General features: G+C 38.6%; 1 long non-coding RNA gene across 1 annotated transcript; it reads right to left on the bottom strand.

Annotated features, from left to right (window-relative positions):
* Nucleotides 1–24,554: 24,554 nt before the first annotated feature.
* LOC134732949 (uncharacterized) lies at nucleotides 24,555–58,253 on the bottom strand. Its single transcript, XR_010116488.1, has 3 exons — nucleotides 58,071–58,253; nucleotides 24,913–25,256; nucleotides 24,555–24,769 (listed from the first exon to the last, which is right to left on the bottom strand). It is a non-coding gene; the product is annotated as an uncharacterized lncRNA (long non-coding RNA).
* Between the last annotated feature and the right edge of the window lie 13,836 nt (nucleotides 58,254–72,089).

Raw genomic sequence — 72,089 nt, 5'->3', positions numbered from 1 at the left:
TTGTTTAATCAACTGGTGAAATAATCTGACACACAGTTTAGGTAATCTAAAAGCCCTGTTGACTCTCACTGGTGCTGCAGTCTCTGACTGCTACCTGGGTTACAACCCCCATTTCTGACTATGTGCTTATTTGCCTCCTTTTTAGGGTTAATACCACTTTTAGTAATACTAAGATGAAACCACATTTTAAAGTTAAACATAAGCTATCATATGACCCAGCAATTCCACCCCTAGGTATAGAACCAAGAGAACAGAAAACACATGTCCACACAAAAAATATGTACACAAATGCTCTTAGAAGTATGTTTCACAAGAGCCAAAAATTGAAGCAACCCAAATGTCCATCAGCTAATGAGTGGATAAACAAAATGTGGTACATCCATACAATGGAGTGCTATTTAACCATTAAAAGGAATGAAGTACAGATATATGCTACAATATGGACAAACATAAAAACATTATAGTAAGTAAAAGAGGACATATTTCAAGATTCTGTTTATATGGATTTTTAGAATAAACAAATCTACAGAGAGAAAAAGTAGATTAGTGGTTGCCAAAAACTGGTAGGAGGGAGGAATAGTGAATTACTGCTAATAACTATGGAGCTTCTTTTTGGAGTGATGAAAAATGTTTTGAAATTAAGTAGTTGTTAAATAAAATTTATACAAGACCATTGGTTTGGACTGAGCTCCTGCACTAGGCCCAACAGGCCTAACCAAAATGATATCACTTATATTGAAGTTTCATGTTACTGTGCTGAAGCTAAGTTATTCATCTGACCTTCAAGAAATCAGAAGAGAGGGATAACAGTCAAATCCCCACACAGGCCACTTTTAGCTGGGATGGTAAGAAAGTCCTCTCTGCTTTAACCTTTACAGGGAAAGAGATTTTGAAATGGCGAATCCATCTTTAGTTCCCCAGTCTTACTTTCTTCAGCCCTTTCTGTCTATGAAGCCAACTTTCTCTACTCAGCTCATCAGAATGAGGTGTTGATTCTAAAATTGCAAATAAAAGCCAATTAATTAATATCTTTCAACTAAATTTGTTATAATTTTGTCTTTTGACAGAGAGGTGATGGTTGCACAACTCTGTGACCACACTAAACACCACTGCATTGTATACTTTAAGGGGTGAATTTTATTGCATGTGAATTACTTCTCAATAAAGCTAGTTTTTCAAATATGAAATCAGAGGGTTTAGGTTGCATCAGCCTGACCTCTGCATTATAAAATTATTCCATCCACATTTTACCTCATGCTCTTGTCATTTATATATGAATGTTGCCTGGAAGCATTATTTCATTAGGACTTGCAAATAAGTAAATTTCTAATACTGCTATTCTATCTGTATCTATTAGCTATAATTCTTCTATAAAGAACAATTTGCACTCATAAGCTTCTTGATTACATACATATACTATTCATACAGGTAAGGCAGATAAGATTGATTATTTTTCTTGCTCAGTTTTTCAGAGAAATAATTGGTGCTCTGGCAACCTCCAGTGGTGAATAGTGAGATATTTTGTTGGTTTTGATTTGGTATCATTACAAACTCATGAGTTTTATATATGTGTTGTGTTTCAGTTTGATGCAGTCATTCCTTTTGATGCTCACATTGTCCCATCCACGAGGGAGCTCCCTTCTAGTTGGCTCCAATGCCAACGTAATTAGAGAAAATAAAATGTCACTAAGAAAATTATAAGGAAGAGAAAATACATGTACAGTACTGTACTGTATTTATTGATACCATAATTTGTGTTGTCTGTTTACAAGATGAACCACCTCTCTGAAATGGTGAGCAAAAGCAGCTGCAGACTTCAATCAATAGTACTATCAAGCAATTCAACTTTTTCTTGTAATGTCATGATTTTTTCTCTGCTTCCCAGGAGCACATACAGCTCCAGTAGTGGCACTTCATATAGGTCTTGTGGTGTTATTCAAGGTGTATGGTATTGCACTAAACATGATGAATAATATAAAATAACCATGAGAGATCACATTGCACTGCAATCAGAAGTTTATCAGAGAGGTGAACTGTTCACATGGACTTGGTTAGCATCATATGGAATTTTAAGGAGATATACACAACACTTGAGCTCACCACAGTAGCAACAGGAGGTGGCTCCAAAATTATTACAGTAGCACAGTATGATCACAGTTAATTTTATGCAGCTATGACTTAAGACTGCATATTTTTATTTGTTTACATTTCTCTTGACTGCTAATGGCACCATGTGTGGTCTGTAAGTGTTTGTGTGCGTAAATTTTAATCAATTTTAACTTTTTATAATAGATTTGTATATATTTTATGGTAGTAAATGATAAAATAGTCTCCACATATATTTTATGCATTCATGCCATACCTAACTTTGTCTTGTTTTATATTTCTAGGCTAAGCAGCTCATCTATGATTTTTTTTTCAAATTGTCACAAATCTCCAAAAAATTTTCCAATATATTTATTGAAAGATATCTAAATATAAGGGGACCCACACAATTTAAACCCATGTTGTTCAAAGTTCAACTGTATATACATATTGTTTTATACAATTGCTGTTAAACTGTAGCTAAGAAAAGAAATAAAAAGAAATATTTTATTTATACTTATTTTATATTACACAATCACCTTTACCAGTACTCTTTGTCTTAGGGGGTGCATTTGAATGAAGATCTGGACTCACTTGCTTTCAGGGTGAAAAACTTCCTTTAGTATTTCAGGTAAGGTGGGTTTCCTAGCCACTAATTGTCTCATTTTTTGTTGCTCTGGGAATGTCTTTATTTCATCTTTTTGCAGAATAAAAGATTCTTAGTTGACAATTTTTTTCTTCCAGCTCTTTGAATATGTCATCCCACTATCTCTGGCTTCCATTGTTTCTGATGAGAAATCATTTATTAATTTTATTGGAGTCTGTGTGTATATGAAGAAATCACTCAATTTTTCTCTCACTCCTTTCAAGATTTTCTCTCTGTCTGTTTTTCAGCATTTTCTATAATGAATCTGATTGTGGACTTCTTTGTGTTTGTCCTACTTGAAGTCAGTTAGTGGTTGCCTAGGCCATATACATAAATTTGTCCTTAAATACATCCCACTAAGCAGAAATAGTCAAAATACTGTGCTTTAAAGTCACTTTAAATAATAAATTTATCTGTGTAATTTTGCTACCAAACTGATATGCAGCTAGGTTTATTTCCATTTTTAGTGTTTAGGGATTTCTTTTTATTATTTAATTTTAGCTTTCATTATGTAAACATTTTACATAGTACCAAAGTCAATAACATAACAAGGTATATTTACAAAATTCTCTTGTCAATCCTGTTTTCTTCTCTTTGGTCCCTGACTCCTCTTCTAAGTAACCATTTTTTATTTAATTTGGTTTATCATCCTACTATTTCTTATTGAAAATATAAGCATTGGTGTGTATGTATTCATAGTCCCTTTTTCTTATACAAAAGTTAGCATATAAAAACACCTCACACAGATACTCTTTATTCCTATTAAAACTAATGTTACTCCATTGTGTGAATGTATCATCATTTACTTAATCTGTCCCTATTGAAGAACATTTTGGTAATATTTTGTTTGTCACTGTATTAGTTTTCTATTGCTGCATAACAAATTACCGTAAATTTAGCAACTTTATACAACACAAATCTAATATCTGAGTTTCTGTAAGTAAGGAGTCCAGAGCAAGATCGCTTGGTCCTCTAATCAGCATCTCACAAGGCTGAAATCAAGATGTCAGTCAATGCTATGATCTCATCAAAAACTTGAAGTCTTCTTCTAAGTTCACTGGTGGTTGGAAAAATTAAGATTCTTGTAGTTGTCAAGTAAAGTCCCTGTTTTCTTGACAACTATCAATCAGGACTGCTCTAAGAGGCCCTCCTCAGGTTCTTACCACAGAACCCCCTCCAGGGGCCATCTCAAAAATTATTTGTATGTACATATGGACCTGCTCTCACCTGCCAAAGAAGTCTTAAAATACTCATGCTAATTTTAATACACTACTCATAACATTGCTTTGGATATATATCGCTTTCACATAGGCAACATAGCAGAAAAACTGCTTTTTGTAAAAAATCATTTCTCTCAATATTGTAGATGACTGTAATTTCTTTTTTTTTTTTTTTACTTCCTGGTATATTATCCCTCTATTAACTCCATTCACTGCTCATGCCCACTTCGCAGCATGAGAACCCCAAAACCTGATGCTTGTTCCCCAGCACCCCTGGCAGTTTAAGTCATGGGTGACTGAAACAGACCTGGTCAATTAAATGCAGCAGGCTGGCATTGTGAATTTGGACAAAGAAACAGGCAAAGTAGAGAATCCATTACAGTGGTGAAGGCAGCAGCAGCCAAGTTCAGTGTTCAGTGGTATTTGTGGTAGTTATGAAACTGAGATGCCTGAATCCCTGTAGAGGCATCAGTGTGCTTCCCTGAGGTTGATCTGTGGTGCAGTCTTGGCCATGGCTCTGCCTGCCTGGCCTGCCATTGTTCCTGCTGGCTTCTCAAGGCCTATGCTCTTTCAATAAAATCCTTTTCTGCTTTAACAACTCTGACTGGTACACTTTCATTTTTTTCTTGCAGAAATTAATGGCAACTTCCTAAAAAAGTTGAAATGAATAAAAATTGTTTATATGAAATGAAAATGAACTTGATGACTGCTCAGAAATGAGAAATCCGAAGTTAATGAGAAAAAGAAGTTAAAATTGTAGTGATCTTTGACAAACACACTTTATTTATATCTCTTGTTTCTAATAAGTGCTTAATCACAAAGATGTGCATTGTTATAACTCTCTAGACAGCTGAAGGATGCATTACCTCCTTGATCTTTAAGTAAAATCCCTTATACTAGGTAACTTCATAGCCAATGGAAAGCCAAAACTCTACCTCAACGTTTCTGCTAGGTCAGCAGCAACTGGCATCTGCCTGCCTCCTCCACCTCTAAGCTCTGATATCCCTACATTCTGCCCCATCCCAGTTAGCACTGACCCCATCTTAGCCCGTTTCCACATATCAAGCTTTTGTAATAGTAATAGATTTGATTGTATCTTTGGGAGGATTCCCATGGAGCGGTCACATCAAACAATGTGACCATCAACAAAACCTCTACCATTTTGCTGACTCTTAATTATTCCCTTTTTACTAAACAAAGCAGTTATGACCAATCTTTGAAGCTTTAGGACCCACTGATACCCTAACACCTTTAGGCAGCCTTTTTACCCAATAGTAATTGTTGTACCTTGTTTTTGTTGTTCTTGTACCACTTCTTTGTACTGACCCTCCCCAGTATACCAGGGGCATCTATATTGCCTTGAAAAGAATTAGAAAGGGAGATATGCAAAAATTAAAAACACAATTCAGGGTTTTCATTTTTCGTTCACCTTTTGATTTCTATTTTATATGTAAAATAGGTTATTAGGTGTCAAAGCAGGAAAGCCTTAAGGGAAACAGGACATGGAGTTTGATCCATAAAAATCTATTTGAAAAAAAATTGAAGGAGGCACAGAAAATTTACCCTTGAATCTCCATGGTGACTAAATGAAAGTTCCTGGGATAAGGAGGCGACAGGAAGGGGAGAGTGTTCTGGAGCATCACCTGAGAGGAGGTAGGAAGAAGGGCTGAATCATTGTGGGGGAGGAAAGGATAGGGATTGAAAGAACAGAGTCACCATTAAGGAAAGCCAAGCTTCCAAAGCATCTTCCACAGGGAGCCTGAAAGAAGCTGAGCCAATGCCATCACCCACAGCGATTCCAGTAGAAGTCACAGGAAACACGATGACCACATTGAGGAACTATGTCAGTTTTCTTCCCATTGCTGATGGAAGACAACTTGTCATCCATGGGTCAGCAGCACATTTATCTGGCATATACCATCCAAAATGTGCCAAATAGACATTTTTTTTTTTTCCAAAAGTCCAGGCTTTTCCAAAGTTTTCCAGAAAGAGGGGTCTTTAACACCAGGAAGCAGTTGGAAGTCTCCGAGGGGCAAGTGACCAAATCTCATATTTGAGAGAAACTGAGTAGCAACAAAATCCATCCCAGTTACACATTTATCAATGTATGATTCTAGACAGGTTTCTCTAAAAGGGATTTGGGGGCCAGCTTTTAATATTACAGCATTTTCCCCACAGCAAATGGAATCAGAGCTACTCATCACTCATTTTGCCAGGTTAGAATAATTTTGTGCATAACAACACCAGAATTCTCCAGGACTTTGAACTGAATATGAGTCGAGTCTTCTCTTTTGTCCTCATATCAATGAGGGTATCTTTAGCAAGTCTGAATTACTGGTGTTATTTTTGTTAGCAAGGAAAAAAATTGCAAATCCAGATTCCTATTTTAAGGTTGTTTAAATAAAATAACTTTCAAAAGAACTCTGCCACTTTGCCAGGAATCTATATATCACTATCTCCTTGGCTTTCCCATTTCAGAGTACAGAAGTATATCTTCATCCAGTATCAAAAAGTTCACATATTTGCCCACCTCTAGCAACAGCTTGGTCAAAGAGCTTATAATTTTTCAGTAGCACCCATAGTCACTGCAGAACCTGGAATCGAAAGATTTACCTTAAGTATGTAACCAAAAATATTTGTTATGTAAGTCAAGCCATAAGTGAGCTATTCTTATGCCAAAATTATTTTAAAAGTAGGTTTACTTTCTTTTTCTGTCAAGAAAGGGAAAGTTCCATGTGACATTCAATCACTTATTACCAGATTTGCTCTTGGGAAAGCCAGTAAATGGTGGAATGGAGAAGAACTTTGTATCTTGCTCCCATCTCTTGACAAAACATCTTGAAATGATCCCGTTATAAATTTAACACTTTTCATAGCAGTAAGCAAAGCTTCCTTCAAAAATTTTGAAAAGGCTTTTGATGCCAACGAATGCCCATGTCAAAAACAGTGAATCACTCTGACATGTTACCAAGCAGTAAAGCCCAGGGTGGTGCCAAGCATCACAGGGGTCCTATCTGCACACAAGAAATTGAGATTTTTCTTTCAGGCAAATTTTGCTTGGCTAAGAAACACTGCATCATTTTGAAGCTGTTGACAACCTTTACAGTTTCCAAAAGAGATTCACAAAATGGGACTTCTTGGATAGCATCAGAATGCACACAATAGACAATCAATAGGACCTGGCTACACTGAAAAACACCGGAAGAAACTAGTGTTGACTTTATGATGAGTCATGAAACATTAGGAGAAATGTCAACAGCTACATAGAGAATTGTGTAATTTAGGAAAGACACTGCTTCAATTATCTTCCCTGTCCTATGCTACTCCTAGCTTGACTATTCCCAGGGCACACGGTTTCATCAAGCCCTCTCAATGTGAGTAGTTTCTTTCTTTCCTGGTGCCCAATTAGCATTCTAACAGGCATCAAGTCAAGGCTTTTATTTAGGGTCAAATACGAGTGTGTATAAAATCCTGGCTGTTTCAAATCAAGTCTTTGTTTCAAGAAAAAGATTCACACTTTCCAATAAGTTTCAGAATGGTCAGACATGAAGTATCTCCTTGGTTTTGTTTGAGATTTGGGATACCATTGGCAAGAACTCAGCCACACAGGAATCATGCCAGCTTTTGTGTTGGTGATAAAAGAGAAAGCCAATGAAATACACATTTCATCATTTTAACCATGTGAGTATCTCAATTACAAAGCATAAGCCTCTTCTCATTCCTTCTAGGCTGATAGAATGAGTTCAATTTTCTGTTATAAGCAGAAACAGCTTCTCCCACCTCCTCAGGTTTCCAACACAGCTCAGAGCAGGCAGACGTTTCCAGCTCTCCCCATGCATGTTGGGTACTTCCACACATTCCCCCTTACTCTTCCTCCTATAAGAAGAAGGTGATCAATGGATTGGTCATTGGCCTGCATTTTATGAGCCGCTGCGGCTGCTTTTTCTTAAAAGGCTGGCAGCCATGTTCTGGTGTTTCTCTTCTATTCTGCTTTTTAGTCTAATTAGCACGTGTATGTGGCTCTGGTTCTTTGGAGCAAGTTCATAACGTTTTCTGCATTCCAGCAGCTCCTCCCTAGACTGGGAAGATAAGTCTGCTCAAAATCTTCTCTTCAGATCCAGCCATCTTAGTTTTGAAAAAGCCTGTTCAAGCCTCTGGCCTTAGTAGCTCTCCTGTCCTCTAACTTAGCTTACCAGAACAGCCATATTATAGAGGGCTATCAGTCAAGGATTCAATCAGGAAAATAGAAAGCACTCTAATTATTTAAAACAGAAAAGAACCTAATCCAGAGAATTAAGCTACTATACTATTGGAAGACCTAGAGGAAGACAAGAGGGGAAAGTAATGTCTCTCAGAGACCAGGACCTGCAAGAGGCCACACTGACCTGCCCTAAGCAGTGGGCAGCCATCACAGAGCACACGTGAACTGCTGCTGCTGCCACTACTCCTGCCACTGGCACCTTGCAAGCATTCACAGGTGCATGTCAGCAATGCAGCTGGAACCAGAAGTCTAGGGCCTTCAAGTTACTTCTACTCGCTCCCTCTCATCACACAGGAGTCCATCCCATTAGAAGAACTAAACCGGAAACCAGCTGTCAAGGGGGTCTGGGAAAGGTGGTTCTCAGGAGTTCTGCCCCAGTGGTACAAGACAGGTATAGGCCTGAGTACTTCCAGACAATAATGGGTACATTGGTAATTATAATCATTTAATGAATAGTCATGTTGTTTTCTTTCTAGCTCCCAATCTTTGTGTATTGCCTTCTGCCAGAACTCTACAATAAAGGAGGAATGGAAGTGAAATTTGGGCACCAAACTCTATTTGAACCCTAATATTTTTTCTGCATTTGCCAAAAGCAGGTATAGCAATTTCAATGACTTATTCAAATCAGAGTAGTTTATTAATTTTGTAATAAAACCATACATACAGACACAAATTTTATATGAAGCAGTAAAAGGATATCCTATAACCCACACGCAAGAAAGTAATTTTGTGAACCTCTAATAATGGGGTGATTTCTGAGTTTCTGCTGAGTCCCATGCTAAAGGTAGGCCAGAATGTGTGTTTGAAGAGAATGACAATTGAGAGAAAGGGGTGAAGGTTTGGGGGATGATTTGGGGGGAAATTGTTTTATTTTCTACTGAAAGGACTGGATGGAGGAGAAAGAGAGAAAGAGTAGAAGAAGTAGGAGAGAGTGGCCAAAACAATTTTAAGAGCAAGGATGCCTAATACTCAGTTTTACTTTGTTTGAAATGTTGTGATAATGAGTTTCCTTTTATATCCATACACATTGAGTGGGGTTTAAAAAGAAAACAAAGAGCTGATTTCACACTCAGATTGATGCCAGAGAGGAGGTAAAGAAAAAGTCATAAAGCACAGAATGGAGAACCAGAACTCAAGAAAGAAGAAATCAGACTCAGAGATGCCCCAAGGGTGTGTCCCTAGAGAGTCCACAAAAATCTTGGGAACAGCACTGGACTTTCCCACAGAGTGTGGAATAGAGGCTAAGTCAAACCTTTCTAGATCTTAGGGACAATGAATCCCTTCTGATACTTATGTTATACTGTTGTATGCTTGACTCATAGGAAGTTTGGTACAATAGGAGTTCCATTGCTATGAGCCTCAAGTGTCTGCTATGGTACCATTGGTAGACTGGGCTATTCTGAGCCAGCCCTTTTTTGTCACCATTGCACTATATCCATGGGCCTGGCATCTAACTACAGATCACAGTAAGGAAAGAGAACACAGAAGCTTGAGCCAACCGTTCCTTTATAAAAGTCAGTTTTGCAGTTGTATATAGATCTAACATTCAAAATGGCCTATGGTCACCTAACAGGAATTCCACGGCTGGTTAGCAGTGGCTGGATTGGGGCATTAAGGTTAGCCTGGTATTTTTTCATTGTCTTCAAATATTATTGTGGCATAGACAGGCATCGGAAGTTAAAGTAAACTAAAATTACAAATGCCATCCAAAGGTGGGGAAAGGGAGATAAAAAGAGTCTTAGGTCCTGATTTCTTATCTTCTATTGAGATACCTCCCTATTAATTCTTTGCCTGGAATCACAAGCATTTACTAGATTCGAAAGATGTGCTTACTTAAGGGAAGAAAAATAGAGGTAACCTAGGCATTCAGAAAGAATCATCTAAGTTTGTGTGTTTGTGCATCTTTGTGGTGAGTGTGTATATATTTAATTTGAAGAGTTTAGGAGTGTTAAGTTTTCCAAGCTACTATATTTATAGTCGTATTTTACTTTCTTCAACATTTTCTAATTTTATGTTAGACCCAATATCAACAAACACACAAAAATATTAATAATCATAATGGCAGAGCACATTTGCTTTAATTCTAATCAGCAAATCTTAGATTATATGACATGGTGACAATCCATTTTTAGCTCGTAAACAGTTGCAGTACAAGGTATTTGAGATGAAACAAGCCACAATAATATAATTGAAAAACAGGAAGAAAATTTGAAAAAAAAAATTATAAGTCTAAGTATTTGTATACCTGGTTTTTAAACTCCTGATATGTCCCCTAGAAGGTAACTCATTGGCTATGACTTTAAAACTCCTGGCATAGTGTGTGCTTGGCTACAATGGATTGCTGTCTGTCAAAAGCAGAAGGCTTGCATAGTGGAGAAAGGGTAAGAAAAGACTGCAGTCAGATGGAGCTAGCACTAAAGACCCACTCAAGGAAGATGGACTTAATCCTACAAGTCAGCAAGGACCACCTGCTATGGAGGAGCTTTTTTACAATGCAGGTTCTTGGGCACTACCCCAGATCTAATAAATCAGATCATCAGGGGCAGCGCCTGGGGATCTGTATTTTTCATGGCCCTCCAGGTGATTCTTACTCATGCTAGTATTTTAGAACCACTTCTTTAGGTGGCGATGGACTTTTGCAGGCTTGGGGCTTTTATTTGCTATTTTTTAATTTGTTTAAAGCAGAATGGTATAATAAAAACACAAATTTTAGTGTCTAGTGGTAGGCTGGGCACAAGGAGTCCTAGTAGGGCATTACTTTAATTGCCTAAGTAATGTGATGAGAATCTGAATGGTAATGGGAAAGTGTAAAAACGGTTTGGATTTACTGTAAAAATGTAAAAATGGAATGGATGTGGCTTAATGAACAGCTATTAAAAATATTTTAAATATATAATATATAATAAATAGACAAGAAGATTTAGTAAATTATTGGCTATGGAGAGAGAAAAGAAGAAATCAAAGTTAGAAAATGACTTTCAGCCTGAATCAATTGATCAACAATGGTACCATTAAAAGAAACTGAATTAAGATTCATTGCATTAAAGATCAGAGTAAAACAATATTCACTTGGCAATTATAAATATTCATTGAAACTTCAGAGAGGTTAAAATAAAATTATATATTCTAGATACTAGGCCCTTAGCAAATATATAATATGCAAATATTTTTCCCATTGTGGGTTGTATCTTATTTTTAAATTTTATTAATTTTATTTTATATTTTAGAGATGCAGTCTTGCTATTTTGTCCAGGGTGGGGTCTTGAACCCCTGGCCTCAAGCAATCCTGCCACCTAGTCCTCCCAAAGTGCTGGGATTATAGGTATCAGCCACAGTGCCCAGCCTCATCTTTCTTGTGGGTTGTTTTTTCTTTCAACTTTTATTTTAGATTCAGCGGGTACATGTGGAGGTTTATGTGGATAAATTGTGTGTTGCTGAGATTTGGTGTACAAATGGTCACATCACCCACATAGTGAGCACAGTCTCTGAAGGGTAGTTTTTCAACCCTGGCTCCCCCCACCTCCTACCCCCTTGAATAGTGCCCTGTGTCTATTGTTTCCATCTTTAAGTCCATGTGTACTCGATGTTTAGCTCCCACTTATAAGTGAGAACATGCGGTGTTCGGTTCTCTGTTATAGGATAAATTCATTTAGGATAATGGTCTGCAGCTGCATCCATATTGCTGCAAAACACATGATTTTGTTCCATGTAATGGTTGCATAGTATTCCATCGTGCATATGTACCATATTTTCTTTATCCAGTCCACCACTGATGAGCATCTAGGTTGATTCCACGTCTTTGCTATTGTGAATAGTGCTGCAGTGAACACACAAGTGCATGTGTCCTTTTGGTAGAACAATTTATACATCCAATAATGGGATTGTTGGGTCAAATGGTAGTTCTGTTTTCAGTTCTTTGAGAAATTTCCAAACAGCTCGCCACAGTGGCTGAACTATTTTACATTTCCACCAACAATGTGTAAGCATTCTCTTTTCTCCCCATCCTTGCCAGCACCTGTGTTGTTGTTGTTCTTGTTAACAACAGCCATTCTGACTGGTGTGAGGTGGTATCTCACTGTGGTTTTGATTTGCATTTCTCTAATGATTAGTGGTTTTGAGAATTTTTTCATGTACTTGTTGGCCACTTGTATGTCTTCTTTTGAGAAGTGTCTGTTCATGTCCTTTGCCTATTTTTAAAAGGTTTATTTGTTTTTGCTCCATGGACTGTTTCAGTTCTTTATAGACTCTGTATATTAGACTTTTGTTGGATGCATAGTTTGTGGACATTTTCTTCTATTCTGTGGGTTGTCTGTTTACTCTGTTGATAGTTTCTTTTGCTGTGCAGAATCTCCTTGGTTTAATTGGTCCCACTTGTCAATTTTTGTTTTTGTTACAAGGACTTAGTCATAGTTTTTTTCCCAAGGCTGATGTCCACAATGGTGATTAGTAGGTTTTCTTCTGGGCCTTTAATAGTTTAAGGCCTTACATTTAAATCTTTGGTCTATCTTGAGTTACTTTTTGTATACGGTGCAAGACCGGAGTCCAGTTTCATTTTGTGTATGGCCAATCGGCTATTCCAGCACCATTTATTGAATAGGGAGTCCTTTCCCCACTGCTTACTTTTTTCTTCTTTTATACTATCTCTAAGGGGTAGCGGCCACAGGGAAAAAGGGGGCAAGCCTCCACACACACCTGCACATGCATGCGCACCCCCCCCCATTGCTTATTTTTGTTGATTTTATCAAATATTAGATGGCTGTAGGTGTGTGACTTTATTTCTGGATAAATCCTGTTCCATTGGTCTATGTGTCTGTTTTTGTACCAGTTCCATGCTATTTTGGTTACTGTAGTCTTATAGTACAGTTTGAAGTCAAGTAAGGTGATGCTTCTGGTTTTGTTCTTTTTGCTTAGGATTACTTTGGCTACTCAGGCTCTTCTTTCATTCCATATGAATTTGAATTTTAGTTTTTTCTAAATTTGTAAAAAACGACTTTGGTAGTTTGATAGGATAGCACTGAATCTGTAGATTGTTTGGGGTGGTATAGCCATTTTAACAACACTGACTCTTTTGATTCATGAGCATGGGATGTTCTTCCGTTTGCTTGTATCATCTATGATTTCTTTCAGCTGTGTTTTGCAGTTCTGCTTGTACATATGTTTCACTTCTTAGGTTAGATATATTCTTAGGTATTTTATTTTGTGTGTGTGGCTTTTGTAAATGAGATTGCATTATTTATTTGTCTGTTGGCTTGAATATTATTGGTGTAAGGAATGCTACTGACTTTTGTTCAATGATTTTGTATGTTAAAACTTTGCTGAAGTTGTTTATCAGCTCTAGGAATCTTTTGGTGGAGTCTTTAGGGTTTTCTAGGTATAGAATCATATCATCAACAAAGAGAGATAATTTAACTTCTTTTCCTATTTGGATGCTTTTTCTTTTTATCTCTTGCCTGATTGCTCTGGCTAAGATTTCCAGCACTACATTGAATAGGGATGGTGAGAGTGGGCATCTTTGTCTTGTTCCAGTTCATGAGGGGAATGCTTCTAGCTTTTGCCCATTCAGTATGATGCTAGCTGTGGGTTTGTCATAGATGACTCTTATTATTTTAAGGTATGTTCCTTTGATGCCTAGTTTCTTGAGGGTTTTCATCATGAAGGGATGTTGGATTTTATCAAAAGCTTTGTCTGCATCTTTTGTTTTTAATTATGTTTATGTGGTAACACATTTATTGATTTATGTATGTTGAACCATCCCTGCATCCCAGGAATAAAGTCTACTTGATTATGGTGAATTAACTTTTTGATGTGCTTCTGGATTCAGTTTGCTAGTATTTTGTTGAGGATGTTTGCATCTATATTCATCAAGGATATTGGCCGGCAGTTTTCTTTCTTTTTTCTTCTCTCTCTCTGTGTGCGTGTGTGTGTGTGTGTGTGTTTGCCAGATTTTGATATCAGAATGACGCTGGCATCATAGAATTAGTTCGGGAGGGGTCGCTTCTCAATTTTTTATAATAGATTCAGTAGCATTGGTATACGCTCTTTTTTTACATTTTGTATAATTTGGCTGTGAATCAATCTGGTCCAGGGCTCTTTTTGGTTAGTAGGTTTTTTGTTACTGATTCAATTTCAGAACTCAGTATTAGTCTGTTCAGGGTTTTTATTTCTTCCTGACTCAATCTTGGAAGGTTGTGTGTTTCCAGGAATGTATCCATTCTTTCCACTAGATTTTCTAGTGTTTGTGCATATACGTGTTCATATAGTCCCTGAGGATCTTTCGTATTTCTGTGGGATTAGTTTTAAGTCACATTTGCCACTTCTGTTTGCATTTATTTGGTTCTTCTCTTTTTTCCTTGTTCATCTAGTTAGCAGTCTATAGATCTTGTTTATCTTTTCAAAGAACCAGCTTTTTGTTTCATTGATCCTTTGTATGGATTTGGGGTCTCAATTTCATTCAGTTCTGCTCTAATTTCAGTTATTTCTTTTCTTCCTTTAGCTTTGGGTTTTGTTTGTTCTTGTTTTTCTAGTTCCTCTAAATGCAATATTAGATTGCTAATTTGAGATCTTTCCAACTTCCTGAGGTAAGCATTTGGTGCTATAAACTTTCCTCTTAACACTGCTTTAGCTGCATCCCAGAGATTCTGGTATGTTGTGCCTCTGTTTTCATTTATTTCAAAGAAATTATTAATGTCTGCCTAATTTCATTATTTACTCAAAAGTAATTCAGAAGCAAGTTGTTTAATCTCCAGGTAATTGTGTGGTTTTGAGAGCTCTTCTTGGTATTGATCCTCACTTTCTTAATAGTATCTTTTAAAGACAAAGCTTTTCATTTTGCTGAAGTCTAATTTGTTTTTTGGTTGCTTGTATTTAGGTATCTAAAAAATCCATGGCTTAATCCAAGGTCACAAAGATTTACAGATATGTTTTCTTTTAAGAGACACAGTTTTAGCACTTCCATTTTGGTTTTTGATCCATTTTGAGTTCATTTTTCTATATACTATAAGGTAGGGGTCCAATTTTCTTCTTATAGAAAGAAAAATTAAATTATGGATATGAGAAACATCCACAGGAAATTGATAGTCGCAGCAATGAGAATGAGTGAGTTCTTCGAAGGAACAACTGTAACGAAGACAAATGAACTGAGTCTTGAGAGTCACACATATTAATATGGAAGTGGAAGAAGAGACATTAGGGAAGAAATCAGAATAGAAATGTCTTTGAAGACAAAATGTCACATTTTAAGGAAAAATATTATCCATAATTGGTGAAAATGAGATTACCTTATGCTCTCTACCTGCTCCTCAGTTGTTCTTTGCTAATTTTGAAAGGAAATAGCCCCACCTGAAAGGAATCCAGGGGTTCAGAGAGGAATATAAGCTGGAAGTACTACTCTCAGAAGGCCAATAACTCCTCAAGACTAATACCATGCTATACAAAAGAGAAGGCTGCATTTCATCCATTTCTTAATTTGTAGTGTGTATTTTTTCCCTAGTAGGGTTTTAAACCTTTAATTTCCTGCTACTCTTCCAGCTTCAGGCTCTATCCTCCGACGTTTCAAGCCAGGACGCATCTCATAGAAATAAACTCGTGTTCACAATGCAGCTCTGTCTTTGAAGGGTCTGTTCCTCTGTGATCTCTGTCTGCTTTTTCACTGGGTCCCTGAGGTCTCCTCTGTGCGTACAGAGTTTAATGATGAGAAGAGGTGTGGGCAGCGTGTATGCTCAGATTTCTGAGTCTCATCCTTTCTACAGTTCATTCTCTGCCAGAGTCTCCCTCTTAAATTTCCAACAGGTTTTTAAGCCATGAACACTGTTTAGTGTGGTAAAGCTACATTTTCTCCTACCTACAGGGATTAGGGAGCACTATCAGGTTAACAGTCCACAAACTTGCAATTCTTACCACTTTCAGTTGCAGTTTCTCAGGAGTAAACTTACCTTGTTTCTGTTTGTTTTTGGATACTTTCCCATTCCTCTACATAGTTGGCATTGGTTTTTTTTTAATATTTTGTTCACATTTTATCAGTGTTATCTGTGGGAAGTTTCATATGATCACTTCACTCTGCTATAATTACATCTTTCTCTCAGTTTGGGAGTAGGATGTTTGGGGCTCTTTGTGGGCACACGTGAAGAAATGGATAGTGGATAAATAAAAATATCACTTCCCTAAAGAGCTGCAGGAGGAAACATTGTCAACACAGGAAACCTTTCTTGAATTAATATTAAATGCTTCTTTTTATATACAGTGGCCAGATTATTATTCTGACACTCTCCTTTTTCTCTATTTTACCAAAAATCTATCATACTAGCTGGGTGCTTGTCAGAACTCACTAGAAGTGAGGGAAAGGGAATCTTTGGGATAAATGCCCTCCTGCCGAACAAGGATACAGGCGGAAAAAAAAAAAAAAAAAAGCTACACATAGAAAAAATAACAATAATCACAGCATAGGTTTTCCTTGAAATTAAGTCTCAAGAGCTGAAAAGCATCTAAGACATAGTTTTATGGATGCTGGCAAAAAAAAAAAAAAAAAAAAACTCGGGAGTCAGAGAAGAAGGACTTTATTACTCAAGGCACAGCAGATAGCATGAGCCTCGTGTTCACCTCAGTTCCCTTTCCCATCTCCGAATGCACACAAGTTCTACAGGGATATGTCCAGTGGCCAGCACAGATGCTACCCACACTATGATTTTGTATCCCAACTGGTGATCACTGATCTTAGGAAGCCCTCAGTCTTATAAAAGCGCTGCTAGCAAACTTGCCCAACCTTTGTTCCAGAAGAAGACAATATCCTTTTATTCCAGACAGCAAACAAATCTGTCCTTGTCAGAGATAGATACTATCACATCTTCCAAAACTATTTACCATACAAACATCCTTGGAAAAATAGCTGGGAACAAAAACTGATACAAAACATGCAGAAACAGAAGAAACCCATGAAGAATTGTTTCCCAACAAAGTCGTCCACTAAATTTTTGAACCAGAAGTAGGGAAAGTATCAGGAAACCAGTACCTGTAACCAAAGAAAGGCTTTTCTCCACCTGTGAAACTTGCTCTGGTGCTCAGTGAGTGGCTCCCCTCCCATGCAGCCAAACCAAGAGATCAATACTAATAATAATCACTGGGGTAGCAGACATGAAAACAGAATACCTTCTCTTTCAGTGCAATTACCACACAGTGCACCAACTTTAAAAAAATTATTAGCAAATAATCAAGAAGGAAGAGCAATTGTTAAAATGTTTGAACATAAATGAGATTTCTTTTGTTTATTAACTCATTCAGAAAGGAACTACAACCCGTCAGAATGACTTTAGAATCTCTCTAACAATTTTGTATTAGGGTTGGGTTTCTTGAAACCACTGAGACAAAGGTAACTTTTTGAGAATTTGCTGCTAATGTTTATAAGGCAAATATATAAATATACCACATTTATATTTGATCATCAATTACCAAAAAAAACATTTTAGCACTTTCCAATTGCCAAACACTGTGCCAGGTACCGAAGACAAAACGTAACTAAGATAGACAAAATCCTTGCCCTCATGAAAATGATATTTCAGTGGGATAAGCCAACAGGAAGCAAGAAAAGGAATACATAAATACAATAATTACAGGTTTTGAGATATTCTGGAAAGGAGATAAACAGAGACCTCAACAGAGGCAAAGGTTTAAGCAGATAAAGAGGTCAAGATTCACTCTCTGAAGTTACAACATTAAAATCCTCATAATGGATAAAAAGGAACCAGTTCTGCAAAAAGCTGGAGTAGGAGTGTTTCCAACAGAGTAAATGGCCTGAGCAAGACTTTAGGGCAGGAAAGTTCTAGGAACTGACAGAAGGCCTACATGACTGCAGCCTGGTGTGTAAGAAGAGATTGATGTTACATTTAAATCAAAATGCACTTGACGCCATTTCCTTTAAAGAATCATTTGTTTCCATTTAGAAAATACTAACAGATCTTGATCATGAGTAGCAGATGAAATTTCGATATATCTAAAATTTCCAGGAAAACTATGGTTGTGCATGCTCATAGCTTCTCTTCTGCATGGCCTCTTTGCTCTTCCTCCCTTACTGAAGCAACTCAGGAGTTTGTGCCACCTTCTCCCCGTTTATATTTTACCGGGACTGCCAGAAAGTCTGTGTTAGTGTCATCTGGCAGAGTCCATTGAGGCTACTCCTCCAGCACCGTGGGAGGGTCTGACACTGCCTGCTTTGGTTTTGGGGAGGACTCTTTCTGCCTTTTGTCACTATCCCCATCCGCTGCCACAAAACTGGCACAACCCCGAGAGACTGAAGTTGTCTCTGCCCTGGAGACTGGGACGAGTTGGGACAGAAAAGGCTCCCTTTCTCTTTGCCACTCTGTGGTGACCCAAGACTAGCTCAACAGGCAGTGCAGGCATGTTCAGGCACTTTTCAGAAAGGAATCGCAACATGCGAGGCTCTACCTGGCGTAGATAACATCTTCAAGCCTCTTTATTCCAGATATATTCCTTCCCACAGGAAGAATTCTCACCCTACAAATTATTTCCCCATCTCCTCTTACAATGTTCCAAGTCAGGGTTGCAGGGTCTTGAATATCTTCTACCTCAACCCAAGACACGGTGATGTACCTCACCTCCCAAGATCTTAGCAGAGCATCAGTTTCAACCCACAAGTAATGGAGTATCCAGCTTCTAATTCAAAGTATCCTTGTAACAGTCTCACCAATGAGAGTTCCTTTAGTAGTTGACCTATAAAATAGCAAGCCCACTAATCTTCTGGCAAGACTGCATAAGGTACATAAGATGCCCCAAGACTTTGCTCAGTCCATATCTACATAACCCCTAGTGCTGCCTCATCTTCAGTATCCCTGGACACTCATGAGTCCCCGTTAAAAAATGTAGGCTTTGGACTGACAAGGACAAGTTGGAACTGTGGTGAAACAATCTTCTTACAATGTTCCAAAAGGCCACAGATTGGAAACAGAAAAGGCATGCTTAATAAAACCCTCCTCAACATCCTCTTCTGGGTACATGATTCACGTATATTCGAAAAAGAAGATGGCACATGCCCGTGGCGGGAGATACCACATGACTTTAGCATTCTGTCTTTTTGGAGAAACCACTTACAATTCTAGAAAAAATATTTCCTAAATATATGCCACTCAATACATTTGTAGAATAAATTTGGAAATAAACACAATTAATAATGTGATAATCCTAAGCAACAGAAAACAAAAACGGAATGACGGATACTTCTTTGATAACTCGGTCTTGCCTTCTAACCTGCAGAGGCTGAAACCTCTCATTAAAAAGAAGTTAGATATAACTATTTTGGCCTAGAAGGGTTTTTTGAGTTAGTTTACCAAAAATCTGTGTTCATATGGACTGAATGTTTGTGTTCCCCCAAAATTCATGTGTTGAAACTTGGGCCCACGGTGTAATGGTATTTAGAAGTGGGGCCGGCCAGGCACGGTGGATCACGTCTGTAATCCCAGCACTCTGGGAGGCTGAGGTGGATGGATCACCTGAGGTCAGGAGTTCAAGACCACCCTGGCCAACATGGTGAAACCCCGTCTCTACTAAAAATACAAAAATTAGCTGGGCATGGTGGCGGGCGCCTGTAATCCCAGCTACTTGGTAGGCTGAGATAGGAGAAATGCTTGAACCTGGGAGGCAGAGGTTGCAGTGAGCCGAGATCGCACCACTGCACTCCAGCCTAGGCAACAGAGCGAGACTCTGCCTCAAAACAAACAAACAAAAAAAAAAAGTGGGACCACTGGGAGGTAACTAGGTTTAGATGAGGTCATGAGAGTGTAGCTCCCATGAAGGAATTAGTGTCCTTATAAGAAGAGTAAAAACTAGAGCACTCTCTCCCCAAACTACCCCCACCACCTCCTACCCCACCACCAGCAATGTGAGGACATGGCAAAAAAGCAGCCATCTGCCAACCAGAAAGTGGGCCTTCACAGACACTGAGTCTGCCAGCACCGTGGTCTTGGACTTCATAACTTGCAGAACTGGGTGAAATAAATGTTTGATTTTAAGACACCCAGTCTGTAATATTTTCTTATGGCAGCCTGAACTAACCAAGACAAGGTTCAAGGCTGCTGAGCCTAGCTTTCATCATCAGAAACAGGACATTTAAAAACAGCCCATAGAGTTGATTTAATAATTTTTAACCCAGTTGTTATTTGTATTGAAAAATTTAATAACAGTAACCTGCTTTAGTTAAAAAAACAAAAAACTGGGAAATGATTTAAGCAGTGAATGACAACGAGCTAAAAAAGAAAAGGATCTTAATGCTAGTTTTCTCCTGATGTCTTTGTGTTTGTTTTAAGGCACAGTAGGGTTTGGTGGTATTTCTAAAACACAAGCAAATTGATTGACCAAGGCAATGCCTTCTGTGGACTCAATCAGCTGAATCATTAGAAAACAGATTTCTTCTGTTCTAGGTCATGTTTCTGTAAAATGGCATCCAGTTTGTGATGGTAAATTGTTTTAAAAGGATTGGTTCTTGGGGACCAATAATGCATGAATTCTGCTTTTGAAGATTAATACTGTTTTCCACTCCATGTATCTCACTGTGGAAAATGGTGGTGGTGGGGGATGTTGCACAGGCTGGGAACACTGGTAAAACCCGGCCGTCTGTGCCTGGATCGGTTTCAGAGCTCTTTTATACAAAGAGTCTGGATGAACAGAGGAGGTTTGTTTAAAATGCTTTGTCATGCTGTAAGACCAATAACTATTTGGGCAGTGCCGCAGATAGGAACGGGGTTACAGGCCTCTAGGCAGCTCATCAGAGAACTTATATGAGTAAATTGGAAATCACACACCTGAAAGAAACAGGGCAATAAGTGTTATTGTAAAAGTGATTTAAAGAAACTCTCTATTCCCCAACGAGAAGACTTTTAATGGCTTCTCATAGTTATTCACATATGCTGTTGTATAACAAAAATAAAGAAAAAAAAATGCTCCTTTGGGAGGCCTAGGCGGGTGGATCACCTGGGGTCAGGAGTTCGAGCCCAGCCTGGCCAACATGGTGAGACCCTGTATCTACTAAACATACAAAAAATTAGCCGGGCATGGTGGCACGCGCCTATAGTCCCAGCTACTTGGGAGGCTGAGGCAAGAGAATCGCTTGAACCCAGGAGGCGGAGGTTGCAATGAGCCGAGATCCCGCCACTGCACTCCAACCTGGGAGACAGAGTAAGACTCTGTCTCAAAAAAAAAAAAAGTGCTCAGAGGTCATGCATGTCTTTAGAGCAAAAATACAAATCTCTCAAATTACATGAGAGAAGACTGTGAGAGAATATACCACTCTTATGGGGTGTTAGATACAACAATTCTGCTAGACTTTATTTACATGGGACAAAATTTTAAATGAAACATCTATATGTCTTATTTTTTTGTCTTACTAACTTCCCATGAATAAGGGGAAAGAGCCAATATATTACAAAATTTAATTGGAATGCATAAGAGAAGATAAAAGCAAATAAGATTTCATTTGATATTTAAAATAACAAGGTTTTGCATTTAAATAAAAATCTACCTTAAAACACGGCATATGTTCAAGTTAGAAGAGAAACAAGTTTTCTCTTACTTTGTAGAGAGGACAGATGTGCCCAGAAGAACTATTTATTCCACTCTACGAAACATTCACTAAGTATCATAACTTACATATCATTTTCTTATGGCCAAATGTCATATATTGAGTGGGTTAAATGATAAATTCTAGCATTATGGAACAATCTATGGGAAGCTATAGAGTTTAAAATTGCTATTTAAAAAAACCACAAAACTTAGTAGAAATTCCAGATAACTTGAAGACTCTGTTCAACAAGTGAATGAAAAAGAAAATAATATTTCCTACCCAGGAAAATCTACTTGACCTGATAAATTGACTTCAGGTTGCAAAATCACCAGATGTCACCAAGGCTATCCTACAGTAAAACTTTCCTTCCATTCTTAAAATGATAAAAAATAGGCTAAAGGATTTTTGCCATGTTCTTTAGAGTCTCATAGCAATACATCAATTTCATTAGGAGAACTATCATTTACTACAAACACAGACTACCAATGTCCGCTACACACACACACACACACAATCAATAAGCCCCTTTTTTGAGGTTCTAAAGACTGCACCACCATTCAACCTGTCCCCAATGCCAGCTTTGCCACTCTGCATTTTATCTAAAATGGATAAATTCAGTCTGGGAATGGTGGCTCATGTCTGTAATCCTAGCACTGTGGGAGGCTGAGGTGGAAGGATCATTTGAGCCCAGGAGTTTGAGGCTGCAGTGAGCTATGACTGCACTGCTAGGCTCCAGCCTGGGCAACAGAGTGAGAGCCTATCTCTAAAAACAATTCAAATCCTGCATACTCAAAAGAAAGGTTGGAGAAACATCTCAAAATTACAGTTGATGAATTTACAGTTTAGCAATTCTTAATTTGACAGTGTCCATCAAACTTGGGCCCCAATCTTGAGCTCATTACTTAATACCTGTGCAGCCCTGGGATTTTCCCTTATTTCTCTGAGTCTCAGTGTCCTCACCTGTAACATGGAGAGAATTGTCTCAACCTTGTGCATTATCCGTAAGAAGGAAAGATAATCCAGTTAAAGCACCAAGCACCAGGGCTGGCACCTGTGGTCCGTGCTCAGTCAATCACACCTGTTAGGGTTCTTGATGATTTGGGAACCAGAGCTTCTCGATTTTGCTATTCACACACAGAATGCTCTTTTACCATTAAAAAAGATGTTAAAGTTGTAAAAGGAGGAGATAATTTGGCCACCCTGTCATGGTCTGCCTTCTCTTTTCCAATTTTATTCTGCTTCTTGATTCTAATTGGACTAGAATGTGTAGTTGTTTGTTAGGGCAGCTGCAACAAAGTACCACAAATGAAGCAGCTTCGCCAACAGAAACTTATTGTCTCACAGTTTTGGAGCCCAGAAGCCAGAAATCCAGTGTTAGCAGGGGTCCTTTCTTCTGATGGCTGTGAGGAAGAATCTGTGCCACTACCCTCTCCTAGCATGTGGTAGTTTGCTGCCAATCTTCAGCATTCCTTGTCTGGTAGAACCATCACTCTGGTCTCTGCCTTCATCTTCACATGGAGTTCTCCCTGTGTATGTGGCTGTGTAAATATTTCCCCTTTCTACAAGGACATGCTCATATTGGATTATAGCCCACCTTACTCCAGTGTGACCTCATCTGTACTTACATCTGTAATGACCTTATTTCCAAATAAGGTCACATTCTAAAGTACTGGGGATTAGGACTTTAACATATGAGAATACATTTCAACGCATAACAAAATGCTATAAGACTCTCATTATTTCCATGAACTTTCTGGACTGTAAACTCTAAAGGAAACAAGCAGGACCTAATTATAACTCTGGTTGTCAGCCTCTTTACCTTGCAAGCAGTCTGCACTGGAGCATGAATATGTAGCACTAAGTATATAGGGAAAAGAATCTGACCTCCTACCAAACAGCAAATCTTGTTCTAGAATTTTATCTGATTGTTTTTAAAGTAGAAACACCACAATTAATGTCTTGCACTGTTTACTTTCATCTATTGCAAATAACAGTTCAACTAAAACCACTTCACTGACAAGACGGGAGAAACCCTATCAAAGGAAATAAAAAACATGGCACAGCTTGATCAAAAACCTAAGGATGAGCTTCAGCTGAATACATGAATAGCTGATGTTGCTCAAAACGTGGGAGCCAGCTCTGAGGCTTGGAACAATTTTTATTACGAAAAAATTTTCTTTGGGTAGATTTTTTTTAATTTGGTTTCCTTTTTCTGTTGTTTGAAGAATGATCCATATGCAGATTTTTTTTTTTAAGGCAGAAGGCTGGATGCACAAAAGGTTTGCAGTGAAAAGAAAGTACACCTCTCTCTGTGCCTCCCAGTAACCCAGTCCCACTCCCTGGAGGCGATGCCTACCTACCGCCAATTCCTTTAGTCTCTGCATTTAAAAACACAGATAGATTCACACAAAAGACAGCAAGTGGACTACCCTGCGCCTGGGTTTTTTCTCTTTACCTTGTATCTTGAAGGTTCTGCCAGATCAGTAGCTGTTTCACTTACCATAACAGCTGCACTCATTGTGTTCCAGAGTCGTGAGTCTTCTCGGGTAGGAATTGTTTGTTTTGTTTTTTGTTTTTGTTTTTGTTTTGAGACAGAGTCTCACCCAGTCACCCAGGCTGGAGTGCAGTAGCATGATCTCGGCTCACTGCAAACTCCGCCTCCTGGGTTCAAGCAATTCTCATTCCTCCCCTCCCAAGTAGATGGGATTACCGGCACCTGCCACCACGCTGGGCTAATTTTTGTATTTTTCATAGAGACAGGGTCTTACCATGTTGGCCAGGCTGGTCTCAAACTCTTGACCTCAAGTGATCCACTGGGTAGGAATTTTATGTATAAAGGAGCAGTGTTCTCACAGTCCTATAATGCGCCACCTCCCTGCCCCAGCTCCATACCACTTCACCACTGCCAAGGAACTGGAAGGCAGGGCTCATGCCTACAATACAATATCAAATGGAACGACAGACAGACTTGTACTGGAGAAGTTCTGTTTGGTCACCTGTAGTTTAAAAAGAAAAAAAAAAAAAGCCGGTTCAGGAATCATTGCTCCTCTACCAAGCTTCCCTCCCCTCCCCTCCCCTCCCCTCTCCTCCCCTCCCCTCCCTTCCCCTCCCCTCTCCTCCCCTCTTACCCTCCCCTCACCTCCCCTTCTTATTTTTTTCTGTTTGAGATGGAGTTTTCCTGTTGTTGCCCAGGCTGGAGTGCAGTGGCATGATCTGGGCTCTCTGCAGCCTCTGCCTCCAGGGTTCAAGCAATTCTCCTGCCTCAGCCTCCCGAGTAGCTGGGATTACAGGTGTCCACCACCATGCCCAGCTAATTTTTTGTATTTTTAGTAGTGACGAGGGTTTCACCATGTTGGCCAGGCTGGTCTCGAACTCCTGACCTCAGGTGATCCACCCATCTCGGCATCCCAAAGTGCTGAGATTACAGGCATGAGCCACCGCGTCCGACCCAAGCCCTTCTTACTTCCTTTGCTCCTTTCACTCCTAAAAGGTGAAAGAAGTGTAAATTTTTTTCTAAAAATAATAAAAAAAATTGTAAGAGTTTCTTTGTATATTTAAAGTGGCCTAGTTGCCTTTGCTAATGCTCTAATTTTTAAAATTATTTCATTTTAATTTATTCTATTTTATTTCACTCTGTCTTACTCTAGAAAAGACTTACAAAGGCCCTAGTGTCTTGTAAAAGTCCTCAATAGCACAGATTTTTCTATTTGCTTGGAACTTTACAGATTTTTTTAAACTGCTTTTAAATATTAAGAAGGTCTTTCTGCAGAGAGTAACAATGTGGAGTATTAAGTAATTATTGTTCTAGTCCTCTAAAATGCTTTTTCAAATTGTACCTATTCAGTTCAGTTGATTAATTAAAAGTTAACAATCTCCTGTGTCAAATCTTCTAATCGATAGAAAATTAATCATTCCTTTTTATATTATATTTATCATGCTTTTTATTACAAAAGTAATACATTCATTGTAAATTTATCTAAAAATAAAGACAAGCACATTGCATTTAGTTACCCAAACTGGCATTGGCATTTGTCATGGATACTCCCAAACGTTTTCTCATGCACGTCATATGTTTACATTTCAATAAACTCAGGATCATATCACACGTACTAAATGGCAAACTGCTTTTTCTACCTCATGATGTATAAAGAACATTTCTACATCATTAATTCTACAGCACGATTGTTAATAACTACATTAACTCTATCATAGAACTGGAGTGTGATTTATTTCAAATGCCCCACTGTTGAATATTTAGGTGGTTTATAGTGATTAAGCATTCAAAACAATATTGGAATACACATACACATAACTTTCTTGCACATTTTGCCAAATTATTCTCCGAAATAATTTAAACGTTTGTTCTTAACATTTGAGAAAATGAATCCCTTTGAGAATCTGATGGATTTTGCATCTCTTCTCAGAAAAGGGCAAATATGTTCAAATTTTTATACATCTTCGGAGCCTTCCAATCAAAACAACCCCAGATTGAGAACGCAGTAGCATTTTGTGTCCCTACAAACCACATGAACGCCCTTTTGCTCACACTATCACTTTGTTTTCAAACTTTCTGCTGATTTGAGAGATGAAACAGTACATCAGTCTTTTCTTACTTTGTATTTTTGTATTGCTAACGAAATTTGAACACTTTTTCCGGAAGTTGATTGATCATGTATTTTTTGTACACTGCTTATTCAAGCCTTTTTATCTAATATAATTCAGATTTTAAATGTTAAATTAAAAAATTTAACACAACACTGTAAGATCACATAATAAAATGGAAACATTCAATTCCTGGGCATTCTCTGAGCTAAAGGAATGGAGTCTTTAATAAATGATCCAATCTTTAATAAATGATCCAATCTGTCATGTCTCAATGTTTCCACCAGAGGGCAATAGTAGCCCATCTATTATTTCTCTGGCTTCCACTCTCAAGATTTCAATTTACTTTCACTAGAAGAATCTTCCTGAAACATACTTGCAAAGATGATAAAGTTAAATACTTCATTATGCATGTAACACATTATTATATAAAAGTTACATTGTTATAAATTTTCTATTTAATTTCTTTCAACACATGAAAATGTACAAATGGAATTTCAATAATTATAATCATAATCAGTACTTCAAATGAAAACCATGCCTTTATTAGCATTCTTTATTATATCCATTTACTTAAATTATCATTATTTCTAGAATGATGTTCACAGTATGATTTATAATAGAATCTTCATAAACCATTAGCATAAACAGGAAGAGCAATTGACTCTTGAAAAGCCATTCTTTAAAGGCAACCAGATTAATTCCTGACTCTAATTATTTTGCGCCTTTGGCTGACCACATAACAAGATAAAACCTAATTTCTTCTTCCCATTCAATAAAGATATGCAGGGTATCCTTCTGAGTGCTAAGGATATTGTTGTGAAGAAAACAGAAATCCTTGACCTCAGGAAGTTTACAGGTTACAGGATTGGGACATGAAGGAGAGACAAATCCACGCATCCTATATACACATTGGAGTGTGGCAGGGTCGGGAGTGTTAGAAGGGAATAAAGCCCGGAAGAGGGACATAGCACACTGGGATACATGCGGAGACCATTTTAAGTGGAGTGGCCAAGGAGGCTTCACATGCGGGTGACATCTAAGCAGAGAGCTTAGGGAGCCGAGAGTCATGTCGACCTGAAGAAAGACATCCAAGCAGGGAGGGGACATCAGCTGCAAGAGCTGACTGGTGAGAAACAGCAAGGAAACCAGTGTGACTGAGACAAGTCAGCCAGGGGTGGGGGAGTGGGGAGGAACAAGAGGCCGGAGGGCGGAAGGCCTTGGCAACCTCGGGCTTGGACTTTCACTCTGAATGAGATGGAGAAAAGTTGGCATTTTAAGCATAGGCAGGACATTATCTGCATGCATAAGAAGAATCATTCTGATTACTCTTTCCACAATAGACTTTACAGGGACAAAGGTAGAGACAGAGAGACCAGTTAGTAAGCTACTGAAATTAACTAGATGAGAAACTATGGTGATTTGGACCAACGTGATGGTGACAGAGAAAAGAGTTTGGGGGCAGATGACATGGGTGGTGCTGATGAGCTAAAGAATAGGTAGTTGCATATGGGAGACTGGCATTCAGAGAAGAGGTCTGGGTTGGAAATACAAAATTTAGAAGACATCAGAATCAGCGTAGAGATGGAATGAGAGCTCAACCCTGGAACATTCAATGTTTAGAAGTCAAGGCAAAGAGACACCAGCAATGAAAGCCAAGAAAGAGTGTTGAGTGAGGTAGGAGAAGAACCAGGAATAAAGTATCCAGAAGCCAGCTGCTCTGCAGAGCAGAAAGTGATCTATCATCAACAGCTGGGGACAAGGACTGACCCTTGACCTAAGCAGCATGGAGCTCATGGTAACCTTATAAAGAGTAATTTCATAGAGCGAGAGGCCAGAAGCCTGATCAGACAGGATTACAGAGATGAAGAGTGATACTGGACACAGCAAGTATAGTAGTGTTTTCAAGGAATTTTGACAGAAGGGAAGCCTAGAAATGATGCAACAGCTGGAGGATGATATGAGCTCAAGGGAGCATTTTCAAAAGATGAGAAAAGTGATAGCATGCTTTTATGCTATTAGCAGTAGAGAGGGAAAAGTGGAGACTGCAGGAGAAAGGCAACACTTTCCAAAGCACTGACCTGAAATAGGCAAAGAAAAAATCCAGTGCAGAATCTAGGAGTGAGCCACCATTAGTACACAGTCAACCACAAAGGCCCAGAAGCCAGGGGATGTGGAGCACTTTTGATTACGAAAATAAGGTTGTTTACTATAGTTAATAACAATGCATTATATACTTGAAAATTGCTAACAGAGGAGATTTTAAGTGTTCTCACCGCAAATAAATGATAAGTATGTGAGGTAATGTATACGTTAGTTAATTTCATTTAGAATTTCCACAATGTATACATATTTCAGAACATCATGTTGTACAACATATATACAATTTTTATTTTTCAATTTAAAAGAGTAAATAAGAAAAAAGAATTCTACTCTCACCAGTTCCTGCATCAGCACATCCTTACCAGTGTTAGATATTAAGATTTTAAAACATTTTGCTCATTTGACAGATACAAAATGATATTTATTGTTCATTTTTGTTTGCATTCATATCTATTTTTTAACAAAGCAATGGGATAATGTTTTGAACATCAAAAAGAAAAAGAAAAGAAAGTCACTGTTACTCTATGCCTCTTTATTCTGTATTTTATGGGGAAACATGCCTCATAGAAGCTGTGTATGTTAAAGCTAATATCATATCTAACTAATTGAGTTGAACTGTGCAGCAGCCTGACTGCTACACTCTCCATTGTTTAAAGGGTAGCACATCCCACAGCTGCCTGACCTGAGTTTTCCATGGGGGAGCCCACTGGGTGATAAAACCTGCTTCAGAGAACATTGGCTCTTATCATCCAGTGGGGGCTTTCACAAAAAAATCTCCCATGAGAACAAGCAGGGCTTTGCCCCAAATATCTCCTGCTGCAGCAGAAAAGGCCTGCTACCCAGTTCCCTTGTGTTCCCTGCTGATTTGTTGCAGACAATGGACAATGAAAAAATGACTGCCAGGTGGGGGCCAAAAGAGACCACTCCTAAAAACTGGCAATGTCTTTTAAATATTTCTAATTTTATTAGATTTAGGACTTGCTATTCCCTCTGACCAGATGGACACACTTGCCCAGAGCTCCATGTGATTTACACTTTACGTGGTTCTGGTTTCTGCTGAAATGTCACCGTCTCACAGACATCTCCGCAAATGAATTATGAGTTCCTCACTTCGTTTCCACCATCCTGTCATTCTCGTTCCTTTGTTTGCATTTTCTTTGATGCTCTTTCCATTCCTGAAATTCCATGGATTGTGTGTTTGCTTGTTTTATTCGCCTCCGCCCTGAGGGTAGGAAACTGCTAGTTTTGTTTACTCTTCTTCCCAGCACCCTGAACACAGCATGCAGAGCAGCTTTCAATAAATATTTGTTAAGCAAATGAACTGACGTGAATTGATTCTAACAGAAGAGGGAGAAAGGAATGTTGAAGCTGACAGGAACCAAGCACATAATATTAGGAATATACTTATACCAAAAAAAAATGTTGTTTATCTGAAATTCAAATTTAACTGGGCATCCTGAATTTCATTTAGCAACTCTCTATATAAGTTCTCACTTATAAGTGGGAGCTAATCTACAAGGATGCAAAGACATAAGAATGATACAATGGACTTTGGGGACTCTGGGAAAATGGTGGGAAGGAGGTGAGGGATAAAAGATTACACATTGGGTACAGTGTACACTGCTGGGGTGATGGGTGCACCAAAATCTCAGAAATCACCACTAAAGAAGCTATCCATGTAACCAAACACCACCTGCTCCCCAAAAACTATTGAAATAAAAAAAAGATCGCAGGCTCATGAACTCATATTTTTTCTATGTATTTTGCTATCCTTACCAGTAAAATATTTTATTATTAAAACTATCTATATCCCCACTGTCTCAGTGTCTATGTAGAGAGGGAAATATTTGTGATTCTTTTTCCCATGAATTTCCAAAGGGGCATTTCAACAGGTCTGCCTTTCTTTCTTGCCTGGGTCTTTCTCAGCACTTAGTTAACAATGGGTTACTTTGGGCTCTATAAACAGCTACTCCACACTTTGTGTTTCATGGGGTGGAAGGACAGTGTGTGAAGTTTGAGTGGCATAAATTCATCAACAATCTCTCATGATTCAATGCTGTTTGAAATTCCTCCATGAAGGTCAGCACTTTCTTTCTGTATACATAAACATTTTATTTTAGAATAATTCTAGTTTTATAGAAATGTGGTAAAGATAGAAGAGTTCTCAACATCCCACACCCAGTTGCCCCCGTTGTAAATGTCTTACACAGACACAGTGCATTTATTGCAATGAAGGAACTAAACACAACCAACAAGACCTTTCAAAATATAACCACAACACCTACAAATAGTTAACAATAGTTTCTTAGAAAGCTTTGTTTAGCCCTTGGGTTTTCCCCATCTTTGCTCCTTATCCATCTGCCTTGATCCCCACAAGGGGGTCGATTCTCCTTTCTCCAGACTTGAAAACAACACAAGAAGGTAAGCAGCTGCTCACTCAGGCCAGATATCTCATGTGACGACAACACTCGGCCATGTCTGGAGACAGTTGTGGTTGTCACAACCAGGGAGGTGCTACTGGCATTGAGTGAGTGGAAGCCAAGGTTGCTGCTCAACATCCTACAGTGCACAGAACAGGCCCCACCACAGAGAATGATCTGGACCCAAATGTTCACCGTTTCAAGACTGGGAAACTGGAGTAGGCCAAGCTGGGAATATACAGAAACTCCATGCTCTTCACCACCCCAGGCCCCCGCCACCTCCCTGGCTTCTAACCACATCCTGGGAGCCCATGGCACAGGTCTTGGGGACTCAGCAGGGAAGGGCATCCAATCAAGGCGCACCCTCCATGCTGCAGACCCTGGCCCACCCGACCAACCAGGGCCAGAATGAATACTGTACTTGCATTCTCAAACTTGACAGTGAGAATGACAGATGCATAAACAGCACTTCAAAGGGATTTTCATGTCTAGAGAATGGATGAGTGCTCCCCTCTTGTGGGAAGTGAGGCCAATGGGCAGGGGGCAAAGATGGAGAAAACTCCATCTTGGGCTAAACAAGGCTCCTTAAGGAACTAAAATCACTTAAAAGAAAGAAATGGTAGTTTCCAAAAAAAAAATGAAGAGCATTGCTTTGCAATGCAGCATTGAAGAACAAACTGAAATGAACAAATGAAAATTGCTTGTTCAGACTTTGATTATCCTCGTTTGGACTCAGGACAGGTGTTATAGAAGAAATGTACTCCTCTCACAATAAGTGGCTTTGAGCTCTCTTCAGTGACAGCTGTGTTTATCTATGATTTGGAAGATCTCAAGAGGTCCTTGTTCTGGGGTCCCCAGGCTCAGTCTACCCACTTAGCAGTTCTGACAAGGAAAAAAGGACCACAGAACACAGAAAAGATGGGAAGACTCAACTTGGAGGTAGAAAGAGGAAGACAAACAGCAAGTCCACTGTGGGAGAATAAGGAGGAGCCCCCACAGCCTTCTCCAGCTCTTCTCAGGTTCCATTTAGAGAGTTCCAAACCCCAGCAGCACCCGACATCTCCCCACAGGAAGTTACACTCCCCAAAATTACAGAGCAGAGCTTCTTACTGCAACAATCTTTTAACATGGCAATAATACAATTGCGATATATTGCCTTGTCTACCATGCTAAATGATGGTGGTCTTGTCTACCATTCTAAATTCACTGTATGGTTTTACAACTTAGAAATTCTTGAAGCTATGAAAAAACTGTTATGTAAATGACATCCATAGGCCCCAGGGTATATGGACCATACCTATAGATCAGCCTTGCCAATTTTATCATCCTATACTTGTTATGCACAGAAAGCCCTTCGCTTATTTATTTTCTATAACACTTAATATTCTTTGTGGACCTCTACCCCACCAAGAGAGGAAAAAATACAAATTTATTCCAATCTATAAACTTCATTAAATAAATAGCATCTTTGGTTAACTCTGGCTTCCTGAGAAAGCTGAGCATGTTAAATTTCCTTCATTTCCTCTGCTTCTCTCCAAAATGGCAGTTGAGTGAATGGCACTGGGACCTGGATACAAACACACACATCATTCTTCACTCTCCAGCTCCTCTGCCTCATCACTGGAGAACCTGGCTGGCAACTAATGTTCAGACCTGGGCCTGAGGAACTCTCAGGTCTTTCTCAGCTGGATCAGGAGATTGGCAACCCCAATGGTGCCTGACCTCCCATTTCTATTCTATGTCCAGCCAGCCAGACCACCCTACTCTTGTTTTGGGTGTGACTTTCCCTCCAAGACACGCATACTCCCACGTTACCCCTTTGTTGCGGGAAGTCAGGGACCCCAAACGGAGGGACCGGCTGAAGCCATAGTGGAAGAACATAAATTGTGAAGATTTCGTGGACATTTATTAGATCCCTAAATTAATACTTTTATAATTTCTTACGCCTGTCTTTACTGCAATCTCTGAACATAAATTGTGAAGATTTCATGGACACTTACCACTTCCCCAATCAAATCCCTTGTGATTTCCTATGCCTGTCTTTACTTTAATCTTTTATTCCCGTCATTTTCGTAAGCTGAGGAGGATGTATGTCACCTCAGGACCCTGTGATGATTGCATTAACTGCACAAATTGTTTATAGAGCATGTGTGTTTGAACAATATGAAATCTGGGCACCTTGAAAAAAGAAGAGGATAACAGCAATGCTCAGGGAACAAGACAGATAACCTTAAACTCTGACCGCCGGTGAGCCAGGCGGAACAGAGCCAGTCCACTGTGGGAGAATAAGGAGGAGCCCCCACAGCCTTCTCCAGCTCTAGAGAATGGGAGAAATATCGCTGAATTCTTTTTCTCAGCAAGGAACATCCCTGAGAAAGAGAATGCATCCCTGAGGATAGGCCTCTAAAATGGCCCCCTTGGGTGCGGCTGTCTTCTATGGTCGAAACTGTAAGGATGAAATAAGCCCCAGTCTCCCATAGCACTCCCAGGCTTATTAGGATGAGGAAATTCCCGCCTAATAAATTTTGGTCAGACTGGTTGTCTGCTCTCAAACCCTGTCTCCTGATAAGATGTTATCAATGACAATGCATGCCAAAACTTCATTAGCAATTTTAATTTCGCCCTGGTCCTGTGGTCCTGTGATCTCACCCTGCCTCCATTTGCCTTGTGATATTCTATTACCTTGTGAAGCACGTGATGTCTGTGACCCACACCCTATTCGTACACTCCCTCACCTTTTGAAAATCACTAATAGGCCGGGCGCAGTGGCTCACGCCTCTAATCCCAGCACTTTGGGAGGCCGAGGCGGGTGGATCACGAGGTCAGGAGATCGAGACCACAGTGAAACCCCGTCTCTACTAAAAAAATACAAAAAATTAGCCAGGCACAGTGGCTCACGCCTGTAATCCCAGCACTTTGGGAGGCCGAGGCGGGTGGGTCACGAGGTCAGGAGATCGAGACCACAGTGAAACCTCGTCTCTACTAAAAAAATACAAAAAATTAGCCGGGCGCGGTGGCGGGCGCCTGTAGTCCCAGCTACTCCGGAGGCTGAGGCAGGAGAATGGCGTGAACCTGGGAGGCGGAGCTTGCAGTGAGCCGAGATCGCGCCACTGCACTCCAGCCTGGGCGACAGAGTGAGACTCTGTCTCAAAAAAAAAAAAAAAAAAAAAAAATCACTAATAAAAACTTGCTAGTTTTACAGCTAGGGGGCGTCACGGAACCTGCCAACATGTGATGTCTCCCCCAGACACCCAGCTTTAAAATTTCTCTCTTTTGTACTCTGTCCTTTTATTTCTCAAACCTGTCGACACTTAGGGAAAATAGAAAAGAACCTACTTAAAACTGGGGGCAGGTTCCCCCGATAACCCTCCCATTAAGTTCATACACCAGTACCATCAGCTATCTAGATAGTTCTCTTTAGCATTATGGAAGCTTCTGGAAATGGGGCATTGTGGGGAATCAGGCCTGCCTGACCCTGCAGTTGCCCATGTGGTTATGAGAAGAATCTCTCTGTAAGATTTTCCTTTTTTCCAGAAGGAAATAGAGCAAAAAACACTCTTCTTTTCCCTCTGTCCTTTTCCTGCCTAAAATCACTCTACATTCAGCACTGTGGCCCAGAGAGGGTCCCGCAGACAGGCTTTCTTACCATCTGCTCCTGCTGCCTCTGTTACCTCCTTCCTACCACAAGAACAGCTCTCCTCTTTATCTTCCTTCCTGTCCAGGACTTGCCTGGAGAAATATTGGTGATATCCTCAGTTAGGTAGGGTACAACTGACCTCTGTGCCCTGATGGGACTCATCTTCCCTTTCCCTGAAGCTTTTGACTTCATGGTTTATGCTTGAAGGTGAAAGACTAGAGGAAAAAAATAAAAACTATTCTAAAGCAAAACAAAATGCGTCTGTTCAGTATTTTCTAAATTGTACTTCCCTTACAGTTATTTTCTCAGAAGCAGAAGTTTTGAACTCCTTTCAAGAATTTCTTTACCAGCTTTTACTCCCTTAGTTGCCAGCACAGCTTCAGCATTCCAACCAGGTCTTTTCATTCTCTCATTCGAAAAGCAAACACACCAAGAAAAACCCATGCAAACTAGTTTCTCTAAGCGTTGATGTGGAGCCAAAAACAAGCCAGTAGTAAGTGACCAGAGGCTGTAGAAAAGCCACGAGGGAGGAAGTGAGCACAGGATGGAATCCAGAGTACATTACTCCCAGAACTTGGGGAAAATAAAAGTATGTTTAGAAAATTTGAGGTCAGAATTATTAGTGAAGTAGACTTGTTTTATACAGCAGTGAACACACATTCATAATTACCTTAATGATCTTCAGTATCACATAGTGAAGACACACCTTCCAATTTCAAAAGGTGAGCCCTGCCCTATAAAATTTATCACACAAAACCAGTTCTATCTAGCTTTTTTTAAAATGAATCTTTCAATGCTATTGCCTAATTGAATAAAGCTTTACTATGACTCAATTTAATTTGAATTTATTTAGGAATTCATCCAAATACTGATGTAATTTTTGGCACAGTCATTTCTAAGGTCACAGGGTATGAGCAAAAGGACTAACTTTCCCATTACTTGTCATTTCCAGATAGCATATGTCCTTTTGCATACTGATTAGATCCTAGGGAAAAGTTGAAGTTCATTTTTAGAGTGTTATTATTAAAGTCTCTAATAGATGCCAGGTGAATAAATTTGCATAATAACATTTTAGGCAGTATATTTAAAAGTCATTTCTAAGCAAGATAAATTTTATTCAGTTATATTGATAAAAATACCCATTACATATGGTTTTCAGCAAGTTCCTTTCAATACTCACATAACACTTTTGTTGTCTTACGTGTATGACGTTAATCCACAATCAAAAAGAATAAATCTCCCTGCTTTGGTACCACTGTAGTTTTAAATGAGAAAAAAGAAAAATTTATGAGGATGTGATAAGATGTGTTTTAAAATATAAGTATAAAGAAATTCTGGAGAAAACAGGCATAAATAGCAGTGGTAATTTACTGAGAATATCAGGCCTATTTATGCTCCTTACTTAAATTTCCCTGAAACTTAACGTAATTGTTAACCAGGTTGTAAAATGTCACTGAGAAAATCACAGCTTTTTAGGAACTGGAAACTCTTCAGTCATTTTCTTTTTACTTCAAAATCTATTTTTTTTTTATAACAAAGAAACACTAAGTATGAATATTCTTCTATAAACTCCTATAGCTCTTTGTTGGTATGCGTGTTAATATACTTAATATGAATAGACCCCTGCATATTATTTCCATCCCACCATACACACACACACACACACACACACACACACCCCAGATTATGAACCAGGGCAAAATTATATCAATCTTTTTTAATCTTCCACAATTTTTATTCCAGCATTTTGTAAACAATAGGTGCTAAGTAAATGTTTAGCAAATTGAACTGAAGTTTGTTTTAATAATTCAAAATTTTAGCTTATCTTTTTTATAGAGAAACATGAAACTAAAATGCTACAGTACATTGCATGGCACACAGACTAAATTTTATTTTTAATCAGTTCTGTTATTATACCTAGGTTCAGCAGAAATTTTGCTGATAAATCAATATGGTAGATTTCCAGGGTTTTAGATTGCCTATTCAAAACCTAAAGCTGTGTTGACAAAAGGTATATCAAAGAGACTGATTGCATAGGCTTCTGATCAAATTAGTATTGGATGAGCTTTATTGCCTTCCTTTTTAATATCTTACTACTGAAGGGAAGGTAGAATTTAATTGCGTTTTTATGTTTCAGAAAGTATGACTGTCCGCCCAGATTCTACCCACTAGGACAATTTCTTTTAATTAATGAGATAAGTGTCTGCCCTTTTTTTTTTTTGATATCACAAGTAACTCAAAATTAAGGACCTAGAAAAGCACTGCATACATGTGAGATAAAGATAAATGATGAAGCAGAGTAACTAGAAGAGAAAGGAAGGGAGAAAAAAAAAGGAAGGAAAGAAGGACAAAGTAGAAAAAAAAATAGAAGAAATTTCCGTGCAAATTTAAAAACACAGAACAAAACCGAGAAAAAAGTGAGGTTTTTTTAAATTTAAAGATGCTGCCTAAGTACGGCCAGAACTGTCTCTTCTTGACTTGGCCATGCTGAAGCATTTGTCTCACTCCCTTGCCCTTGTAGTTCTCATGGGAGGTTATCGGTGCTTCTCAATATTAAAGATGCATATAAGTCACCTGGGGATCTTGTTAAAATGCAGATTCTGATCCAGTATCCCAAGTGGGGGCTGAGAGTCTGTTATTTCTCAGGAACTCCCAAGTGCTGCTGGTGTCTGGAGACCACATGCATCAGTAAGGCGTTAGCCAGCACACTAAGCAAGGAATTGGTTTTCTTGTCTTGAAATATATAATGAGGTTTCTCAACCCTGACACAACTGACATTTTGGACTGGATTATTCTTTGTTGTGGCTGCTGCCCTGTGCATTGTAGCATGTTTAGCAGCGTATCTGTCTCTTACCCACTAGATGCCAGTAGCAAACCTCCCCCAATTATGACAGTCAAAAACGTCTCCAGATACTGCTAAATTCCTCCTGGGAGACAAAAATTACCCTGCTGAGAACTACAGAAATAGAATATATGTTGTGGATATTTTAGGGGAAAAGGCTGTTAGATAAAATGCACGCATCTTTGTAAAAGCAGCCCTAGGTCTTACAGCTTCTGACATCAGTTCTGTGCCAGCCCTGACTCTTACCCAACCTTGGCCTTCCTTTGGAAATCACTGTGGGGAGAGCAGCAGTGGAAGCGAGTCCTGATGCCAACACCTCAGAGGAAAGCATTACAACTGGGCTACCACAGCCTGGCCTCCCTCCGGGAAAGTCTGACATCCAAGAACCACCTCCTCCATTTGCTGCAGAGCTGGCAAGATCTGAGAATATTCCTAGCACCTAGAAAGAATGAAATTCTTTGTATCTATTCTTAACCTTTGGATACATGTTAAACTAGTAGAAATTTTGACTATTTTTAACAATGTTAAATCAGACACACAAAAAAGTGTAGTTTTAATATTACCTACGTGATGTAGCTCAGAGATTCATTCCTTCCGTACACTTAAGAAAGCAAATAGCAAATATTTTTCAGAATAGTTCAAAAATACAGAAGTTAGCATAACTTTTAGGGTAAACTTTAGGTTCGTCTTCCTGTCAAAAAGGCCAGTGAGGATACAACTTCTTTAGGCATCAAATTCCCAGTCTCTGAAGGACAGAGAGCAGTTCTGAAGTTTGAGTTGAATCACCTTCAATGATTTCTCCTCGAAACCTCATCTTCTACACTGTAACTCTTTTCTAAGCTCACAGTTTCGGAGACCTCTTTTGATTTGCTTCTCTGAGTTCAAAGGATTTGGGGTCTAAGATAGGAAATATGTGTGTTCTGATTAGACTCTCCCTGGGGCAACATGTCCCCTTTGGCTTCATCATACTGTGTAATCAGCTCTAGGGGAAGCTCTTTTGATTTCACCTCTCTGGACCTATAAAATTCATCAGTGGTCTTCAGACTTTTATTTTTAATAAGTGATTTTTTTTTTCAAACCAAATTTTCTGGAGACCATAAAAAAGATATAAAAGTTGGGGGGTGCAGTTAAATAATCTGTTTCATTACTTCAGTATTTTCATTTTCTTTTTCTTCTCCACTCAACTCTCAAGTTACTTAACTTCTGTTTCAAAATGTTTTTCTTTATTTGTTGTATTGCTCAATTATATTTAATAAATTCAAGGACTAATAGGCTCTGCTAAATTCCATACAGTGTGGAAAACAGAAGAATAAGACAGTATCTCTGACCTCAAGGAATTTAACGATCTGTTTAGTTAAGGTGAGACTAATACAAATAAAACAACTAGTGAACAGTGCAAACAATTCTAAGACTCCCTGACTCTCAAACTGTGCCCAGCACATAGAAGACTCCCAACTAATGTTTGTGAAATGAGTGAATGAACTACTCACTTTTTACATGGAAGTTGGCCCTGTGAGGGGTTAGATTGGTCAGAGAAGACCTCATAAGAACTGCAGAATTTTCAGCATGTAACGACTCCATCCAAACCTCTGTACTAAAGAGAAGTGCACCAAACTCTAGCCTGGCTTCCAGCAGCAGAAGGCGATGTCCGTAGGATGGCCCCAGCCCTGTATTAACATGTCTGCCTGAGAAAGCCTAGAGCTGCCAGGAGAATTTTCTGTTCATCCCAGACTTCCGCTGGGGCTCAAAAACCAATACCCCAAAATATGACGCTTTGACATGCTGAACCAAGGAAGCAGCCTCAGTGTCTCTCTGACCTCCCCTCACTACTGTCTCTCAATCCTCTGGCTCTCCCAAAGCACAGAATGAAGTTGTTCTCTGAAGTTCCCATGTCTGCCTAAATGCCAGACCCACCAAAGAAGAAAACAATTTCCTCTTGCCTCTAGTTCTTTCCCTGAGTTTTTATTAACTCATATTGCAGGAAAGAAGACTGAAGTATGTCAACACACCTGAACAGACTTTTCTCACAAACCATTGTCTGCTCTGCAGGCGCAACAGACTTTGTTCCAGGCCATTGTATGTTCTTCAAGCCCAATGAATTCCCCTGAAAATCATTTACTATCTGCCTAAAATCATCACACTTCCCTATCTCCCTTTCCCCTAAGTAGAGGAAGAAGGGGTATATAACCATTTTCGCCCCATTGCGTGGTGGGGTAATCACTCTGATTCTCCCCCAGGGACATTAATTAATCTGTATACCATTTCTAGTAGTAGTAGTTGTAGTAGTATTTCTGAGACAGGGGCTCACTCTGCCATCCAGACTGGAGTGCAGTGTCATGATCGAAGCTCACTGCAGCCTCCACCTCTCCGGATCAAATGATCCTCCCACCACACAGCCTCTCAAGTAGCTGGGACTACAGGTATGTACCACCAAGCCTAGATAATTTTTAAATTTTTGTAGAGATGGGATCTCACTGTATTGCCCAGGCTGGTCTTGAACTTCTGGGCTCAAGCAATCCTCCGGCCTCGGCCTCCCAAAGTGTTGATATTGCAGGTGTAAACCACTATGCCTGGTCTATGGATGTTATTTCTCTCATTAAATCTGCCTTTTGTCAAATGACTTTCAGTGAACCTTCAGAGGACAAAGGAGAAGTTTTCCCTTGACCCCTATACCTCCTCTTATTAAAGCATTTACTATAAAGGCCTTACAATCATGAATCCTTCCTCTGTCCCTTTGAGATGTATACATTTCTCCTGCAATTTAGGATTGTCTTTCTCAAGGATCTGAAGACCATTCTTAGAAATGTAACTGTCAGGATAGAATCCTAATTTGGGGACATCATTGCCAGCTAGCAGACACAGCTGGCTTAGTCACATTTACACTGACCAACCCTTGGTAACGTTTTATTTGAACCCCAGTTCTCTCTCCCTCCCACTCTCTCCCTCTGAGGTGATGGATGTGTTTTATGTGGTGATGACATCATGGGTGTATTTATATGTCCGGATTCATCAAGATACATACATTAAATGGGTGCAATTTTTTTGTGTACCAATTGTACCTCGATAGAGCTACAATTAGAGAGAGAACTGATAAAACAATGTATACTACAAGTTTTTATAGCTAATTTTCAGACATAAACAATAAAGTCTTATTGGAATAATAAAAATTAAAATAAAACACACCGCCACCTCTGCCCCAACTGGAATGGAGCGCAGCTCTTTCCCTGACTGTCAGTAGTTACTGAATAAAATGTTTTCATCACTTTAATGTCAGTGGTGTTTATCTCGGACAAGTGTGAAGTTGAGACCCTGGGACAACGGGAGGAATTTCCCTGCCAGCAATCCCTTCTTTGTGCCTCCTTCCAGTCCATTTCTTAGGCTTTGACGTGTCCCACTTTCCAGCCTCCCTACATCCACTTTCACTGCACCCTACCAGCTTCCATTTTTCTGTTGAGACTTTCTCCGATTAGTTACCTCATCCAGGGTGGATGGGTTCCCAAAGGCAGAATGCTTTCACATCCCTGGATAGGTTCTACTATCTGACGTATCCCCTATTGCATCTGACTCCCCAAAAGACTCAGAAACTGTGGCCGAAACCAGCAGGCCTTGCCAGCAAATTAGTAACTTCCTGCTCCTCCCAGGTGCTGTGGAAAGGAGGGAAAGACTTTCTCAGGAGGGCAGAGATGGAAACATTGCTCATGGTGCCTCCTTCTTCCTCTGCTTATTTTGCATCCAGAGGATCAGAGATGTAAGAACTTGAGAGGATCTCAGAGCTCCTTTAGTACAATCTCCTCATGTGATAATTGAGGAGTTAAGATCCAGGGGTTACTACTGCGACAACCGCCACTACTGCTTTCACTTTTGCATGCATACTCTACCAGGAATTGTTTCAAATGCTTCACAAATGGCACCATTCTTCCCATTTTACAGAGGAAGATGCTGAGACTCAGAAATTGAGTCTACCGGAGGTGATGTAGCTAAGTGGCAGAGGTGAAATTCAAACCCATTGAACAAGAAAAACTTAACCAAATCCCCAAATGTCTCACAAGCATGAAACTTAAAATGATCCACAATTTTTAGTAAAATATTAAGAACACCATCCTATTTCATCAGATACATTTCCTTTTAATATGCAAAATGGTCAGCCCTGAGGGTATGGGAAAAGGGGCTGTGAGTATAGTTAGAAATTAGTGCAAAAAAGTTTTCTGAAGACTTCCTCATAATCACATTTTCCTTCAATTTGGCTGAGTTTCAGTAACAGTTGATTTAATATATGAAAATGGTAAGGTAACATGTTATCCTGAGAAAGGCTGATGCTGTAAATCCTGTTGTGACAAAAGGCTCATGCGGTAAATCCTGTGTGACAAATAAGTCACACTTCAGTGAAAGACTAATTCAGCAAAGAATTTTGCAAATATCGAAAGTTCCATAAGGGGGCAACATGGGGCCGTTACATAAGCAAGACATCCCTTCAAAAAACTGTAGTTCCTCTCTTTAACCTCCAAATTTTCCAGAGATCGAGTTGTTCACTCCAAAAATAATATTCCAGGAATTGACTTTAAGAATACTGCCCGGAATTTCAAGCTCTGTGAAACCTTTTCATGACAATCATAGCTAAATAGCAAAATAATCGAGAAGTGTAATAACTGAAATTTGACCTTGGGCAAATCTTTTGGCCTCTTTGGGTCTCCATGTTCACATTTGTAAAATGACACTAACCCCACTCACATCTGTAAAACAGCATTAATCCCACCTGCACCATTTACCACAGAGGGAAGGTGCTAATTCCCAGTGTAATGCTATGTCTGCAGATGTAAGATTTTTTTTTTTTTTTTTTTTTTTGAGACAGGGTCTCAGTCTGTTGCCCAGGCTGGAGTGCAGTGGCAAGATCCCAGCTCACTACAACCTCTACTTCCCAGGCTCAAGCGATCCTCCCACCTCAGCCCCCCAAGTAGCTGGGATTACAGGTGCACACCACCCATGCCCGGCTAATTTTTGTATTTTTTGTAGAGACTTGGTTTCACCATGTTGGCCAGGCTGTTCTCGAACTCCTGACCTCCAATGATCCACCCACTTCGGCCTCCCAAAGTGCTGGGATTACAGGCATAAGCCACCGTGCCTGGTCTGCACATGTAAGATTTTAAGATTTGATTAAACATACAATTAATTCAAATAGATTGTTGGGTTACCTGTTTGGATCCAGATCCTGAAGACAACATATGCTTAGAAGCATAAAGCAGGAGGTAACCAACAGCCTGCAGCTTGAGTCCCTAAGACCCATATGTACAAGAAAATCAAAGTCTCAGGTAAAAACCCTTACTCAACTGCAGCTTCCCCCAGCAGGGATTAGGGACCACATGTTGGAATGCAGGATGTTTTGAAACATTGCTCAAAACCAGTGGGGCCTGGGTGGGCCAGCTCTTTCAGTGTTAGATTTTCCTGCGTCTCCAGAAACTGATAGCCTGTATACATACCTAGTGCCAATAACCATAGATACATTATAGATTAAAATTATAGGCCGCGCGCGGTGGCTCACGCTTGTAATCCCAGCACTTTGGGAGGCCGAGGCGGGCGGATCACAAGGTCAGGAGATTGAGACCACGGTGAAACCCCGTCTCTTCTAAAAAAAAAATACAAAAAAATTAGCCGGGCGTGGTGGCAGGCGCTTGTAGTCCCAGCTACTCGGGAGGCTGAGGCAGGAGAATGGCGTGAACCGGGAGGCGGAGCTTGCAGTGAGCCGAGATTGCGCCACTGCACTCCAGCCTGAGCGACAGAGCAAGACTCCGTCTCAAAAAAAAAATAAATAAATAAAATAAAATTATGTACCTAAAACTTGCCTCATGATGCAGTTAACTTTTCCAAGATGATTTTATTAGTTTTTATGAAAATCATGTTGTGCCATGTTAAGTTACTTAATAATGTGCCTGCTCTTCACTTCAAAGGTAGAAGCTTTAGGTGCTGTTAAATCGTAGCACCTCTTGACAACACCTGTTGATGTAAATGATTCAGCCATGAGTCCCTTGCTTTGTACATCATATTCTAGAACAACTAGCTTCTTATATTGCCTTCAGTTTATGATTTTATGCAAGTATACTTGTATAAAACTGTTTTAGAATTTAGAATCCTATGTACATTTTCTCCTCACTTGTTTATCTTCAGAACTAATTCTGAAAGCATTTTGAAATTCCATCATTCAAGGTTCTTTGCCTTCTATGAAGGTAGTTTTTTTTTTTTTAACCAGTCTCAAAATAAAAAATACTGAAAATCAAATGAATCAAACAACTTGGAGATTCCTAGCAAATCCCCTAGCAACTTGATATAAGTCATCAGCAAGGGTCACTAGAGAAACTATAGGGGCAAAAACAGGGATTTAGCCTAAACCATAAGAATGATTTAAAAAAAAAAATCTCTTTAGCATTTTACACAGGTGTTATACATTCTAGAGAAAAGGGTGAGAAACCATTCCATTCTAAAAATTCATCAGTTATCAGTAAGGGTAGGAAAAAATATGTAACCCTTAGTCAGAGTCGTAACAGTCCCAACCCTTGAGAAAAAAAAAAAAAAAAAAAAAAACAGTATGTTAAACTTGGTTCATCCATCTGCTGAGTCAATATTTGCACATTCAAAACTTGCAGGTATCAAATGTACATATTTGCTTTGAAAAGAATTTTTGGAGCTGGGAAAGAGTCTATTCTAAGTAGCAAATACTTAACATCTCCTGACATTTATTCCACTGTAAATGAAAATTTTTCAAGAGAAATTTGAATTATTATAATTTTAAGGGTTCTTACTATTGTGCGGAGAACCCCATAGCTGGGAACAAGAGAGTTCTTATGCTTCTGGATCCCACACTCCTCCACAAAGTTTCACTTTTGATTTCATTCAGAAATCAAAAAGTGCAAAAGTAAACTCTGGCAAAGTGCAAAAGAAAGTTCTTACGAAGCAAAGGTTCCATTTGTATTTAAAGAACATTCCATGACAATGATGGTTAAGTGATAGAAAAGGGCCGTGTTTTAGGCAGCAAAAATAAAGACATAGATTATGATAAAAATTTATGCTATTTGGGGCAGAATCAACAGCAGGTTTGAAATCAGAGCTTTTCTAGACCCAGGTTCTGGCTCTGGAGTTAACAGCCCCTCTCACAAGGCACTTTGGTGTGGCTACAGGAAGTGAGGAAGTGGTGGCATCAACCTCAGCCTTCTTTTGTTAGGCTCCAGCCAAACACACATGTGAAAACAATGGCCAAAATTCCTCAGACACTGGGAAATATTAATTTAATGCATAATAAAATTTTGCATGAAGATGAGGCCTTAATCTCATGCAATCCCTCCTGCCAAGGCTATCCTTGCCCTTTGTTAGGCATCCCTCGTAGTCCATTTGTGCTGCTGTTAAAAAAATACCTGAACCTGGATAATTTTTCAAGAATAAAAATTTATTGTCTCACAGTCTGAAGGCTGGAAAGCCCAAGCTCAAGGTGCTGGTAGGTTCAGTTTCAAGTGAGGGCCTGTTCCTCATAGATGGCACTGTCTAGATGTCCGCAACATGTTAGGAAAGATGGAAGGACAAAAAAGAAGATGAATCCTATGTCCTCACATGGCAGAAGAGCAGAAGAAAAAAAGGGGCCCAAGCTAGTTTCCTCCAGCTCTTATTTCCCTGATCCACTGTGGGGTGGAAACTTCGTGACTTCATGACAAAAGGCCCCACCTCTAACCCAACCACAATGATAATTAACTTTAAACTCATGAATTTGGAGGGAGCATTCAGATTATAGCAGCACCCTTGTTCCCATCCCAGGAAAGCTGGTTATCAGCTTGGTTCATGCCTCCCCGCTCTCAACCTAGTGACCCGTGTGCTGGTTTTCACTAGATTCCACCCATCTAAGCCCTCTCCTTGACATCAGTTTGAACCGTGATCAACATTTCTTTCCAGTCACATGTCAGCATGCAGGCCTGCTGTTTCCCCAACCCAGCAAACATCAGGATTGCTCACAGTGATCTGATCCTCCCAGGAAGTTTAAACAGATCAAATGTGTCTTCAGCACCAGTTCTCTCAATTTTGCCTATCACTTTTAATCCCTTGCTCATTCTTTCATGTCTCTTTGTCCCATGCCATCAGGGACAGACTTCTACATCTAAGCCCTGCATGCTGCCTCCCTCTTGCCACAGGATTTCATGGAAGAGCTAAAATTGCCATCTCTAGTGGGCATCTCCACAGGGGTATTTGCTGTGTTGGACAATAAATTCGAGGATGTACAAGATACATCCTCTATCCTTGAGCTGATTACTATCAAATGGCAAAGGTAATTTCATAATTTAACAAATTTTCTCATAACATTTCCTCAGGCATGAGGAAATGTAAAACAACTAGATTGTCAAGTATGTAGGTTTTATGTCAGTGGCTATGTAGATAAGCCCAGAAATGTAGGTCAGCTGAGTACAAGGTTTTCAATGCCAAGGGGGAAAGTTTAACTGGATTTCATGGGTCACAGATGGTTGATAAAGGTTTTTGTGCAAGGATAGCACAATTGATGAGTAAATTAGTAATACTGTCCTATAAACAACCTGCCAGAATATTTGGAGGGGAAAATATTTGAAAACAGAAAGATCAGTTGTGTCAAAGAACAAAATTTAAACACATTGAGTTTAAAGATCTAATTGGCCTTTATTAGCAATTCATGAATTGGGCAGCATCTCATTTACAAAACAGAAAGGTGCTCTAAAGGGCTGAGCAGAAGTCATCGGTTTTATAGACAGAAAAACCTGAAGAAAAGGCAGAAACAAGGAACAAGAAGAGGATTGGTCTTTTCAAAGTTACTTTCCGGATATTAGTCCTTTGTCAGATGAGTAGGTTGCGAAAATTTTCTCCCATTTTGTAGGTTGCCTGTTCACTCTGATGGTAGTTTCTTTTGCTGTGTAGAAGCTCTTTAGTTTAATTAGATCCCATTTGTCAATTTTGGCTTTTGTTGCCATTGCTTTTGGTGTTTTAGACATGAAGTCCTTGCCCATGCCTATGTCCTGAATGGTATTGCCTAGGTTTTCTTCTAGGGTTTTTATGGTTTTAGGTCTAACATGTAAGTCTTTAATCCATCTTGAATTAATTTTTGTATAAGGTGTAAGGAAGGGATCCAGTTTCAGCTTTCTACATATGGCTAGCCAGTTTTCCCAGCACCATTTATCAAATAGGGAATCCGTTTCCCATTGCTTGTTTTTGGCAGGTTTGTCAAAGATCAGATAGTTGTAGATATGCAGCATTATTTCTGAGGGCTCTGTTCTGTTCCATTGATCTATGTCTCTGTTTTGGTACCAGTACCATGCTGTTTTGGTTACTGTAGCCTTGTAGTGTGGTTTGAAGTCAGGTAGCATGATGCCTCCAGCTTTGTTCTTTTGGCTTAGGATTGACTTGGCGATGCAGGCTCTTTTTTGGTTCCATATGAACTTTAAAGTAGTTTTTTCCAATTCTGTGAAGAAAGTCATTGGTAGCTTGATGGGGATGGCATTGGATCTATAAATTACCTTGGGCAGTATGGCCAGTTTCACGATATTAATTCTTCCAACCCATGAGCAAGGAATGTTCTTCCATTCGTTTGTATCTTCTTTTATTTCATTGAGCAGTGGTTTGTAGTTCTCCTTGAAGAGGTCCTTCACATCCCTTGTAAGTTGGATTCCTAGGTATTTGATTCTCTTTGAAGCAATTGTGAATGGGAGTTCACTCATGATTTGGCTCTCTGTTTGTCTGTTATTGGTGTACAAGAATGCTTGTGATTTTTGTACATTGATTTTGTATCCTGAGACTTTGCTGAAGTTGCTGATCAGCTTAAGGAGATTTTGGGCTGAGGCAATGGGGTTTTCTAGATATGCTATCATGTCATCTGCAAACAGGGACAATTTGACTTCCTCTTTTCCTAATTGAATACCCTTTATTTCCTTCTCCTGTCTGATTGCCCTGGCCAGAACTTCCAACACTATGTTGAATAGGAGTGGTGAGAGAGGGCATCCCTGTCTTGTGCCAGTTTTCAATGGGAATGCTTCCAGTTTTTGCCCATTCAGTACGATATTGGCTGTGGGTTTGTCATAGATAGCTCTTATTATTTTGAGATACGTCCCATCAATACCTAATTTATTGAGAGTTTTTAGCATGAAGCGTTGTTGAATTTTGTCAAAGGCCTTTTCTGCATCTATTGAATCTACAGTGAACTCAAACAAATTTACAAGAAAAAAACAAACAACCCCATCAAAAAGTGGGCAAAGGACATGAACAGACACTTCTCAACAGAAGACATTTATGCAGCCAAAAAAACACCTGAAAAAATGCTCATCATCACTGGCCATCAGAGAAATGCAAATCAAAACCACAATCAGATACCATCTCACACCAGTTAGAATGGCCATCATTAAAAAATCAGGAAACAACAGGTGCTGGAGAGGATGTGGAGAAATAGGAACACTTTTACAATGTTGGTGGGACTGTAAACTAGTTCAACCATTGTGGAAGTCAGTGTGGCGATTCCTCAGGGATCTAGAACTAGAAATATCATTTGACCCAGCCATCTCATTACTGGGTATATACCCAAAGGACCATAAATCATGCTGCTGTAAAGACACATGCACATGTATGTTTACTGCGGCACTATCCACAATAGCAAAGACTTGGAACCAACCCAAATGTCCAACAATGATAGACTAGATTAAGAAAATGTGGCACATATATACCATGGAATACTATACAGCCATAAAAAATGATGAGTTCATGTCCTTTGTAGGGACATGGATGAAACTGGAAAACATCATTCTCAGTAAACTATTGCAAGGACAAAAAACCAAACACCGCATGTTCTCACTCATAGGTGGGAATTGAACAATGAGAACACATGGACATAGGAAGGGGAACATCACACTCCGGGGACTGTTGTGGGGTTGGGGGAGGGGGGAGGGAGAGCATTAGGAAATATACTTAATGCTAAATGACGAGTTAATGGGTGCAGCACACCAACATGGCACATGGATACATATGTAACAAACCTGCACATTGTGCACATGTATCCTGAAACTTATAATAATAATAATAATAATAATAAAAAACAAAGTTACTTTCCATATAGGGTTAAAGCATGATTTCTCTGTCATGCTGGCTCAGGTTAACTAAGCCCCTTTACACTGGTTGTTGCTGAATCTCCTGCTTTTCGGAAAACTGACCTATTTCCAAGTTTCATTACATGGCATTTAGCATGGGTGACCCCATTTTGATTTGGTCTGGTCTGCTGAGGCCAAGTGCAGAAGCTCAGTCCAAAACAATTACCTCCATAAATTTTATTTAACAGCTGGAAGGCCAGTATACTTCTCCAGAAAGGAAACCACCAGAGCCTGAGCCAGAGAAGCAGAAAAAAATCAGAAATATGAAAGACCTCACAACAGAAAAAGCCACAGGAACAGGGCACAGAATGGACAAATGCAGTAAAGGTGAGACTTCAAACCCTGGTTCCAGGTTCAGCAGTGGTACTATAAACAGAAATTCTCTTCGATTTAATGTAAATCTGCTTCAAAGGAACTAAGGACATCTAGTTCCCTCAAACAGAAACAACAGTGGCCTAAGATGTGAATTCTACTTTCCTGAGTTCATTAAACAAGCATTTAGTATTTCCAATATGATAGGCATTAGGAAGTCAGAAATAATTAGATGATCTCCAGATCCTCTAAGAGTTCACCAACTTGTTCTATGACTTACAGGTAATTATTTTAGTTTCCTTATCTCTAAAATATACAACTATGACTCAATTTTCATTTATGATTTTCCCTATAACCAACTATTAAGCAACTTTCTTGGTCCATTTTCTGTTGCTTATAACAAAATACCTGAAACTGGGTACTTTATAAGGAAAAGGAACTTACTACTTACAGTGATGGAGGCTGGAAGTGCAACATTGAGGGGCAACATCTGGTGAGGGCCTTCTTGCTGATGGGGATTCTCTGCAGAGTCCTGAGGCAGTGCAGAGCTTCACATGTAAGGGGGCTGAGTGTGCTAGCTCAGGTCTCTCTTCCTCTTCTTATAAAGCTTCCCAATGTCATTCCCATGATAGCCCATTAATTCATTAATCCATTAACCCATTAATCCATGAGTGAATTAATCAAGAGCCCTTATGGCCCAATCACCTCTTAAAGGCCCCACCTCTCAATACTGCCAAATTGGAGATTAAATTTCAACATGAGTTTTAGAGGGAAAAACATTAAAACCACACCAACAGCTATCGTTATTATAAATGTATGCTGTCTTTGAGCTATCACTAGCCACTGCTAAGGCATGAATAATTTATTATGCTGCCTTTTCTAGCTTCATTGTCAGGGAGAACACAGAGATTAAAGAACATCATTTCAAATGGTGGGATTTCAGATATCACAGAGGACCGGAGGCAATGGTCTTTCACAGCTCTGCTAAAGTATAATTTTCAGCTGTTCCTCAGATGGAATTTTGTGCACCACTAGGCATATAAGGCAATATGTGGCACTGTACTCAGAGCCACAGGTAACAGGTTACATGTTATTCAGGTGCATCTATTTTACTGGAAAGTTTAAGGTAATTTATTCATTTGAAATAGTTTATATGAAAACATACCAATATATTATGCAGTAGAATGTAAATTTTGCACTAATTTTTCATTTTAAATAGGAGAATAAAAATAAATTTAGTTCTGGGGTGTTTGGGAGCCTATGAAATGGACTTGGGGAGAAGGGAGAAGGTAAACATACAAACTCTTGGACGTACTCCAGAGGGAACCCTGATGGTTCATCCAGCCCAGTCTAATGCCTCATATGCCTTAGGGTGAAAAGAACAGTCCAGGACCACTCAGTGAGATCCAAAACTCAGATCTTCTGGGCATTAATACATTTTTTAAATTCCTTTTCATTTTCCCTAATTTACTTTCAGTGGACTGATAATGTGTTTTATAATTCTAAGCCTACTGGCCACAAGTTGTAAACTCAATGGCTCTCCGAAATCAAAGAAACAGACATGAATAGAACGGCTGTATAGTAGCTAACACTGGTGTGTACAAGGTGACACAATTGTCAAGATGGGCACCATCATATGCAGAACATAACCGATCCCCACTCCCTGACCCACTATCCATGAATCACTGAGTCTCAACTAAAATGTCAGCAACTTTTGGTCTTTCCTCAACCCCCTCCACCTCGCAAGGTCTTTAAAGCACTCAATAGCCCAAATTATTTGCCCTTTTGGGATGACAATGTAAATCCTCACACAAAGTGAGCCATCTCCATAGTAACCATAGATAAATCTAGACATAAGAATGGCTTGGATCTTTTAAACTGAAATGAGAAAATCTGGCTCAAACTATACAACTTTTGAAGGACAAAGATGATAGATTCAACAGAGTAAACATAACATTATTCAAATCAGTAGTCATTTTACTTTAATCTAGAGATTTAGCTTTGGCATTTTCACAGTCTTCCTGAGAGCTTATCATGTTGTTGAACATTCTTTTTTTGGATAAAGACTTAAAAATGGTTTACAATGAACCACAGGGAGAAGCCAAGACATTTTTCAAATACTGTTGATATTTTCTTATCATTATACCATGAGCTTCTACTTTTCCCATTCTCAATCCAACTTCTCAAATTTCAAATTTGGAAATCAACTTATTTAAACTTGAATGAAGAAAGTCTTTCCAGATCTAAAGACTTTTCAAGATATTTAACATAGAAACTGATGATAATTAAAACTTACAACATCCACATGAAGTCTTCTCCCAAGGAGGTCGTGATGACCCTGAAAGTAATACTCGAAGAGAATAACTTTATTACTCTTCAAAGATCTTGGAATATGAATGAAAGTTTTATACTTTAGTTTCTTCCTTTTCTGGTAAAGAAACTGAGATCCTAGCGAATTTGAAGAATTAATTCGATAAATCAAGAGAAGCCAAGAATTCTTATATCCAAGATATCTAATTAGTTACTATAATGGGGAATTTTTAAACACACCCATAAATCATACTAAATACTGTTAACATATCTTACCCTTTTTCTACCCTCCATTTTGACAACTCCTTTAAATTTTGAAGCCTCACTTATAAGTGAGAACATGCAATGTTCGGTTTTCTGTTCCTGCATTGGTTTGCTGAGGATAAAGGCTTCCAGCTCCATCCATGTGCTGCAAAGAACATGATCTCATTCCTTTTTATGGCTGTGTAGTATTCCATGGTGTATTTGTACCACATTTTCTTTATGCAGTCTGTCATTGATGGGTGTTTAGGTTGATTCCATGCCTTTGCTATTGTGAATAGTGCTGCAATGAACATATGTGTGCATATATCCTTATAAAGAATGATTTATATTCCTTTGGGTATATACCCAGTAATAAGGTTGCTGGGTCAAATGGTATCTCTGGTTCTAGGTCTTTGAGGAATTGCCACACTGTCTTCCACAACAGTTGAACTAATTTACATTCCCACCAACAGTGTAAAAGTGTTCCTTTTTCTCCACAGCCTCACCAGCATCTGTTGTTTCTTGACTTTTAATAATCATCTTTCTAACTTGTATGAGATGGTATCCCATTGTGATTTTAATTTGCATTTCTCTAATGACCAGTAATGTTGAGCTTTTCTTCATATGTTTGTTGGTCACATAAATGCCTTCTTTTGAGAACTGTCTGTTTGTGTCCTTTGCCCACTTTTTAATGGGATTGTTTTTTTCTCATAAATTTGTTTAAGTTCCTTGTAGATTCTGGACATTACACCTTTGTCAGATGGATAGATTGCAAAAATTTTCTCCCATTCTCTAGGTTGTCTGTTCATTCTGATGATAGTTTCTTTTGCTGTGCAGAAGCTCTTCAGTCTAATTAAATCCCATTTGTCAATTTTTGCTTTTGTTGCAATTGCTTTTGACATTTTTGTCATTAAATCTTTTCCTGTGCCTATGTCCTGAGTGGTATTGCCTAGATTTCCTTCTAGAGTTTTTATAATTTGGGGTTTTACATTTAAGTCTTTAATCCATCTTGAGTTAATTTTTGTATAAGGCATAAGGAAGGGGTCCAGTTTTCCCAGCTAGCCAGTTTTCCCAGCATCATTTATTAAATAGGGAATCCTTTCCCCATTGCTTGTTTTTGCCAGGTTTCTCAAAGGTCAGATGGTTGTAGGTGTGTGGACTTATTTCTGAGATCTCTATTCTGTTCCAGTGGTCTATGTGTCTGTTTTGGTACCAGTACCATGCTGTTTTTGTTACTGTAGCCTTGTAATATAGTTTGAAGTCAGGTAGCATGATGCCTCCAGCTTTGTTCTTTTTGCTTAGGATTGTCTTGGCTATATGGGCTCTTTTTAGGTTCCATATGAATTTTAAAGTAGTTTTTCTAATTCTGTGAAGAATGTCAGTGGTAGTTTAATGGTAACAGCATTGAATCTATAAATTACTTTGGGCAGTATGGCCATTTTCATGATATTGATTCTTCCCATGCAATTTGTTTGTGTCCTCTCTGATTTCCTTGAGCAGTACTTCGTGGTTCTCCTTGAAGAGGTCCTTCACTTCCATTGTTAGCTGTATTCTTAGATATTTTACTCTCTTTGTAGTAATTGTAAATGGGAGTTCATTCATGATTTGGCTCTCTGCTTGTCTATTGTTGATGTATAGAAATGCTTGTGATTTTTTCACATTGATTTTGTATCCTGAGACTTTGCTGAAGTTTCTTATCAGCTTAAGAAGCTTTGGGGCTGAGACGATGGGGTTTTCTAGACATAGGATTATATCATCTGCAGAGACAGTTTGACTTCCTGTCTTCCTATTTGAATATCCTTTATTTCTTTTTCTTACCTGATTGCTCTGGCCAGAACTTCAATACTACGTTGAATAGGAGTGGTAAGAGAGGGTATCTTTGTCTTGTGCCGGTTTTCAAGGGGAATGTTTCCACCTTTTGCCCATTTGGTATGATATTGGCTCTGGGTCTGTCATAAATGGCTCTTACTATTTTGGGGTATGTCCATCAATACCTAGCTTATTGAGACTTTTTAACATGAAAGGATGTTGAATTTTACCAAAGGTCTTTTCTGTATCTATTGAGGTGATCATGTGGTTTTTGTCTTTAGGTCTGTTTATGTGACGAATTATGTTTATTGATTTGCATATGTTGAACCAGCCTTACATGAAAGTGATGAAGTTGACTTGATCATGGTGGATGAGTTTTTTGATGTGCTACTGGATTCAGTTTGCCAGTATTTTATAGAGGATTTTTGCATCAATGTTCATCAGGGATATTGGCCTAAAGTTTTCTCTTTTTGTTGTATCTCTCTCAGGTTATGGTATCAGGATGATGCTGGCCTCATAAAATGAGTTAGGGAGAAGTCCCTCCTTTTCAGTTGTTTGGAATCGTTTCAGAAAAAAATGATACCAGCTCCTCTTTGTATCTCTGGTAGATTTCAGCAGTAAATCCACCTGGTCCTGAGCTTTTTTTGGTTGCTTTGCTATTTATTACTACCTCAATTTCAAAACTTGTTATTGGTCTATGCAGGGATTCATTTTCTCCTGGTTCAGTCTTAGCAGTGTCTGTGTGTCCAGGAATTTATCAGTTTCTTCTAGATTTTCTAGTTTATGTGCACAGAGGTGTTTATAGTATTCTCTGATGGTTGTTTGTATTTCTGTGGGTTCAGTGGTGATACCCCATTTATCATTTTGTATTGTGTCTATTTGATTATTCTCTCTTTTCTTCTTTAATTTTTTCAAAAAACCAGCTCCTGGATTCGTTTATTTTTTTGAAGGGTTTTTGTGTTTCTATCTCCTTCGGTTCCACTCCGATCTTGGTTATTTCTTGTCTTCTGCTAGCTTTGGGGTTTGTTTGCTCTTGGCTCTCCAGTTCTTTTAGTTGTGATGTTAGGGTGTTGATTTGAGATCTCTCTAGCTTTTTGATGAGGGCATTGGGCTATAAATTTCTCTCTTAACACTGCTTTAGCTGCATCCCAGAGATTCTGGTATGTTGTCTCTTTGTTTTCATTGGTTTCAAATAACTCTTTGATTTCTCCCCTAATTTCATTATTTGCCCAAGGAGTCATTTAGGAGCAAGTTGTTCAATTCTCTTGTAGTTGTGTGCTTTTGAGTGAGTTTCTTAATCTTGAGTTCTAATTTGATTGTGCTGTGGTCTGAAGGACTGTTAGTTATGATTTCAGTCCTTTTGCATTTGCTGAGGAGTGTTTTACTTCCAGTTGTGTGATCGATTTTAGAGTTAAGTGCCATGTGCCACTGAGAAGAATTTACATTCTGTTGTTTTGGGGTGGAGAGTTCTGTATATATCTATGAGGTCCACTTGATCCAGAGCTGAGTTTAAGTCCTGACTATCCTTGTTAATTTTCTGTTTCAGTGATCTGTCTAATATTGAGAGTGGGATGTTAAAGTCCCCCACTATTATTGTGTGGAACTCTAAGTCTCTTTGTAGGCCTCTAGGAACTTGTTTTTTGAATCTGGGTTCTCCTGTATTGAGTGCATATATGTTTAGGATAGTTAGCTCTTCTTGTTGAATTGATCCCTTTACCATTATGTAATGCCTTTGTCTTTTTTGATCTTTGTTGGTTTAAAGTCTGTTTGGTCAGAAATTAGTCCCTGACTTCACTCTGTTGTGCCACTGCAGATCATGGTGACAACTGGGGCATTAATTCTTCCCCAGGAGCACATGACTCTTTCAGCTCTAGGAGAAAAACTGGGGGTGGGAATGGTCATCTGTCTGGACAGAGCTTTGTAACTTTAAAATACTGAGGTGTATGGCATATGGCCCTGCTTTCTTTTTTTTATTTTATTTTATTATTATTATACTTTAAGTTTTAGGGTACATGTGCACAATGTGCAGGTTTGCTACATATGTATACATGTGCCATGTTGGTGTGCTGCACCCATTAACTCGTCATTTAGCATTAGGTATATCTCCTAATGCTGTCCCTCCCCCCTCCCCCAACCCCACAACAGTCCCTGGAGTGTGATGTTCCCCTTCCTGTGTCCATGAGTTCTCATTGTTCAATTCCCACCTATGAGTGAGAACATGCGGTGTTTGGTTTTTTGTCCTTGCGATAGTTTGCTGAGAATGATGGTTTCCAGTTTCATCCATGTCCCTACAAAGGACATGAACTCGTCATTTTTTATCACTGCATAGTATTCCATGGTGTATATGTGCCACGTTTTCTTAATCCAGTCTATCATTGTTGGACATTTGGGTTGGTTCCAAGTCTTTGCTATTGTGAATAGTGCCGCAATAAACATGTGTGCATGTGTCTTTATAGCAGCATGATTTATAATCCTTTGGGTACATACCCAGTAATGGGATGGCTGGGTCAAATGGTATTTCTGGTTCTAGATCCCTTCATACTGCTGAATCTGATCAAGCATCAACAATTTCCAAGAAACACCATGTCAAAGAAACATGTTAAACCAAAAGCACCGTGATGTAATCAGCAAAATCCAGAAAATGAAAGATCTACAGGACAAATAACAAATGAATTGCAAGATGGTGGGAAAATGAGGCTGTAGAAACTATAAGAGAGATTTCAGGAACAATTCAACCTGCTACACTGTGCAGCCTTTGATTGGATTGGAGTGAGCTGATTGTAAAAATTATTCATGAAATATTTGGGATGAATTGAATACTGGCTAAGGAATTATTGTTAATTTTTAAACATGTGGTAATGGTATTAAAGTTGTATCCCTAAAAATAATTTTTACCGTTTAGAAATACTAATGGACGACATGATATGATCTCTGGGATTTGCTTCAATAAAATCTAGTAGCAAGGGAGAGGAAGTGGGGACACAGATGAAACAAGATTGGCCAGGAATTGATTTTTGATGCAGCTGAAACAAGAGATATGAGGACTTGTGATACTATTATTTTTAGTTTTACATGCATTTTTAAATTTCCACAATTAAAATTTTAAAAATAAAGATTAGCTGGACACTTAATATGTGCCAGAGTGGTCAAGATCTACTATCACTGTCTTCATGGAATTTGGCATCCTTACTAGATAATTATTTTATACAAATACTTAAATAATTTCAACTGTACAGTCTGAGATTACATAACAGACCTGCTGATCACCTGTGAGTAGAGAGGCAGCCCAGCAGCATGATGAGCCAGGCCTGGATGTGAATCCTGGTTTCTGCTCCTTGTTTTCTGGTTGTGAAACGTTGGGCAGGTTACTGCACAGTTCTAAGCTTCAGTTTTCTCTTCTGAAAACTGACCAAAAAAATAGCATCTATTTCGCAAGTTTGTAGTGAGGATTAAATGAGGCAATATACGTAACATGCTTAGCACTGAGCCCAGCAGATAGTAAATGCTGAACAAAGGCTAAGTACTGTGCTAATATTAGAGGAAGGAAGAATGCGAGGGTTCGGGGAGGACTTCTCTGAGGAAATGACATTTAAGCTAAGGCATCAGAAAGGAATAGTAATTATGTTAAGAAGTGGGCAAGGGAAACAGACAGCACAGATAAGAAAGCATAACCTTTCCAGGGAGGGAGAAAAGACCCTCGTGAGAGTTAGTGAGAGGGCAAAGAGTAAAGGGGCACAAGAGGAGAGGGAGGAGCTGCTCACATCAATTCCCAGCTTTAGAAGGCCACATCAAAGATGTGAGATGTTACCACATTTCCTCACTTCTAAGACACTGCCCACCCCACCTCATTTCAACAGCTCTGAAACCAGGATACCTGCTACAATCAAAGATGTGACATAGCAGCATTTTCTTTCCTGGTAGTTCACAAAATAAGGTGTGCCTTTCAAAAGACAGAACGCTCAGTTCTATAAAATGTGGTATTCTGAGAACAATGGAAAGAGAATAAATTGTGATTGTTAAGTGGCACAGGGGCAGACTTATGTTCCTAAGAGGTTGTTCGGGCTTCATTGTAGAAGAAAGATTGAAGGGGTACACCTGGTGATGATCTTCTTTGGAAACAATAGTTTTTCAGAAGGACATTAGATCACCCACAAAATCATTAGAAGGGTGGGAGAAGCAGGTTCAAGACTAAACTTCTAGGAAAAACACTCAAAACTATGCCACAGAACTGGCCTGATAAGGAAATTGCCCCCACTGCCACCACCACACCATCAAAGCCACTTCTGTGCCAGGAGCCTAACTTTGCAATCCCTGCCACCCCTAAGAACAGGCAGTCTCAGTCACCACTCTTGCTAGCAAAGTGAACTCCTCATGGATCCACCCTCCACCATTTGCCCACTTCTGATCCAGCTGTCATGAGAGAGAGTGAATAGCTGTAAAGAAAGCTGAAGAAAGTTTTCTGAATTCTGTCTTGCAAATGTAGGACCCATTAACTAGAAAGTCTCCAAACGTAGCCAGGAAGGTCAGTGAGTCCTAAGCAGCCAGGAAACATGGTAGACATCCAGTGGGAAAAAGCTGTGGAAGAGGGACCCCAGCCAGACAGGAGGCTTCTGTTGTGAAATGTGACTGAGCCCACAGCTGCCAATGACCAACTGAGGAGGTAGGCCTTTTATAACCAAGGTGGTGGGGTGGGAAGCATTCAGGCTGATATGCTTAGGCTGTGTCCCCACTCAAAATCTCATCCTGAATTATAATACAAATTGTAATCCCCACATGTTGGGGGAGGGACCTTGTGGGAGGTGATTAGATCACGGGGCTGGTTTCTCCACGCTGTTCTCATGGTAGTGAGTGAGCTGGCACAAGATCTGATGGTTTTGTAAGGGGCTTTACCTGCTTCATTCTGCACATCTCTGTCCTGCTGCCGGGTGAAGAAGGACAGGTTTGCTTCCTCTTCCACCACGATTGCAAGTTTCCTGAGGCCTCCACAGCCATGTGGAACTGTGAGTCAATTAAACTTCTTTTCTTTATAAATTACCCAATATCAGGCAGTTCTTTATAGCAGCATGAGAATGGACTAATACACAGGTCCTGAGGCAGAGAAGCAGAAACAGGCTCAGTAAATATTCATCTCAGTAGTTGACAGAACACAGGGAACATGCATGTTTTACCCACATTTTTAAAATATAAAGATCCCACGAATGTTGTGAAACCACAGTGATAAAAATATCTTAAAAATCAAGTCAGATTCAAAATAGAAAATACATGGTAGCCCTTTGCATATATGACAGGGTGAAAAGACATACCAGTAGTCACTGACTTTGCTAACCTTATAAATAAGACAAATGATGATATCTTAGCCTCCCTCTTCTCCTTCCCTCTTCTCTCCTTCATTCCTTCTTTCCTTCTAGCTGAATATATACACTAGACTAGAAGAAAAAATGAGTAGTTTGTGCAAAAAAATGCAATTCTATAGATACTGGAGCAAGTTTGTTTTTTTGAACCAAAAGTTTTTCACACATTAAATAGGGACTTTATTTACATCACAACATTTATATATCAAGATAGTGCATTAGGAAAAGCAATTCTGAATCCAGAATGAGCTTTAATTTAAACATCACCTTACCAGCTGGGTGACTTTGAGCAAATCACTAAACCTTGCAGAACCTCACTGCCAGTTTTCTCATTTGTCAAACTGTAATAAAACTACTCTGTTCGTTTTGCTGTGAAGATCAGCACAAATATTTGAAAAGTACTGGGAACATGATATGGTTCTCAGTTCACAGAAGTTACAATTGGTTATAGCCACCATTATTTCTATTGTATCTGTAAAGATTTAATTTCTTTGAGCAAAAACAGACATAATTCCTGATTTAAAATTTTTCACATTTTACCATTTTATTAAAGATTTTGTTACATTAATTTTTATGGCAAATTTCTTCCTTTAACCTCAGGTAACAGCCATAGAAGTAGCAAGCAGTTAAAGTTCAACCCTAAATGTTGGTTTGATCATAAAATTGCCTTTGACTATTAAATTTTACCTAATTCTTGCACGCACTTTCAGACTGAATATTTTCTCTGTACATAATGTATTTATTCATAGGAAGAAACGTGTATCAGCTGGCATATGCAAAATCCATCAGCTCTTGCAAGTTTAGTAATATGAATGTAAGGGAGGAATATTTCTCATCAGCACCACCTATCTTGCCTTCTCTCCTCGACCAATGGAAGAAGTGTCCTTTCTCCAATGGACCCTCTCCCCTGGCACTGTAGTCCTGCCCTCCTCCCCCCTTTGCCTCCTAAAGGACAACATTCTAGCAATTCTCCCCTCTCTTTCCTACATCTTCAGTTTCTTCTGCACTACCAGATTATTCCCTTGAGCATAAAATACGCCTTACTGTCATCTATTTTTCAAGAAGACAACTCTCCCTTGATCCTATGACCCCATTCAGCTTCCTTCATCTCCCCTTTACAGCAAAATTCTAAGGAATTGACTAATCTTCAGCTTCCATTCTCTTTCCAACCCACTCTGCTCCTCTCTCATCCCCATCATACCCATGAATCAACTCTTACCAATCGCCTTGGCCACACTAAACCCAGCAGTCAGTGCTTTGTCCTCATCTAACCTGACCTCTCACACCATTTTGACTCAGCTGCCCACACTCATCTGCCCAAATCACCTTTTTATCTTAGCACCTATGACTTTTCACTCCCAGTTTTCCATTTCCAACTCACTTTTTTCCTTCTATGCTCAGTTGCTAATGATAGCAGCCCAGGGCTAAGTCTTTAGCCCTCTTCACATTTCCAGCTTCCCCACTTAAACTCACACTCCACCCCATCACAGTGCTCATCTCACTCATGATTTTAAATGCTGCTATTCACTGATGACAGCCATATTTATTTCTCCAGCTCTGATTTATCTCCTGAGCTCTGGCCTCATAAATATAATTATTGAACCAACATCTACATTTGAGTGTCAAAGTTAACATGTCCAAAAAGGAAGTCCAAATTTTTCTTTAGTAATCTCCAGCTCTTGATTATGTACATGGGGGAAAAAGGATCTAAGGATACTAGCTGTTTTGCAAAAGTCCCTTAAAAATGTTTAGATTCTGTAGATTATTCTCCAACAAACATTCTATTACAGACACTGAGCTGAGTATCAGAAAAGTATGAGATGGAACCTCCACCATCAAGAAGCTCAATATAGTATAAAGCCATAGCTTTGACATCTGTTACTTACCAATTGTCTAAACTTGGCAACTTCTTGCCTTCAGTTTCCTCATCTGTAACACAGGGACAATAAAAATAATAATCATACTTTCCTCATATGGTTGCTATGAGACATAAAATTTTATATATATAGATGATACCAGTACCTGGCACATAAAAAACACTCAATAAATGTTAACTTTTAAGCAAGTAGCTAAAATTGTATGTTCCATTGTCACCTGAAATTAAAAGTGTCCTTTTTTATGCCTGGAAGGGGAGACAGACCTACAGTAAAAATAAATATGGAATTTATGCAATATGTATGAGTGATACATAAAATAAATTCTGAAAAAAAAATGTTCTCTGACAAAAAGTCCAAACCAAGCAATTGCCACATAAATGTCACCTGCATGAGATGCAGTTTTCTCTATCTTCTGCCTGATCCTTTTAACTTGTTTCATCTTTGCCTATTGTCATCTCTTTCCTCTCAAGTTTCTTAATTAAAAGAGAGCACCCCACATTCAGAGGCACATTCATTCTTCTTTCCTCCTACAAGTGAATGATCTGATACATTAAAAAGCTGAGCCAGCAAAGTAGCGGGGTTTCAATGCCAATTATGAAAATCCATAAATAAAGTACATCATTAAGTTTCCTGCATGAATACTTTTCAACCACTCTGATGTCCTGACTGTTGGAATTGTTTTTCCTCTCTAAGGGCAACCATTAAGTATTTGCAAGTATGTCCTTTTCTTGGGAAACATTAAAAGCAAATGATATGAAGCAAAGCTCTTTTGCAGTGCAGCAAATACTCCTTGAATCATTTTATACCAGAGTTTTTCAATATTGGTTGAAAAAGCTCAGTGAAGTCATTAATCTTTGAAATTTCCTTTAGAAGTGTTTATGAACCAAGCTGATCATCCAACTCTAGGTTCTTCTAAGACTTCTGCCAATTTTTGTTACGACAAGCATTTAATGTATTTTGCTGTTAAGTCATTCACATATCAATCTTCTCATAAACTATAAGGTTTTCTTGGACAGCATACTTTGCTTCAAATTACATAAAATACACATAAACATCATTCTTCTTAAGCAAAATTTTTGCAAGTATATAAATTATGAGAAAACTGAACACATCAAATTTCACAAAAAGTCCTGAGATACGTGACAAAAAGTGCTATTTAGGGGTTACAGATGGAGAAACTGTGACCCAGAGACATAATTAAATCCATAACAGCGCAGGAATGGGTTTCCTTTTAAGATCCTTTTTCCTTTTGGTTCTCCTATAGACCTTATTTAACCATGCAGCCTGATCAGTATCCTGAACAAGGAGTAACCTTCTAAATATGTTTGCCTTTTTCATGAGAAGGAAGAGAGTATCTTCAAAGGACCTATTTACCTATGTTCATTTTTCCAGCTGTCTTAAAGTAAACACATTCCTCTTTGCCTCTCCCTTGCTTTATTTTTATGAGGACTTTACTGACAAACTTTTCTGTTTATATTCATATTCTATAAATAATGAATTGTCTTCAGAGATAAAGTGAAGAATTAGTTTTTCCATACAATGAAAATCCCACAGCAAGATCAACATCATATTGTAATGCTCCCTTAAGTTCAACCTTGATTGAGCACAGAAAGGACAGGTTGTGTCAGGAACTTCCTTGCCAAGACTTGAGAGGGAAGCATTATACTACCTCTTGTACAGATGGAGAAACAGACTCAGAGAAGTTAAGTTACCCAACCTCACACAACTAACGGGTAGTAGAGCTGGGATTTAAGAAAGGCTTATCTTATTCCATGTCCATCCTTTCCCCTTTGCCACTGTGAAAGACAAAGCGTCTCTTGTAGAATATTTTCAGACATTCTATAACCTAAACCAAGGTCATCCAGACCCTCTGCTTGTTCAACTTTGAGCTAGCCTCAGAAGTCCAATCACTCCATATGAGAAACTAAGGCTTAGGCAAGGGTTAGCCAGATTAGGGCTACATTCCTAAGTTTTGATATTCTAGGTCTTTCTCCATCAAAGATAACACAAGTCAGATCAAATCCCGGTGTCAGACAGGGCAGAACTCCTGATCAAGGCCCAAAGCAACCTGGACTCAGAAAATGGGAAGTAAAGGAAGCAGAGGATCTGGAACCAGAAAACCAGGTTCTCCTCTCAAGTTCCTCATTTACCAGCAGTGGGACCTTGAGTTGTCTCAATTCTCTGCGTGCCAGCTTCCTAATCTAGAGAATGAGATAGTAGAATCTTCTGACCATCTAACAACATTACAATAATGATCAAAAGAAGTAATAGAAATGTTCCAGATGTCTCTCAATAGGAAAATGGATAAACAAACTGTGGTATATCCATACAATGGAATATTAGTCACCAACAACAATAAACAAATTACTGATATATACAACAATACGGCCGAATCTCCAAAGCATTATGATAAGGAAAAAAGTACAGACAAAAGGCTGCGAGATTTCATTTACGTGAAGTTCTATAGCAAGAAAAGCTAACCAAAGGTAATAGTAATCAGAATAGTTGTTGCATGGGAGCAGAGAAAGAATTGACTGAGAAGGGACATGAGGACACTTTCTGGAGTGATAGAAATATTCTATATGTTAATAGAAATGTATGCATCTGTCAGGACTGAGGGAATGCACAATTTAGATCTTCACATTTCACCATATGTAAATTGTACCTCAATAAAAAAGATAATACAAATTTAAAACTTTCATAAGTAGAAGAGCTCTGTACAAACATTAAATGCCAGAGTTGCTCACTGAAATACTACTGGTCCTTTTTACTTCACTGCTTGGTCAGACAACCTTATATGAGTGACTTGCAGTGACTCAAAAAATGCACTTAATTGAAGTTGCTTTCTCTTATGATCCAAAGTTTATGGTTAGATCAGACTTAGGGATTCTGAGAAAAGCAAGGAACATACAAATAAAGCAATACTAAGTTTAGAAATAATGACTCATATTCTAATAGCAAAGTGGCATATGGGCCATTCTACAGCATATACTCACTTCCTCTAAATCAGACTCCCTAGATTTCCATAAAAAAGAGAAGTTGCTATTTAAAATTTAGTTCAAGAAAAGCAAGTTGAAACAAAAAGTATAATAGCCATTTGTATTGAGTATACCAGCCTCTTCCAAATGTTCTTGTTTCTGCTCACAACAGCCCTGCAATGCAGCATTATCTCCATTTCAAAGATAAGAAAACCAAGACTCAGGAACAGCTAAGTTACCTGCCGTATGACACATATCAAATTTTCAAACCTGTATCTGTCTGTCTTCATAGCTTTATTCTATCCTGACAGATGTTTTTATATAGTACACAATAAATATATGTTTTCCAGTCTTGATTATTGTTTTAATTAGTTATCTTCACAGTTGTAGGTAATTTTATCTCATTACACAACAGTCACTCATAGTAATACCTAACATTTATTGAGTCCTGATCAAGAGTCAGACACTTAACATGCAATAACTCACTACATGCTTAAAACAGTTAAGAAGTACTCATTATCACTAGCCTGATTTTACAAATGAAGAAACCGACCAAGAGATGTAAAGGAAGTTTCCCAAGATCATGCATGTAGCTTAGCAGAGCCAAGATCTGTGCCCAGGGAACCTGGATTCAAGACATGTGACCATGACAACCTTTCCACTGTGTTTTCTCAGTGCCAGTGAATGGGTGGCTTACTTCAGATAAACCCAAATTGCAAAGCATTATACAATAAAACTAAAATTTTATTTCATATAAGAGTGAAAACATTTTCAAATTTCCTAGGAAAGGTCTGCAACCAGAGGCTATGCCTAGATTGTAAAAGAATGCAATTTTCTTACTTCTAACTCATAAGGGATCGCCAGTATACCTAGAGTAGATGTAAAGACAAGCAAAATGTAGAAATTTTTATTAACAAGTATCCTAAAAAAGTCACAAGGTCAGGACATAATTCCATGATGATGGATCATCTCTAAAATGTCATTCGTCTAGTCCAGTGGTGTACCCCAACACCCCCAAAGACTATTTCAGAGTCCCAGAGTAATGGCTACTGTGCAATAATGGGAGTAGAAGGAGGAGCAGAGTGGAGGAAAGAGACCGTGAGTTTGGGAAAAGAAAAATCCCAGGTGTTGCTGAAACTCCACATCCTCTTCTTACCTCCTAGAGAATTACTGATTTTAGGCTCATCTTTCTATCACAGGGGTCTTAAACTTCAGCATGCATCAGAACCACCTGGAACAGGAAGAGTTCCATCAGGTTCCCAGGTGAGCTTAGTGCTGCTAGCCTTGAGCCCACTAACTCCATAATATTAATCCTTACCAAGCCTCTGCTTAAATATCTCCAATCACAAGGGACACTGAAGTGAAATTAACACTGCCCACTTAACAAAACAGGAAATTACCATTTCATTCACTGACGATGAAGAAATGCTGCCAAATGTTAAGTAAACACACACACACACACACACGTGTGCACACTTTTTAATAATACATTCTAAACATGTTTACTTTTGAAATAAAAAACAACAAAAGTGCTACAAGTATAAAAATGTTAAAGGCAGACTCTTTCCATATAACTACCAGAAAGGCCAATTCAAAACTATACATGTACAATGTTTATGCCTCATCAGAAGAAAACCCCTGCAGACCCAGAAGCTAATGTGCAGGTTCTGCACAAATGTTGACAGCCTGGGTCTCCGTTGAGTTCATTTAGCTTAGCAAGTCTCTAGCTACAGTTCACAGTCAGAAGCAAAGATCAATAAAAGCTCCATAATGTTTTTCCATTAGTCTCCAGGCATTCTTTGCACAAAATGATAAAGGATGAACAAGGGTCAATAGTGTGGTAGACATAACCCATGCCTGCCTGCTCATTAGAGTTCACTGCAGTTACCAAGGCAGGCAGCACTTTTTAGGGGGTTTCTGTTTTTCTGAGGTTGTTTTAAGAGAGATTTTTTCCTCCCTTGGTTTGTTACCAACTCCTTGATATGAAAGAGTCCTTTAAAACCTCTTGGAGTAACTTCCTGTCAGCATATTTTGCAAGAATCTTTCCTACAAAATTCTTTGGAGATGTAAATATGGCAATCTTCCAGATAGAGATGAAGACAAACTTTCAAGACTTCTCTCTGTCAGAGTAACATTACCTGGCTCCCTGGCCTATTCCTCATGTGACATGACCATTGTTTCAAATGAGCCCTTTAAAATGAAGGGATCTCATGAAGGGAGCCAAGACTGCTCAACTAATTAATTTACCACCACAAAAATAAAAGCTCCGTGAAGGGAGGAAGTCAGCCTATGTTTGCCAACACTGTATGCCATAGCAAGCACAGCTGGACATAAGTGCTCAATAAATGCACCTGGATAAATTAGTCAATGAGTGAGACTCAATTTGTAGCTATAATACCATTTTTGTAACTTTTCAGAATTACTGTAAATAATATTTTCTATTGTTGAGCATCCCATGAGGCTGCAAAGATGCAAGTTTTGGCTTCAGATCATAAGCAATTGTGTGTTGTACCTAAAATACTTGACAGTGATACCAAGGGAACACTTCAAAATAGCAGGAGAAACTAAAAGTATGTTAAGCCATAGATGCAAATATGATACATTAATTATTGGTGTTGTGAAATTCTTTGAATTTTTACTTTTAGTTGAACCCTAACAAAGCTCTCTCTATATACAAACATGAAATTTAATCAGAAAGCAAATTGGAACTTCAGCTAACTCATTTAATCTTGGATTGTAATTTTACTACTTAAAATCTTTCATTATCAACTTCACTGTTAAAGAAGAAAACTAATAACCACTGAGCACCGGTTATGCACAAGGCAATTGAAAAGGCTCCTTTGCAAGCATCAATCTTATTCATCACATTTAAGAGGCACTATATCCAGGTAATCTAGATATCTAGATACCTATTGAAATCAAGAGTAAGCCAACCTGGTAATTTGTGTATTAAATTTAAATTAAATAATATAACAGCTATAAAGTTAAGAGTAAATCTCTAACACCTAACACAAGCCTTCATACGTGCGTTAAATGACTAAAATTGGAGAAAATAAACATTGACATTAGTAGATAGGAGTGGGAAGGGTATTTCCGCGTCTAGTCAGGAATACTGTCTGATATAACTGAAGAGTGACATTTCAAAAGACATTGAGTATTTCTTCATGGACAAAAGCCAATCAAAAGGACTGCAAGTGACTTTTTAGTAGGTTACAGGGGGGTAAGGATGGTCATGCCACTCTCTGCAGAAGGTCAGGAAGTCTAAACCCTCCCCCAAAGCACAAAGAGGGCTCAAATGAGAGTGTAATGTTTACCAGAATGATTGAAACGCAGAGTAGCACATGAGCTCATGTGCCACTAAATACTCACTCCCATCTCTTATTCTCTAGCCTGTCTCTCTCCCTCACTAAGCAACTTCTTATTCCTCTTTTTATTCTGAAGGAGAAAGATCTGTTTTCATCTCTTCTGCTCTTTTGATGTCCCATATTCTTCTTTCTCCTTCCTTTTCCTTCCTCCTTCTCCCTCCTAGTGACCATAATGAAGAATTCAAGTCCTCACTTTTATATAGTTCTTGATTAGAAAATTTAATAGTTCTCTCTCAAGAATTCCTCAGCTTTTGTATATGCTTCAGTCTGACTTAAAACTTCCAAATGTTATAATAAATAAAATTCTCTTGAAATCTGCTATGTCCAGTAAATCTTTCCATAGGCCTTCCTGAAAGATCACAGTAAGATAGACTCATGAAAAGCATGCTTTTCACAGACCTGTAGAAGGAGCACACACTGCAAGAAGATTGTATCCAGGAATGCATGGCCACTTGTGAAGCCAATCACTGAATTTAAAAAAGACACTATAAAAGAAAAATCTCTAGAAAATTTGGTGCAAATAAAATATACTACCATTGAGCTGTAACATGACTCTTTCCTCAGGCTGATATATTGTTTCAGCATAAAGAACAAAAACGTAAGGAAGAAAAAGCATTTTTAAATTAAAAAAATTGTCTTAATATAGAACATTTTTCGAAGGTAAACAGAAATTTCATCCTGAGTGCTGATTTTGTTTCGGCTATTGATCTATCTGTTAATTGCACCTTCTGTTGTTATTATTGATTTCAAAATCAGGAGGGCTTACCATTTCTTCATTTGTTCATCCCTCAAATGCCTGTGGGGAAACAGAAAACCAAATATCACATGTTCTCATTTATAAGTGGGAGCTAAATCTTGGGTTCACGTGGACATAAAGATGGGAACAACAGACACTGGAGACTCCAAAAGGAGAGAGGAAGGGGGACAAGGGCTGACAAACTGCATATTGGGTACCATGTTCACTATGTGGGTGAACATGATACCCAGTAGAAGCCCAAATCTGAACACCACACAATAAACCCTTGTAGCAAATCTGAACATGTACCCCCTGAATCTAAAAAAAGAAAAGAAATTAAAATAAATAAATAAGTAAAATGAGAATTCATTTTTTAAAATGCCTGTGGGGAATAGGGGCTGATGGGGGAGAAGGAAAGGATGTATCTGCTTGTCTCTGCAGCTTCTAAACTGAAAGACAACCAAATGCTTCAAAAGAAAAGACTTAAATGTTGATGTACTGCTGACTGAAACTACTTTCCCTGCTTCTAACCATTAAAGAACAGAAGCTGTGCTCCAAGGTTCCTTCCAGCTTCAGGGTCACTATCAGATCCTGCTATGGTTCCAAATTCACGATTTCGTTAATTGATTCTCAAAATTAAGTCCTTTATTGCTAAATCCCATAAAAACCACTCTGGCTGTGTTCTCTTGAAACTTTAAATAGTCTTAGTCCTCAGAAGGACTTAAATTCATGTTGTCATTCTTACAGCCTACAAAGACCTCTCGAAGATACTTTGCAGCATGCCCTCCACTAAATTGTGTTGCATCCAAACAGCCACTGCAGAAAAATAGCTTTCACCTTGAAAATTAAAAGCCACACCTTGGAATTGATCAGATATTATTTGCTAATGGTTTGAGGAAAATGCCTACGTAACTTATTCTTCAAAATTGCATCTCAATTTTCTTAACAACAACAGTGATCTAATTCCTTTCAAGAAGCTATGTGCCTACTTGAATCTAAGATTAAAAAATTAAACCTTCCAATTTTTATCTAATTTTCTCCTGAATTAAATTTGGATACTTACTATGGAAATGCAGCTTCATGACAAAAGCCTTGCTTTCTGCTATCTTCCACCTCTCAGAAACTTTTAAAAATGACATGTGAAATCACTCTATCTCCTCCAAATAAACTGAATGATCAATGTTAACGGGAGACAGGGATAAGGTGAAATAAAGCTCAAGCAATTAAACTATTTTATTGTAAATATTCATGTTACCTCCTAGCTAATTTTTACTAGAGGTGCTGGCAAATTCAAAACAAAAGAAAAATTAGTTTCAGATTACTTCTTACTCACTAGCTAGGTGACTTCCTAACCAATCAACTTACTCATTCTCACATCAAATTCATAATTCAAGCTTGTGTCTCAGCAAAATTACAAATTTAATGGACCTCTAGAATGCTTTAAATATAGTGGAACCACAAATGTTACATCCACATATGCCAAGAGTTTATTTTAAGGCCTTCATCACTTAATGATGAAGTCATTGGTTTGACTCTCAGACACCTGATAGGATAATAAATATGTAGTTAACATTAGTTCAACTCACACCTCATCTGAAAGATCTTTTGTTTCACTCCCATTTTAGAAGTCCTCTGCCCCTCTACATATATTTCCCACAGGTTTTAACCTGGCTCCCTCTAGGAACGCTTCTAGGAGTATTCAGTTATTTCTTTTTTAACCATTTATAATTGAAAATTTTATGGGTCTTGAGTCCAGGCAGCCATCATCATTTGCCGAGTTCAGATCTAGAAGGTTTCAGTCAACCATAGCAGCTCCTGTAGGCACAATGTCTGAAACTCTTGATAATAAGCATCTCTCTTCTTGCACCTCCTGTTTTCATCATCAAGAAATTCTCAACAGGCCTCATTTCCCCCTGTGAATGAGAGTTGCATAATCAGTAACATCTAGCCAGTATAGCAGCCTCCTCTTGGTCCATTTGGTTGCCTCACTTTGACAGTGCCTTTCTGGTTTATAAGTGTTCTCAGTAAATGCTAGTTACCCATACTCTGCACTCCTTTCAATCATGGTAATTTAACACCAGTTTCATCCTCTCAGGAGTTTCTCCATTAAGCACCCTGCCAGATGTTTAACTGGATGCTCAATCTAAATCCTGAAGCACAGACCACATCCTAGGAAGTGTTAACTCATTAAAGAGATCCCTACCTTTGAACAAGTGGAAAAGGGAATTTAGAAAATTTGCTACATCTTTAGCTTCATCTTTGGTAGTCTGACCTTAACTTTCAGTAAGTCAAGATTCTGGTATATTCATGTCAATGCCATTGATATGTGGCATGGATATAATTCTTAAGTCTCCTTTTCAAACACTTAGCTAATTGAGAAGTTCAAGAAAAAAAGTACATTTCCTAACTGAAAGCCATTTTTAGCCCTAAAAAAGGTGGATGATATGACAATATACATTTTTATATGATCCAATAAAAATCACTTAGTTCCAACCCCCTTTTTTCCCTTTATCTTTCTCATGTCTTTCTTGACTTAAAGGCTTTTAGAATTAATGCATCACTGGGGGAAATGTTGAATTGTGCTCTAATTTTAACACTAAGCTTGGTAGGAGGGATGCAGGGTTGACCAAGACGTCGTTCCTGGACATCACTAAGCTTCATTTACATTTGGGGTTTTAAAAAACTTTTAACAAAAGAAATGCAAGACTTGTACACTGAAAACTACAAAATACTATTGAAAAAGATAATAAAGAAGATCTAAGTAAATGGAAAGCCCTCCCATGTTCATGGATCAGAACACCTAATATTGTTAAGGTGGCATAATCCTCAAATTAATCTATAAATTAAATCTGTATTACAGGATAGTAATACCTATCAAAATTCCTGCTACCTTTTTCACAGAAATTGACAAGATGATCCTAAAATTTATAAGAAAATGCAAAAAATAAATAATAGCCAAAACAAGATTTAAAAAGAAGAACAAAATGGAGGATCAACACTTCCAAATTTCAAAACTTATTAGAATAAAGCTGTAGTAATCAAAACAGTGTGGTACTGGAATAAGGCTAGATAGATAGATCAATGGAATAGAATTGAGTACCCAGAAATAATTCCCTACATTTATGGTCAATTGATTTTGGTAAGGGTACTAAGACAATTCAATGGAGAAAGAACACTGTTTTCAACAGTGTTGGAACAATTTGATATCCACATGAAAAAGAATGAATTTGGATACCTACCTGACACCATGCACAAGACAACTGAAAATGGATCACACATCTAAATGTAAGAGCTAAAACTCTAAAATTCCTAGAAGGAAACTAGAGGAAAATCTCTATAATTTGGGGTTAGGTAATAGTGTCTTACATAAACACCAAATTCATAAGAGACCAAAGGAAAAAAGAGATAAGTTAGACTTCACCAAAATTAACAACTTGTGTGTTTCAAAGGACACCATCAAGAAAGTGAAAAGACAGACCACAAGATGGGAGAAACTCTTTGCAAATCATGTATCTGACAAGGGACTTGTACCCAGAATATATTTTAAAAACTCTTACAACCGTACATAAAAAGACAAATATCCCAATTTAAAAATGGGTAAATAATTCGAATAGACATTTCTCCAAAGATGTACAAATGACCTATAAACACATGGAAAGATGCTAAATATAATTATTAATTAGAAAAGCATAAATGGAAACCACAATGAGATACCACTTCACACCCATCAGAATGGCTAAAATCACAAACAATAATAAGCATTGGTCAGGATGTGAAGAACTTGGAACCTCATACATTATGGGTAGGAATGTAAAATGGTGCAACCACCTTGAAAAATAACTTGGCAGTACCTCAAAGTTAAACACAGAGTTATCATATGACCCGGCCATTCCACTGTCATATCTCATATACCTAAGAGAAATGAAAACATATGTCCACACTAAATGTTCTTAGCCACATTACTCATAATCACCTCAAAGGGAAAACAACCCAAATGTCTATCAACTGATGAAATGGATAAACAAAATGTAGGACAGCCACACAATAGAATACGATTCAGCAAATAAAAAGGAATGAAGTACTAATACATGTTACAACATGAATGACCAGAGTAGGGAATGGATCCACTCACCTCCCAACTCCCAGCATGAAGGCAGAAACTTTTCCATTTCTTATTCTTCATTCTGTAAATATTTTTTGAGCACCCACTATGTGCCGGGTGCCCTCCTCAACAGTGAGCAGAAAATATTATGCTAAGTAAAATAAAACAGTCACAAAAGGCGACATATTGTATGATTCCATTTATATAATATGTCCAGAATAGACAAATATGTAGAGACAGCAAGTAGATTAATGGCTGTCTAGGATTGGCAGTGGGGATGGAAGAATGAGAAGTGACTGCTAACAAGTACGGGGCTTCTTTTTCAGGTCATGAAAATGTTGTAGACTTAGATAGTGATGATGGTTGCACAACTCTGTGAATGTACTTAAAACCACTGAGCTGTACCTTAAGAATAAGTGAATTCTATGGTATGTGAATTATGCCTCAGTAATGCTGTTTTTAAAACACCTGGTAGAAGAGTATGACAACTATTTACAAAA

This window comes from Symphalangus syndactylus, chromosome 17, assembly GCF_028878055.3.
Source record: "Symphalangus syndactylus isolate Jambi chromosome 17, NHGRI_mSymSyn1-v2.1_pri, whole genome shotgun sequence".
Lineage (NCBI taxonomy): Eukaryota > Metazoa > Chordata > Mammalia > Primates > Hylobatidae > Symphalangus > Symphalangus syndactylus.
This window is presented reverse-complemented; position numbering and strand designations above follow the sequence as displayed.